Here is a 72,089-nt window from a genome sequence, read left to right as displayed (position 1 = left end):
ACTGATATTCTCCTGGTAAGTTGCTAATTAGCTCCCTACAGTCGTTGTTACTTATTCGAGCTTCAGTAACGACCATGAGTGATGGATGGTGCCTTGCAAACATCTCAAAGAAGGTGGCCCTGAATGAGGGTCTTGTCATGGATCGGGCGTTCCATAGAACGATCATCGTACCTCGTGGTATCATGGTGGCTACTCCCGTCCCCACCACCATCTTTCCCTCTAAGAACACCTCAGTTTACGCCCGTGGTTTGGTCACAAAATACCTTGGAACAACTGTAACCTCTAACCCACTAAACACATGTTCCACACTCATAACATGAAAAGCGTGAGTGTTGGGTGCAATGAAAACGTGGCCTCTGAAATCAGGGAAAGTGTATACAGGGAGGTCGTCCAAAACTACATCTGGCCTAGGGTCGATAACTGCAAGGAGGTTGTCCGGGTACAACAACCACGACCCTTGTGCAGCAAGCTGGTTGGAACACCAATCTAAGTAGGCCCAAAACCCTAGATGCATATTAGGGTGGTCTGTAATTAAAGGGTGGTGTGCAGGTTGGACTTCACCTGCAGAGGTGACCATCACTGAACAAGGGAAAATAACAGGGTGGTAAGGAAAATTACTAACGGCAGAATACAGCTGGATATTCAAGTCTGTTTTTATTGCTTCCGGCACACGGAGACCCATTTCTGCGTCGTCGACGTCGATGGAGTAGGAAGTGGTGTTGTAGTTCAATTCAGGTCCGTTTGTTGGTTTTAGTTGTTCGAAATACATGATGCCTTTAGGATGGCAGACATGTGATCGACTGCTATCATAAACAAGGACGGATTTGCCTTTTTCCATTTTTGGGAGATATGGCCGGTGAGCCGGTGAGAGTTTGGAAATTAGGGTTTGAACAGCTTGAAGAGAAACGAAATAGGATAATGTGGGTCAGTATGAGGAGTACCCACTAGAAGTAGTTGTCAACTATAAAGGGAAGTGAATACTCCCCCAACGTTGTCGGGGAAAAAGGAAGTGCAATAAATTCCATAACAACCTAGGTGGGTTAAATAGTTCTTATGTGTTTTGGTATCACTATTTATTGTTACGTTCTGGTACCGCATAGAGTACTTTTCCACTAATGCAAACTTCTGCAAATTAACGTTTGGTGCATAAATGTTATTTGGCTGGCAATTTAGGGTTGAGGAAAATCAATAATTTAATTTCGAACAAATTATATCCGAATTTGGTAGGTGACCCCTTAATCCAATTTGTTTTACTACCTTAATAATACATGACAAACATACGTTTTCGTTTGTTTGAGTTGTTTGGCACACTAATATTGTCGGTATGGAACAGTAGACTACTAATTAAGAATCAGAATTTAGGGTTATGTTTGATTTAGGGTAATGTTTGAAGGTATATGCTCGAAACGGTTCAATATATAGTTTGATGGTTAGGTGAGGTTACATGGTTGTTTATTGTGTGGTTAATTTAGAAGACGGATAATAAGTCTATATTTTGACGTGACTAAATCGATACTAGGTCGGGTATCCGAACACATTTTACTAAGTTTTAAAAGTAATAAAAATTTTAAATAACTAATATAAGTTAATGAATATATTTTTGAAATTTGTTTAATACTACCTCACTATTAAGTTGTTTACGTCTTAGAATATCAGATGTTTACGTCGTAAAATATGTGTCCGAATTTGGAAAACTATAACCGTAAATTCTGACTATTATAATTTACGTACATCACAATGTTATCATGTAAGATCTTGTTATATTGGTCTTGTTATCTATTTTCATAAAATAAAGTTTTAATAACTTTTACATACACGAAAATTGATATTTTATGGATTAATGATGATCACCATCTGTATGCCTATAACTATACATTACACTTTGTAAGACTATTACTACATACATATGTACATATGTGGTTATCAAACGATAATTACAAAGTACGTTAAAGAATTAGCTAAATCTATTGTTAGCGGATTGAACAGATATTCCTCGGGTGGGTTAGAACGGATTTTGGAAATCATCTATCCGGTTCTGAACAGTACAGTTTATGAACGTGGACAACCCTACATTTAACCAATCCAAGTTAATGGTTTATTTATATCTTGATTGGTTAGATTTTCAATCAAGGACCCAGATGATACCGGGGCGAATTCACGGTCGTTTAAACATTAAGTCCCTTAACCACCTCCTAACCCATAGGATTAATTAAATACGCACTATGAATTAGAGCTGTCAATAGCTGACCCGACCCGAAGAACCGACATGAACTGACCTGTACTTTTAAGGACCCGGACCCGTCCCGAGACCCGATTCAACACCCGACCCGATTTTAACCCGAAATTGATTATAACCCGATGAAGCATGTTATTGACCCAACTCGTGACAACGAGTTACCAGATTTTACGCGACCTGTGGACAACCCGATTTGTCATTAACCTAACTAAATAATAACCCTTTTTTTTTAATATTATCTTTTATAATACCTAATCTAGAACAAGTAAAAGCGTTAAACCAAATTTAACCAAATTTATTAAAGTTAATTATAACGTTAAAACTTGACTAGACCTGATAGTTATCAGACTTGGTCTTAACTCGTGTCCGATAGTGAACCCCACCTGAATTTTAACCGACCCAGTAATTATCCGATCTAAACTTGACTGCTCTAAGTCTGACTCAAACCCGACTCGTTCAGACCCTTACCCGAATTTGTACCTGGCAAGAAAAATACCCGACCAAACCAGACCCAAACCCCACCTATACCGGAATGAAAAAACAACCCGACATAACCCAACAAATAATCAACCTGACCGAACCTGACCTGAAACCGACCTGCACCTGGGTGATAAATAACCCGGCACGACCCGACCAGATCATGACCCGACACCCAAGATGACCAGACCCGGACCCGACTTGTGTAACCGTTTTGACAGGTCTACTATGAATATTAGGTTTTGTGACCTACCAAAGCACCAAACCTACCAAATGGCCTGTGCCAAACGACGTATGAGTACGAGAAGTTCTAAATCAAAATTGTAATTGTAACAAAAAACGTGAATTTTCCTGCCTCAGTCAATATTCAAACCTGGTGAAGGCTTGTCAAGGAATCTTTGACCCTTGACAACAACCACATCTATATAATCCACAACAAATTAATGGTCCCTTCCTACTTAAATTTATAAATTTATAAATTTATAAATTTATAAACAAATTTACCCCGGGTTCCTAATGTCTCATAGTTCTAATTCCCTAAAGTCACCGCCGGCAAACGTGGGATGCGTAGACGGTCGGAAGATGCTCTGGTGCGAGACGATAAGTTGTCCAACATGCGTCACTTGCATAACTGAACTTAGGATTTCACAGACAACCACAAATCCACATAAATTATATTACAAATGTCGATTCTGTGGGTAGTTCCGTTGGGTTGAAGATCAGAATTTAATAACAGAGGAAAACATGCTGCCTTCGTGTCTTGTGGATGTAGGGCTGGAACGTGTTCTCCGCCGGCTCGACAAGACAGAATCATGCATTTGGATGTTGTTTAAATTATTCGTAGTTTGTCTTTTAGTATCTGTTTATTTTCTCCTCGCAAAGTAAATCGACGTTTCCTTTGTAAAAGATCGAAAGAATCAATAAATAATGTATTTTGTCAATTGCACAATTTCAATCTCTTCTAATTGCGTATATAAGTTACATCTGTGTGTCGTATTCCCTTATGGTGTTTGACGCATTAATTGGGGGGGGGACTCTATTTGATATAGATAAGGGAAAGTAATCATTACCTTGCATTGGGTCTTTCCGTCTGCTAATCTTAGCACATCAATAGGCGTCATTTTGCTCGGCAATTGGTTCCCGGGATCACAGCCTATGTAGGAACACGAACAAATTGTTAGTTGATTTATCGAACTTTCACCTCTAATGAACCCTAACACAAACAAACATTCGTTCCTTGTAACGACAATTTCTACAATCTCAATCATTTGGTGTATTGTATTATTTCATTTGGTACAGTTATCGCCGAAAATACGTTGTTTTCCTATACAAAAATTATTATTAATTCAGTTTCGTATTGTTTGTAACACTTTATCTTGTTCATACACAGCCTCAATGTTTTGGTACAGTATGTAGTTATTGTTGGTGTACCAAACTGACGTTTGGGACCATACCTGTTATGAAATATGTATTGGGGATCTACTTCATCTAATTAAATGATTTTTGTGTAAAACGGATGACACTTACATGAAATTGTAACGACGCTAGGTGTATCGGTTTTGCTTCCCCCTGTTGGAAAACGGGATCATGCCGGTAAGTGATCGAAGGCTGGACTTGGGTGACACACCAAAACATAACCACACCTCCGGCTCGTCCTTCGGGACCGAATAATTCATGTTGGTACGTCCCAGGCAGTGGTTGTGCGATAAGCAGTAGTTGAGATTCATTTATTCTTGACTCGAGCACGATTGTAATGGACGGGGTAAGTTGGGAAAATATGCGATAGAAGTGTTCCTTGAACGAAGGCCTGGTTACACCTCTAGCATTCTAAATGACGACTACCAATCCCTTTGACAACAATGTCGGTGTTGTATGACCTACGTATTATTCTGTTGATCCCAATTGAATATGGTGGTAACCCTTTTTATACAGGTTTCCTTCACGGTAGAAGACATCAACGTCAATTGAGTGAATGTAGTTAGAATTTTTCATAACATGAAGGCCATCGGTGTATGAACCAAAGAATATAGGGGTCTTTTTGATTGGTACAGTGTACACCGGTGTTTGGTCAATATGTAGTACTGGGATGGGATCAATGAAAGGTAGGTAATTATAAGGGATTACGTCAAAGGTCTCGAACTCGGCCCAACTCCTAGCTTCCCACTCTATGTAAGCTAACAAACCACCTGGAATACGTCCAGCCGAGCCTTCGGGAGTAGGGAGGTGGAATGGTAATACACGATTGTTCACCGTGAGCATGAACGTACCTGGAAATCCTTCTCTGTCCGATGATTTTGAAAATATTGCCCGTACGATAGTGTCTCTATCAACGGGGTTCCACTCCTCTTCCCCTATAATCTCGTCATAGGTCTGAAAGTAAAAGGTCCGATTTTTATCCAACTCAAATCGCTTACCCGTAGCCGGGGAGAAGTACATCGCTTCCTGGGGATGATATAGGAGGTTCCTGGTTGGAGACGTTTCATTGCTAACACACTGTTTTAAAACGTTTTGGGTTGGTGATTTTGGCATTAGGCTTGCTTGGACAAACAGTAGTGGGGTGCTTTGGGTTTGATTGTGGGGGTGGAGCTCAAGTTAGTAGGGCAACTGGTAACTTTAATTTCGGACGTTGGTGTTAAAGGACATTGGTGTTAAAGATACAGAGTTATTGCGTTGCTCCAAATAATAATTAACTAGTATTTGGGCCCGGGCAATGCCCCGGGTTGATACACATATAAAAAATTTAAATAAATTCAATACTCTGTATTATTAAATAGTCATTTATTATATTTTGTTATGATATAATGACATATAATATGATTTGGAGTAGTGGTTAATTGTTTGGTTTACAAATTAGAGGTCTAACGGGTTCAAGACTTGTACCACACATGTATATCATTTTTAAATAATTGTGTATGACATGGAACTTTGAAAGGTGATTAGTGCGAATGACGTGGCACATGGGCTTGTTTATCAACGTCTTTTAATATATTAGTATAGATTACAGAAATAATACAAGTTCACTTTTATACTTTCTGTCTTCATATTTTATGTGAATAGTACATTACAGAATAGAAGTTAAAAATTTATGTCTAGTTATTATTATACTTAAGTTACGCCAACTACCCTTTATTAATGTTGTACTTTGACATAAACCCCAACCACCAGCAAAGGTTATCATTCATTGATGCAGTCCTTATCCTGTACTTCTATAAATGTAATGAGGTATTCCTAGGTTTAATTTCATTTTGCATCCTTCTTCCCGTAGAGAATTTACTACAAACTGTTTCCAGTCATGACCGGTGGTCCTACTCGGAAAGCAAATAAAAGGTAACTTCTGCTCATGTATGAACTTGTTCTTTTTAGCACTAGGGTTTCTTCATGACGTTATGGAATGAAAAATAAGGCTTCCTGTTTTGTAAATGTTTGTATTACACCATTGGGGTAAAATGAAATGTATTAAGTACAGTTTACTCTTATCAATCGTACTGTACTAATGTTGAGGGAGTACTAACTTGCTTTGTATGGTACATTGTGAAAATATCTTGCAGTACTAAACAAAATGACACAAAGGAAAAAGGGAAGGCACTTGAACAGGAATAAACACCAAGGACAAGGAGGTACACAGCTAGGGAGAAGGGAAAGGCCAAGGTAATAGATAGTGACGAAGTATTAGAGGTAATGGTTGATTCCGGCCAACGCGGCGTAAAGGACGTCGTCGGCATCCACACGGTACGTAAAAGAGCTGAAAGGCTTGTCTTCCCCCACCTTCTGGCTGCTGTGTCCAGGAACGGGGACGAAGCCATATGTGGAATAGAGTTCAACCCTAAATGGCCGTACCTCACACCTCTTAAGATAGTTAGTGCACGACGCTTTAGGAAAGAGGCGTACTGTTTTTTATATTACTTATTAGATTCGTATAAGATGGCTTTTAGTTTTAATTTGAACAAACTGAAAAAAATCATCCTTAAGTGCATGGAAAATGATCTTTTCTACCGCTACCTTGTCAATTCTTTGAGATGTTCAAGCCCTTGAAAGGGTGGTTGGAAGAGGTAACTTACAGGTTACAAGTACATGAGACAGAGTCGGATCCATTCGGCCTACTAGTGCTTGGTCGGAAATACATGGGTTTCAAAGAAAGGGAAACCACATTCGATTGGATAAATTTCGGAAACGAGGATCTCTTCTACTACCTGTCTTACGATGAAGCCAACTACTTGAAGTTCAAAAACGAAATGATAGATCTGAATGGGTTGGAGACGATGAGTGAATTGGATTTACTGCTTGAAAACCCTTTTTACTCTATGTATAACTACCATGCTTATTACGATAAGCAGATGGAACTGGCTTTCACTTGGAGAGGTTCTAAGAAATATTATTACGACGAGGACATGGTCTATTATCACCCTGATTCAGCTGATGAGTATGATAGTTCTAAAAGCGATGCAAGTGAAGAAATATGATGTTATTTGGTACCTTGTTATGAAATACCAACAGTGCCAAATGATGCTTTTTGGGTTTCTAAAACAAAACGTAGTGGGTGCGTCCTCACCAAGTTCTTGTTGTTTTAGCCTTGTATTTCAAAAATCTCCGCAGGCTTGTATTTGTTTGTCGTTTTTATTATGGACGTTGCACTGTATATTTACTTTACCGTCGGTATTTGGTACTACAAATTCACTAAAATTAGTACCAAATGAGGATATTTGGAATTTACTAGGGGTAAGTAGACGGTGCCTTTACTCTAACATTGTATATCATTTGGGTAACATATATTCGTCCTTTATAAAGTACTCATGTGAACCTACGTTAAGGATATAAAGTGTATAACGTCAATGACTAGTCACATTTACTAAATTCATATGCATACATTAATTTTAATACCAAACATAAGTACGTCCAATACAAATATCAAAAATTAAAGGACGTCCAACACAATTACAACACCTAAGGAAGATAATTCTTCATTTTACATAATACTGATTACAAGACCTTGACATAACAGATCACAAAACATATAGCCGACTACCAATACAAACATATCCCGCTTTGCTGGTAATTTTGTGGTACGATTGTATGTGGTATAAGAACCCTAAATTTTTTGAAATATATTTGTCAACTCAACCACAATCCTTGCCATCCTCATAGATCCAACTCGAACTTACGGGCTAATTTTTGCTTTCTCGGAACATAAACCACTGGCTGTGCATAAAAAACCATAAGACAACATTATAATTAATAATTACGTAGTAGACATGGAATTATAATACGTATTGAAGAAAGTTGGGTGTAATTTAAATAGAACATATGTACTTTTATAGTTAGTTTGCTACCTATCACCCAAGACATTATTTTGGTGAGACCATCAAACAATCTATAAGTAGCAATGAATATTTAGTTCCCTGACAGAAAAAAAAAAGAAAAGTAGTCCAACAAGTTAAAATGTTTGTGGTGTATGGATGTAGTTTGTAGTTGGTACCACATTCGTAATACCTAATCAGAAAAGTTGTGGAAAGGTACAACTACTTGTACGCGGATGGTACCCTTTTCAACATCATTATGGTACTAAACGCACACAATCCCCATACCATATACAAACTAATTTTAACAAGTTAAATACCATGTTCACTAAACTTTTATATTTCTAGTGCAATTAAGTTAAATAAAGGGGTGTTGTAGACATGTTACCTCAAATGTGAGGCTAAACAAGCCGTCATCTATCGTTAAATCATCTTCTTTATACGATACGAATAGATCATTAAAGCGCCACATAAGAACCACCCCTCCACACTGATCTATATTATCGAAGACTGTACTCTCGTACTTTCCGGGTAGGCTATTAATCAGTTTCTTACAGTCGTTGTTGCTTATCCTAGCTTCAGTTACAATTAAGAGAGATGGGTGGTGGGTTGCAAACAGTTCCAAGAATGTCGCCTTGAATGATGGCCTTGTCATGGACTTAGCGTTCCATATAGCCACAATCAAACCACGTGGGATCGTAGTTGGTACTCCATCGAAAATCTTTTGGCCTTCCACAGAAATATCTGTGTAGACTCGGGACATGTCCCAAAAATATCTCCGGCTCACTCCGACTTGTAGACTATAGAAAAAGTCCTCCGCCCTCAGTATGTGAATTGTGTCTGAGTAGGAAGCAATGAAAATGTGTGCTTCGAAGGCGGGGATGTTATAAATTGGGAGAACCTGAACATCTATATCTAGGACAGGGTCGACGACTGCAAGAAGCTCCGTTGGGTACAACTTCCAGTCAAGTTGTTCCCGCATTTGGTTGGAGCACCAGTCGAGGAATGTCCAGAACCCCAAATGCATATGCGGTTGGTCTCTAATTAGAGGACGGTGAGATGGAGCAGCATTTCCTTCAGGAGTTGCCATGATGGCACAAGGGAAATTTTCATGGGTGTATGGCAATTTGTCCATGAGAGCAGTGATTTGATAATTCAAGTCGGTCTTAATTGCATCATCTAATGGAAAAAACATTTCTAAGTCTTCCATGTCGACGTAGTACAACGTGTTGTTGTAGTCCAACTCCGGGACGTTTGTTGATTTTGGTGGATTGAAATAAAAAACACATTTTGAATGTGAAAGGTAATTTTGGCAAGTCCTAGAGACCTGGTTTTGCGCAACCCTAGTCGAAATTGACTTCATTTTCTTCATGCTAAAAGGTAGTGATGGAAGAATTTGGGTATTGATTGTGGGGGAAAACACTAACAAGGACACAAATTATTAGCGTATGAACTTGAACTTGGCTTTAAGTTTGTATACAGGGGGGAGATTAAATTAAGTTAAAGTAGAACAGGTAGTTGATAGCCATTATTTACAGTGGTTGAAAGTAATAAGTGTGACGCACATTTCCCCAAGTTGTTACGTAAGTAGTAAATAAACTTCAAAATTTTAAGTTTGGAACCCCTAATTAACTAACAATTATCATGTTTTGGTATACGATGAATTATTTACGTATACTACGTTTACCACTATTTAGTCAAACATTACACACTTATTCATATCACAAGGTCGTATGGTAGTATATTCTCTAAAACACTTAGAAAATAGATATAAAATATATATTTGTGTATATACAAAAGCTTTAGATAATAAACAACCGTAAAAAAATTGGGTTGTTTGGGAGTCTGAGTTTAGTAGGTTGGGACATTATACCCTTTAGAATGGTAATTTAGGGAAAAAAAGTGAGACCTAATATTTATAACTTGACGTGGTAGTTAGTAAGGTAGGCGGCGAATAAACCCCCAATTGGTAGTTAAGTGCACAAACTAACGACATATATAACCCCTGAAGGGCAGTTATATAACGCAATTTATAATAATATATAAGGGCAGTTTCATTATGCAATATTAAATAATGGTAGTTATTTATATTTCCACTTATTTGGATAAGGACGAGCCCAGGGATCGTCGTCTATAAATAGGTCGGTAAAGACCATCTTCTAAGAGTGCATAGTAAAACACATTTTTAGAATTACGATAATCCAATGGCATCCCCAAACTCGAGAAGGTCTGGTGTCCCTTATAGACCCACGGCGGAAGAACGTGCCAGGGCGGAAATTAATTCAAAGATTCGACAAATCAAGGACGCGAAAAGAACTCAACGTGAACGCATAAAATCAACAATGATAAGAATGAGGTGGGAAGGGAATAGTCGGGCAGAGACCCTATTCAAAGATTTGCTACAGCGCTATGACGATGTGGAAGAAGGCGTTGATGAAGTGAACAAGGAAATGGAGAATGGGATACGAATTTGCAAAGAACATATACAACGATTGAAAGCCATGCAACGTAAGTTCTTCACATCGCTTCATGAGGCGCTGCGTATTGGTGGTCATGGAGATGATTGTGAGTATATAAAAGAACTCATTGAGCAATATGATTACGCAGAACAAAGAATAATTGATCTTAACATAGGAATTGAGCGTATCAAGTCCCCTACACTTGCTCCGTGAGACTGCATATTCAGTTTGGGAGTGCAATTTCGTATGTGTGCTAAAGTATTATGTGACGCAGTGTAAGTTGTAGATATTAATGGTATGTTAGTGTGTCTCTTTGTTTATGAAATTAGGGTTTCAGATGTTTGTTAGTGTGTCTTATGTTAAGTGTTTGTAACTATTTAATGAACTACATTATGTAATTATCGTTTGTGGATACTTTTATCGTTAATTACGTCAATTACTTTTTACTCGTTACAACATTTAATGTTCGATAACGTAAAATGTTCATTATAGTAAACGTTTTGTAATTGGATTCAAAAGGATATTATCATAAACGGGTTTTGGATCTTTTCAGATCCGAGTAATTGCATTTATAACGTCACCGATCGTTCTGTAGGTGTACAAATTCCCGGTAGGTGTACAAATACACTAATTCCTGGTAGGTAAGAGTTTCCATAGCGGACCAAGGTGGCACTGGGACCAATTCCCGGTAGGTGTACAAATACACTAATTGACAGTCATAGTAATTGGTTTACTAACTAGGATTACTAAAATAAACTAATATTATTAAATATGTATTATGATACATAGGTATTCAATAATGACTAGTGTACTATTATCTACCAATGTAGATATCCTGCAAAATGGCTGACAAACGACAAATAACTACTAACAGTTTTAAAATTTCGACATGGTATAATTTCGTCGAGGACATAGTCTACGGTCACCCTGATTAATCGGATGAGTTTGGTAGTTCAAACACTGTTGCATATTTTGTACTTCATATGAACAAGCAATAGTACGTACAAAGGGAGGCTGTTTGGTATTCTCTTTGGGATTCATTAATAAAGCGTAAATTTTAATGCGTATTATGTTGCAAATCTCGCCGACTGCTTGTATTTAGGGTTTCTGTCTTTGTTTGTTGTTTTCAGTATGGTCGGTGCACTATACGTATACCATTCCGTTGGAATTTGGTACCTCATATGCACTAAATTAAGTACCAAACAAATGAGGGGTGATTTGTTTGGTACTCATTTTAGTGCATATGAGGTACCAAATTTTCAAATTTTCAAATATAAGGTTAGTGTAAATAAATACACTAGTAGAAAAAACACTTGTTGCAGCGGGCTTTTAGACCCCTGTTGCAGCGTACATCGTATGCTGCAACTGGGGGGGCCTGCAACAAGTCTGGACTTGTTGCAGCGTACAATGTTCGCTGCGAAAAGTACTTTTTTGCAGCGTACATATTCATGTACGCTGCAACAAGTGTCAAAAATTTGGACAAAATCTTAACTTGTTGCAGCGTACAAACTCATGTACGCTGCAAAAGACCCCACCTGTTGCAGGGTACATCTATTTGTACGCTGCAACAAGTCTGAAATTATTCCAAATTTTATATGACTGTATTTTGACGGTTAGATTATTCTAACAAATGGATAAGGTGGCAGTTATGTGACGGTTACAACGAGCGCTCTATAAATAGTAGGAACTCTGAGGCTTATTTTCAAATGGTTTATTCTCTTAACAAAGCATATAATTAGAAAATGGAAATTCCACCAAATGTATACCCCAAAGTCTGTCCTAACCACCATTACCGATATGATTATATAGAACAACACAAAACTGGACGCAAACCCGATCTCATACAACAATTCGAGATCGACCTCTCGGAAAAGTATGGCGGTGCGGTGGTTGAACCAGACCAACAAGGATATGCACACTCCAGCAGCGTCGATATTGTTGCCGGAGACCCTAATATAATGGGTATCATATGGTCTAAGATGGACAAGCCAACTAGGGAAAATCCAGTGTTCGCATGCAAGAAGTGGGCCATGGAACTAATCAATGAATACTACCGCCCAGACTTTGATTGGAAATTCTCCGAAAGAGTTTGCGTTGTTAATTTTCGATACTATGAGATCCTTGAGTACAAAGAAACAAATGGCAATTACACACGGATTAAGTATAAGTGCGTTTGTGACCTGTGGAGGGAAGCATCAAATGCGTTGAACCCTAGGGAAATGCTGCTTAATGTACCGAGTGACATTGATTTCAATAATTTCGATGCTCATGTGGACAATTCAAACTACAATTGGAGGATTCAGTGTAGTGGCATGTAATGTCCGGGAAGACTGATTCGAACTTCCGATCCTTTTACTACGAATCACCCTCTGACATATTGCTTTCTATAATTTAAATTCCCTAGTGTTAACTATGTGATTTTTCTCAGTATTCCCTCGGTATTTTTTACTTCCTTAGTTTTTAAGTGTGTGATTGTTTTCTTGCTATGTATTGCATATTTTTATTTAAATACCCCTAGTGTGAAGTGTGGTGGCATATAGTGGCATTTGGTGTGCTTGTAATCCTCCTTACTAATATGTTTGTGTAATGTAAATGCCCTTTCTTATTCTCTTATTGATGTTCTTTTAAAACTTTGCGAATTGTATGTCCTTAAACGTTACGTCCATGTCATTATGATCGACCGTTGGGGCTGATAAGTGTTCCAAAATAATCTAAAATCACGACAATTTGCAAATAAACAAAATACCGATCTAAAATAATCAAAAAACACGACAACTTGCAAATAAGCAAATTTCACTGAACACGCTATACGATACGGTTTACGGTTTGGTATCAAACCACAACATATACGTCGTTGTATTTGATACCAAACGATACTGTCTTTCTCCTCACTAAAGTCAGAAACACACAAAACTACAAGCAGGATAATATCATTTAAACCCAATCTTGTAATAGATTTTGCTTATTGTATTTTTAGTAACTTAATCAAAAAATTAATGAGATTAATTTGTTCAGAACAACCGTTCATGATTCATATTACCCATGCAATGGAAACCACCAATCATGAAGGATATTGCAATAAATGCGTGTGTTCGTTTAAAATCGTTCCCTTTAGTTTAGTTTTTCCTTTTTGAGATACCTTTTTGATTATTTGGTATAGGCTACAAAACAATTTGGTACTCTCGTTGTGGTTTACGCCCCTTAAACAAAACATTATTAAAAGTAGTTATTGTACGTTGACGGTTATTATGGTTCGAATAAGGACAACATTTAGGTAACTGCACGCTGTCGGTTATGCAAGGATCTGTCTATAAATAACCCCACTTACCACCATCATTAGCCTAATTACCAACATCAAACTGTAAACAATGTTATATTATTTCAAAAAACTAAACGTTACCAGAGTAAGTACATGATCATGGAGTGGGCATATTGGGGAGAAGATCGTACGTACCCTAAGGTGTGCCCCAATCACCATTTGCGCTATGATATTGTTGAACAACATAAGGTTGCGCGTAAACCTAGTCTAATTGAAATGTTTGATATCAAGGTTACTCGGAAGTTTGGCAATCCGGTCGTTGAACGGGAACAAGCGGGACCAAACCGCGCAAGTGCAAGTAGCGTTGCAGGGGACGTTGACTTGATGGGTATAATATGGTCTAAGATGGATAAGCCAACTAGGGCAAATTCTGTTTTCGCGTGCAAGAAGTGGGGAATGGAACTTATCAAGGAATACTACCACCCTAACTATGACTGGGAATTTTCCCGTAAAATTCGCATTGCCAACTTCCGCTACTACGAAATCTTGGAATACAAGGAGGCTGATGGTACGTAGACCCCCATTAAGTACAAGTGTGTTTGTGATCTGTATGAGAAGGCATTCGGGTGGTACGGTAGGAGAGAGCGTGAATATTTGCTTGATGTTCCGGCGGACATTGACTTCAGCAATTTTGCCATGATGGACTCCGATGACTCGAACCTGAATTGGAGGATGACATGTGCACAGATGTAATGCAACGAAATACGATATTGGGACTAGTCGTTTGTTTATTTCAGTTTGTGTGAAAATAATAGGGTGTTTTAAGATCTCCGGGGCTTGCCCATAACGAGATTTTATTATTGTGTTAAAATAATAGGGTGTTTCAGTTGGTGTGAAAATAAAAGGGTGTTTTAAGATCCCTTTTCCGGTGCGTAATCGCATCGCAGTGTGGTTTTATCATATGTACATACAATGTTATTAATTGAATGTGTGATTTTAAGCAACTGGTTTTATCTCTTCGTGTTTGCGTACTATTTTTGTCTTAATGCAAAATTGATTTTTTATGTCATCGTGTTTGCGTACTATTCTTGTCTTAATCCCACTGTTTTAGTACCAATTACTATTGTTTGTTTGCGTACATGTCTGATCTTGTTTGGTACTCATTATATGTTTGGTACAATTCTAAACCGCAAAAAAATTCAGGTTGTACCAAACTTCATATTTTGTACCACAACTTGTACCAAACTCATATTGTCTAAAAACTGTACCAAACTTCCTATTTTGTACCACAACTTGTACCAAACTCGTATTGTCGATCTAAAATGAGCGAACCAAAGCATAACAAAACACATACCAAACTACAAATTTGCTAATACAACTCATTAACATGCCTGCAAGCATGGTATCCCATCTCCTAGGAATGTGAGTATCAAATCGGGACCAAAAAGACCAAAATGACATACACAACCACTACTAATTATAGTTAGTTAGCGTGCGCATAAAACGCGTTTCAAAAAATGACCAGCTAAGTGTTCAAATATTTTTCAGAAAAAGTGACAACGTTAACAGATGAAGCACGACCAACATCAACGAACTGGGCAATGGGTTGCAACGATCTGAGGAAGCAGCGGGCGGCAGGAGTTGAAATCTGAATTCAAGTGAGACAAAAAGAGTGCCTTCCGAGCTACATTGATGTCCCCCCTGTACCAAAACACATTTGAAAAGACAACTATAAATTTATAGTCTGGGGGTATACCACTTAATTTTACAATAGTAGAAGACTTACCACTTGCATCGTCGTTGTAAATGCCCTTGCACTTTCCCGGATAGCCATAAGCATTACTATTCCACACGCATGATTACAAAGCCAAACAGGACATATTAGTAAGACATAAGGTGGTTAGGAGGAATCAATTGGTTAATCGAAGAATAAAAGGAAAATAAAATCGTACTTGTCGTTGTAGTCAGGGAAGCTAATGGAGTCCAAGGGCCAAGTATGCATTTGCTTCATCTTCCAAACAACAGATGTATTGTACTGTGTGTCCCTGCCATGTAGAACGTACTCCACTGCTGGTATCTGGAATGAGTAGACCGTATTATGTTAGTACAATAAATTGGTCGAAAACAATTCTCTTAAACGCCCACCAAACCAGGTTAAGTAAAAACTACATATCACATGATCAGATACCAATTTTTTAACATCCCCAGAATGCTCGGAAGCAGGATTAGTATAAATGTTGTCAATGAACCATATCTTCTGGTCTTTCAGTGCAAAAGCAACACACCACCAATGTCCGTTGTCCACAACCGGAACATAGACCTCGACATGTGAATTACAAATTCTTATAAATCTCATACCTGTGTGTCGCGGACAATTAATACACCAAAAACTGTAAAAACCAAATGTACAAGGATGTCGCACATAAAAGACACATCCCAAACTGACAAAATAGGGCGCAGTTATTCAACGTATAAGGCATGTAGGAAGTAATTTCCAAAGCGTTAAAATACAGCCTCATCACTGAGTCATGATGGGGGAGTCCACGAATAGTCACACACATGTTGTTGGATTATATTGTCATTACATTTATATGCGAAGTGATTAAAACAAAGTAATCGGACATCTTAAAATGGAGTAAACAGACTACTTAAACTTACCACAGAAATATCAGCTGACACAATCTTCTGGAGAGGGGTGGATCACTTCTTCAGCAGACCGGCATATGTTTCCCTCGTCTTTAGTTTCTGATACTGATTAAATTAGTAAACTGATTAATAAACATACTAGTAAACTAATTTTATTGATTTCATTTATGCTGCATATGAGGAAAACATACTACAAATGAGGAGTCCAGCATGATTCTACGAGAATTCTTTGGGTATTCCAGAGCCCATTCCTTGTTGTATATGTTTGCAACGGCCCGAACGTACTGAGAATGCACGTACTCCCTAGGACGCACAACTGAGCACATCTTCTAATTTGCATCATTACCATCACACTCGATTAGCATGGCCCCCCTGCAAATCAAAAATACAGATACAAATGATTATCATAAAAATAATATACAAGGTACGTTAGTATTACATAAGTAACAGGTGAAGAACGTACTCCTCTGTCCCTTTAGGATTGTATGACTCCACATAAGTTACTACGGCACTCTCAAGTGTTGTCATTCGCACTCGCTTCTGCCCACTGCGTGCTTTTGGATTTGTTCTCGGTATCCTGAGGATCAATTTCTTCCGTGGTCGTTCTTGATCATCAGGTTGGAGATTCTCTTGAGAATTTTCTGCAGTAGACTTCTCATCAGTGGTCTTCCCTTCAGTGGGGTTCCCTTGAGTGTCTCTTGACTATTCTTATCTTCAGAGGAGTTCCCTTGAGAGGAGTTCTCTTGAGCGGTGTTCTCTGTGGGCGGTGCTGCAACCGTTCCTTGCACAGGACTGGTAGCGGGTCCATCATCATCATCATCCCTCTTATTCGCCCCTCCATCGTTCTTAGTCACGCCACCATCCTCCTCTACCGGGTCCTCACCATTGTCTTCATCATCCTCATCGTCTTCGGTGTGACCTCCACCCATATGTCCCACCTTCTCCGATGACATTCCATGTGTAGGTGGCCCGTCACCATCTTGAACCTGTCCCTGCTGTTGTGTCTGGTCGACCGGATGTTGTAAAGGTTGTTCAGCATGTGGTTGTGGCTGGCCAGTGCTTGTTTCAGGCTCAAGTGCTACAACACCAACATCATCAGTGTGGACCAAAGGAACATCACCATGGTTGACCTGGTCTAGGGGGTTCATGACTGGCACACATCCATGAGGGGCCAGAGTAGAAGTGGGATCGGTATTATGATGTACAAATACTCGTCCCCCATGAGACGACTCCAACTCCACATCGGAATCTTCATCGACATGCAACTCTGTAAGCACCTTATTGACATACTTGTCCACCGGCGTAGCCACACCATCAACATCTATCGTCAAATGATTTCTAGCAAGGTACGACCTCATTCCTCTTTCAATGACCCCTCCTCCACGGAAACGCCTCGGAGATCTTTCAATAATGGTGCAAGCTGCCCCATAACCTAAATACAAACACAAACCCAATTCATAAACAAACACAAGTCACCTCCAATAGTCATTCCTAAAATTTAATTATTAGTACTAATGACCTTGGTGAGTACTATTTTTGACTATTTAAACACGTATGCATATTATTTATCACTAACATCAAAATAAACTAGTGGAAAGGTACCAAACTATAAATATTTGATAATTATTCCACTACTGCGAGTACCAAACAACATCACTCCCATTCATATGGTACTACTAATGACCTTGGTGAGTACTATTTGTAACTATTTAAACATTTATGACTATTTATCACTAACATCAACATAAACTTGTGGATAAGGTTTAACTTCCCATACCATGTCTGTCACCTCCTCAGCTAGGGTGCGTCTCCATTCTGAAGAAGTCAGTTGTGTTACCATCTCAGCAACCTCTACTGCGGGAGACCGTCTCCCCTCCCTATCGTAAAGGGGATGAGGATCCCCGTACACAACATCAACAATCTGGAAAGATTAGAAAGGTATACATTTCATTCAGATTAGATAATACACAATTGAATATGTCAAATACGACCCACTAACATACAGTTACCCACCGTAATCCTTCCATAATCTTCACTCACTTTCCTATCATGATTTTTGGCCTCATCCACTTCCTCCTGGGTCCAGACTTTAATCCTGGGGAACTCATCCCATCTCACAGGAAGCCTACATAAATGGTCTAGGTGGAAAATTTGTACAACAAACCCACATTCACGTAAGGCACGATACTTAAACCACAAAAATAACAATATTAACCTTTTATATAATTTAAGACATAAAATATTTCGGCAAGATAGACGCACCAGCTAAAACAACACACAACCACCTGTCCCAGCAGCATACCCCAGATGGTCTATCTTCTGCTGACAGGCGTTTGCGTAGTCTAACAGCCATGTGTGACAAAACTCACACCAATTGTACAGTGATGCATTCTTTGCCACGCAAACTGCACCTAGCAATTTTGTCGACATATTGCCCCCATCGGTAGAAGGACATAAAATCTGCCCCAGCAACACAATCATGAAATTCTCCATGAACGCGGCCCTATCACGCTGATTAGCCAGGGGCTTTATCTTTCCTTCACTGTCAACCGTCCCTCGCAAACCCTTTATAGATTTTGCTATGATTATTGTGCTCTTTGCAGTTGATGTATTCTTTTCACCATACTTGAGGCCCATCGCTGTAACGGTGCCTGTAGGAAGATCATACTCCTTCACTGGCACCGGAAGACCGCTGTTCTGGAATCCAAATATATATTCCCAATGGGAAGCAGTTATCGGCAACACATGGCTGTCCCCTCCAACAAGGTAACTGTTACCCCCATCCAACCGGGACATCAACCAGTAGCACAACTGCCTAGGTAGCTTGGATATTTTCAAATCCATTATCCCCCCGAACCCTATTTTCCTTACGCAACTTCTCCTTGACTCATCAAAACCAGCTATTATCTTTGAAAAAGCATCCGTGCGACAGATAACGCTTGGTTGCTACACATAATCATTTAAGTAAAAAATTTAAGATGACAAGTGAAAAAACATTATCAAAATAAAAAATTATTCTTTCACAGGATCAATACTACCTTCCGGCCACAATTAGCCCGCTGAGTAGCCACTACCACGCCGTGATACTTTCGCATACTCACCCCTAGACATAGGACGTTGGGGAATTGGTACCTAAATATGATAAAAAAAAACATTATCAACAACTACATACAAAAAACATTATTAAACAATAATAAGCATGAATACATTTCAACAGAAAATATCCTACCCGCACAAACAGCCTCCTGTTATTTCCTCTGATTGCCTTCTGTCTAGCAGGGGACTTTCCTTTTGCTACCCCTTTTTTATCAAACTTCCTACCCTTCTGCTTCATCGCAGGAAGTACCGTCTTCTTCACAGGTCTCCTTCCCTCTTCCACATCATCGTACTCCTCTCTACGCCTCTTCCGCATCATCTGTAAATGTGCCTTCTTCTTCAAAGCATTGAGCCCCACCTCCTTCAAATTCTTCCCCCTTTTCTGAACGCGAACAACAACATCCTCTTCTTCATCTTCATCCCCATCCATATATTCACCGTCTTCTTCTTCTAGATCTTCTTCCTCCTCTACTTCATCATATGAAATAACCCTGCTGCTTTTAGCATAATTCTTTTTCTTTGGTGCACGTTTCACTTTTCCCTGGCTGAATTCATCCTCGAATTCATCGTCCTCATCTAACTCATCCTCAAATTCTTCCTCTTCTACATCTTCATATCCATCCCCTTCAAATACAGATTCATCACTGTCATCCCCAGACACCGATCGCTCTTCATCATCTTCTTCCATTTCTTCGTCGACTACAGGTTCTTTGCCCTTCTGCGGCTTACTATTCCGAGCTATTTTGACACGTTTTTCCTTAACATAAACATAGAATTCATATTGAGAAGACACTTATAACGATAAACATAAAATGATTTTTTAGCACACCATAAATACGATAAACTCATAGATTGAGCAGACACTCACCCTAGGTTTGCTGCTACCAGTTTGTCCCTTTTTGATAACCATCCTACAAATACAATTGTTCCACTCAATATACCATACCTTTGAGATAACAGTACCGAATAAGTTTGTTTTTTGGTTTGGTACCAAATTAAATACCAAATCAAATATCTTTGAGCTAAATGTACCAAATAGATTATATTTTCCATTTGGTACCAGATCAAGTACCAAATGACACTCAAACCTACACGAACTTTTAAAACCATGTACCATCAGACATATTAAAATTTAACCAGGCACCTTCATATAAGGTCAGTTTGAAGTTTATAGTTGCCATTTTAAACAACAAGTGATTCTGAATTACCTATCCAATACAAGAAATAATTTTACTTAACCTATCGAAAACGAAAGATTATCAAAATACTTATATCAACTTGGAAAAAAATTCAACAACAAAAATCAAGAGCATGATACAAAAACATCACAGTATGCAATTCGTAAGACACCCAAAAATAAACCCCAACATTTACTGCTCAATAAATTAAATATATAATTAAATTTCCATATCAAGAGCTACTTCAATTAATTACAACATATATAAAAAAAAATTACTTTCAAATTGTCATCAACATCAACATTACTTTCAAATTTAACATAATTGTGAAACCCTAAAATTCAAAACAGCCCCAAATAATTGTGAAAACATAAAATTTTACCTAAACAGAAACTAAACAACAATTAATTACAAAATAAATGAACTTTACCTGGAAATTGATTTAGCAGTTCTTTAGTTAACAAGAACCACCAATTACAATTGCCCTGCCAAACACCCTTTATGACCGGTAGGAATTGGAAAACGGTAACGAAGCGGCTAACCGTCAAATGCGAGACTGAGAATTTGGGCGGTTCTTGCCAGAGTTTTTGGAGGGAGAGCAATTGAGCGGGAGAGCACGAAGGGAAGAAGACGAAAGATCTGTATTTTGGAGAGAGACTGTCAAAATGAATACCACCTAATTTTTTACAATACATTAAATTAATAATCAGTAAATTCAAAACAAAAAAAAAAAATTCAAAATTCAATTTGAATTTCAAAATTTGGACCAGATTTTTAGAGAGAGAAGTTGGAAATATCTGAAGTTGTAAATGATGGTGGGCCACTCACCTTTACTCCACTTAAATTTACCTAAATGTCCCCAACGCACGGATGGTGCAGGGGCCTGCACGTAGATCTACGTGCACCTGCACCAAAACGCAAAAAACAAAAAAATACAAAAAGAACATAAGAAACTAAACAGAAAGAACATAATAGAGTAAATGAAAAGAACATTAACCAAAAGATGAAAAGAACACTAATGTTAAAAAACTAAAGAAAATGTACAAAATTGAAAATAACATATTCTCTCTCCCGATACACTATAAAAAGAACAACAATTTTACAAAAAGAATATCGTGTGAAAAATGCAACAGAAAAACAAAAAAAAATATTATCGATAATATTAAAAAAATTAAAAAAAGTTAAAAAGAACACAAAATAATTTAAAAAAGAACAAACAACTTTTTTTAGAAAACACAAAGAACAAAATCTAAAGAAAAATAAAATAACAAAAACTCAAAAAAATTTAAGAAAAAGACAACAAAAAAAGAACAAGAGAACAAAACACATGAAAAAGAACAACATTTTCTTTTTCCTGATCAAACAAAAGAACATAATGAAATGGACGAAAAGAACAACAAATCTATGTTCTTTTATTAGTTGTATTTGTTCTTTTCAAACCACTTAGTGTTCTAATTAAAAAGACAAAAACGACGATATTTTGATGCACTTAAAACTAGATCTATATTTGTATTTAAATGCATTTTTGTTCTTATCCAACGCATCAGATCTATGTTCTTTTATTAAGTGTTATTTGTTATATTCAAACGATTTTATGTTCTAATTAAAAAAACACGAAACGACGATTTTTTGATGCACTTAAAACTAAATCTATATTTTTTTTTAAAAAGTATTTTTGTTCTTTTACCACGAATCAGACTATGTTCTTTTTTAAGTGTTATGTGTTCTTTTCAAACCATTATATGTTTTTTTTTAACAATCTATGTACGTTGATATAAAAGAACAAACTATGTTGATTTAAAAGAACAAACTATGTTGATGCCACAATAAAAGTAAAGTTGTGAAAAGAACATTACAATTTGAAAAGAACATTAGAGGAAAGAACAAGGAAACGTACCTTAAACACTTGATCAACATTTATCAGGAGCGTCAATATCTTTTAATAAATCTTCAAAAACTGATCTCAATCCTCGGAAAATATCACGCTCTCCAGATATTCTCTTGCTTCGAAAACTAGTCAAATTGAACTAGTGTTTTTCTTAATTCACTCATTTTTCAACAAAGGAGAAACATTCAGAAGGAATTTAGAGAGAGAATAAGAAGAAAATATATTTTTTACTCTTTCACTCACCATCTCACTCTTTCTCTCTCAAAAAAATCTCTCTTATGTTGAGAGAATATAAATTCTCTCCTCTTTCTCTCTCTAAAATGTATTTATAAAATGACTAATGGTTATGATTCATAAGTAAAATTATTATATATATAGTTGCTGGAAAAATAGAAAATGAAAAAATAGGAAGTAGAATCAAAGAATAACAGAGAAGGAGAAAGGAAAAATTCTTAAAGAGTGCATGATGAGAACTATGCATGTGTTTTTATTTTGTTCTTTTAACAGAATATTATAAAAAGAACAAATGAAAAGACTAAAAGAACAAATAGATAGACTAAAAGAACAAGTCAAGTACCTTGTCCAACAATAATATATGATTCGGAATCATCATTTTCATCATTCTGTTATGAATTATCAAGCACATTATTCATAATATCTGAAAAAATAATAGGTTAACATGTATAAAACCAAGAAAAAGAACGCAGCCAAAAGAACAAAGGATAAATAAAAAGTAAGAAGCAAAATAACACAATAAAATAAAACGAACAAGTTATGAAACGCAAATGAAATTGAAAATAATAAAAAAGAAGAACACAATAGAATGAAAGAATAAATTATGAAACGCTAATGGTCTATATTTCTACTATAATGAAATTGTTCTTTTAATACGAGCATAAAGAAACTGTTCTTTTAATACGAGTATATGTTCTTTTAATACGTAAAACTGTTCTTTTCTAGAAAAAAATCGTAATTACATAATCCAAATCTTCAAAATCAGCGATTTCAACAAAATCAGCGTGTTGTTGCATAATTTGATTCATTAAAATCATCAAAACTCGATTATTACAAAAACAAAATCATCAAAATAATCAAAATCATCAAACACACGATTATTACAAAATCAAAATCATGAAAACCTAGAATTTATTATTTCAAAATTGAAAAATTACCTCCCAAAATCTGATTATCAGCTGCAGAATTCAGATTTGAAGAAGAAGAATCGATTTAATTTGATGTTGAAGCAGAAAAATCAACAAATTTTTGGGAATTTTCACTACTTTCTCTCTCCAAGAACCATTTTAGAAAACCTAGTTCATACTTTCTCTCTCCTCTTCACAATTTGAGTTCAAAACAAAAAATCTAGAAGAATATATATCGCAAGAAGAAAGCAAATCGAATAAAAAAGCGAAAAACAGAGCCGAAAAGAACAGAGCCTTTAATTTTCTTTTGTTCTAGGGTATTGTTCTTTTGTTCAAGGAAAATGTTCTTTTGTTCCCGGGATTTAATGAAACACGCGCGTTTTATGTGTTTTTTATGTCGTTTTGTTTCCGGTGCACCTAGAGCACGGTGCACACGCCTGCACCATCAAATTTGCGAAATGTCCCTAGTATATACCCATTAGTGTTTTAGAAGCTCTCCTCCTCAACTGCGTCTCTCTCATTCCCTCCGTCCCTCCCTCCCTCCCTCCTCTCACGACACTCACAATTAAGGTCACTGGCAGCCGGTGAGAAAAACTGTCACGCAAGAAACGGCGCGGCCTTAATCTCTCTCCTCTCATGACGAATTTCGCTCCTTGCAGGTTTAGGGTTTTTGAATTGGGGATTTTTGGAAATAAGGTTAATAAATTTGGGATTTTGAGCTGAGAACTGGACACGGGCCACGAAGCACCAGCGACACCACCACTGTACCTGGTCCACCGAGATTGTGGCGGCGTGGCAGCGGAAGTTGACCGGGGGCAACACGAGCAGCGGTTGGTTTTTATATTTTATAGTTTTTTCAATTTAAATTTATATTGAAATTAAAATGGATCAAATTGTATTCGAATTAAAATCGCCCAAATATGAGTTAATATTTCTTTTGTTTGACGCATTGATTGATTATTGATCATTCTAATGTTAATTGGGTTTCATTATTTTTAAAGTTGTATCATTGTTTTCTTGGCATCTTTTGCAAATTAGGTGTTAATTTTGATTCGATTTTGTATATTTTGATGTGCCCATTTGGTTTATTTGTGATTTCATTGAGTAGCCGAAGGAAAGTATGGAGATTATTTTATTGCTTCTGTTGTGGAAACCATAAATGTGATTATGGGACATGATGATGGCCTGATGGGAGCATGGGTTGTAGCTCAGAACAACAACAACAACAACTCGTGCCGGGGTGGAAAGCTGGTGACTGGGTTTGCGTGAGGTAACGATATGTCGGGTGCGATGGGTGCGTGAGGAAACGATATGTCGAGTGTGATGGGTAGTGTTTATCAACAACCTCAACATACACACATGAACTAGCCAAATAACCACTGATCTGAAGATTGCCCTTTTCTTGTAAGCTAGACAAAATCTTTTAATGTTGGGAGTTATCTGAATGATATGGGACTGCTAACTGTAGACACCTACTTTTGTCCCCATTCCCGAAAGGGAAGGTTCGATGATGAAAACGTAAATCTCCACTTGACAACGCATCTCCTATAAAATAACGAATCTCAGTTCCCCTTTTCATTTCACCCGAAACCTGCTATTTATAGAAACCTGCTATTTATGGAAACCTGCTAAAAATAGTAACTGCCGTAATGGGTAGTTGTTAAAAGTGGCAAGTCATAAAAGATAAAAACCTGTCAGAATCAGGTGTTGCACTCCAACATAAATCCTAAATGAGATAGAAATTGCGAGAGAATCCTATTCCTAATATGATTCGAAAGTAAGAGTTACGTATTAATTAAAATCCTAACGAGCCTAGAGTTCGTAACGGGCCCAGATGCATTCCATCATAAAATTAATACGCACTAAAAGACTCGATTAAGTCTCATACACTCCGGATTCTAAGAGTCCGAATCTGACAAAGAAACGGCCCAAACAGCAATTTCAACGCCCAGCCCTGGGCCCTGAAATTGCCTGGATCCTATTTTCAACGCCCAGAGCTGGGCGCCGAAATCTTTGACGCCCGGGCCTGGGCGCTGAAAATACCTGGGACGTGTTTTTTTCTAATTCTTCGTGGATTAGAGTTCTGCAATTCTATCTTTCCACGAACTCTTTTCTATAAATAGGGCCTTAAGTTCGACGTGAAAAGGACACACAATACACACACCCAAAATTTGGACCTTTTATATAATCAAAAACCCTGTTTTTATATCATAAAACAATCGTCCAAACCTTGGGAGTGTCACTGCTACATTTATTCTCCATAGAAAATAAATGCAAAGCAACAAAACAATTTAGAATCATTAAAGTCAAAATTAACTAAGTGGTCTAAAAGGTGCCCCATAAAAACTACAACCAATTCCCATAAAATGAATAACAAAAACCAACTTAAACTTAAACTGAAATAGAAATTGTCTCTTGACTAGGTGGTTATTCTAAGCGTCTCCTCACTCGTAGCCAAGTACCTTTACCAACCTGCAAAAATAAATAGAAAAGAGACAAGAGAGACGAACTCCCAAAAATCAGATAAACTGAGTAATTCCAACTCCATCCCGTAAAATAAATAATTTTAGTTTGAAAACATTTTGAGTACATAAAATAGACAATTAAACAACAAGTACCAATTTAATAACTCCATTATTAAACTTATCACATAAAGATCAATATTAATTAAGTGAGGGAAAAAGAACGCTAAGGGTCGCGCGTAACCCTTGAGAATGGCCAAAGTAAGATGAGTACAGAATGTCCCTAGTGTGCACACCCCTCACTAATTAACTATGGGTCTCCGCGACCGCGCACCAATAGAATTAGGAGGAAGACTAAGCAGAAAGTTTAATACAGAATAATAGAAACCTACTAGAAGCCTACCGGGTCTCCACTAAGGTTCACCGATAGAACAACATCTAGAAGGGCAACCTGTTCCTTACCCTTACGGGCTTTTCCCTCTGAGATTACACTTTACATAGTTAATATTTTAATAAGGTTCAACCACACAGACAACCAACTCAAGGATCTAAACAACAATACAATCAAATAGTCGTAGCCGCATGTAATCAGTCCAATCTTATCTAAACAACAATACAATCAAGTAGTCGTAGCCGCATGTAATCAGTCCAATCTTATTACATGGCCATTAGGTTAGTCCCCACATACGTAAGTTATATCAAGTGGTTTAATTAATACCACTATACTCCAACAATTCAACCACATTATCCAAATTCACATTTATATCAAAGTTGCTCAATACCAGTACTTCAGTTTGAGAGACGAAATTAAATCAGATAATCCTTTTTACAAAATAACTATCGTTGTTCAAAAACATTCTCATTATAATACTAATGTTAGACACGTCTATGAATTTATAGTATAGTTCATATACACAACACTTAAGCTCCCTATCACACAATAACACATACATATATCCAAAATATCTTTCCTAGTGGGATCTAAAGATGATGGACATCGAAAATTACCTTGAACGCGCACGTACTCAAACTAGTAGTCTCTTTGCGTGGTTCCTAAGTAGTCTCCGTCTACGATTACACAAAAATACGTAATACGAAATCAGTATACGGCTAGAACCTAATCAATTATTAGTATTCTAATCCTAATTGCATGTTTTGACGCTAAAGTACCCAACCTACCTTAATCATCAAACCCATTGAATAAGACAACAAAGAAAATTAGTGGCACTAAGTGTATGCAATACAAGTTAAGAAGTACGTAAATAAGTAAATTAAAGTCAATTGTAGCAATTAAAACATTGATTTATTCATCATAAAAAAAAAAAAAAATAAAAAAAAAAAAAAAAAGGAGGAAAGAAGAGCTAGCCCCTGCTATGGTTTTAGAATGAAGAATCGGTCATGACAGAGAATATAAGCTCTAAAATTGTAAAAGTTCTTATATATTTACCTCTAAATATTATCTAGATAAAATAAATCGTTTTTATTTTCTAAAACCTATGGAGTATAATGAAAGTGAAGAAGGATGTTAAGGGATCTATCAAAATTATCTTAATTTATCAATTTATCAAATTAAAATTTTATCTTAATTTATCAAATTAAATCACGTTATGGGTATTTTAAGTTGCTCAATACCAGTACTTAAAATTATCAGATTATGGGTATGGGTATTAAATCAGAAAGTACCAATTTATCAAATTAAAATTTTGGGAGTTTAAAATTTTGGATATATGTATGTGTTATTGTGTGATAGGGAGCTTAAGTGTTGTGTATATGAACTATACTATAAATTCATAGACGTGTCTAACATTAGTATTATAATGAGAATGTTTTTGAACAACGATAGTTATTTTGTAAAAAGGATTATCTGATTTAATTTCGTCTCTCAAACTGAAGTACTGGTATTGAGCAACTTTGATATAAATGTGAATTTGGATAATGTGGTTGAATTGTTGGAGTACAGTGGTATTAATTAAACCACTTGATATAACTTACGTATGTGGGGACTAACCTAATGGCCATGTAATAAGATTGGACTGATTACATGCGGCTACGACTACTTGATTGTATTGTTGTTTAGATAAGATTGGACTGATTACATGCGGCTACGACTATTTGATTGTATTGTTGTTTAGATCCTTGAGTTGGTTGTCTGTGTGGTTGAACCTTATTAAAATATTAACTATGTAAAGTGTAATCTCAGAGGGAAAAGCCCGTAAGGGTAAGGAACAGGTTGCCCTTCTAGATGTTGTTCTATCGGTGCACCTTAGTGGAGACCTGGTAGGCTTCTAGTAGGTTTCTATTATTCTGTATTAAACTTTCTGCTTAGTCTTCCTCCTAATTCTATTGGTGCGCGGTCGCGGAGACCCATAGTTAATTAGTGAGGGGTGTGCACACTAGGGACATTCTGTACTCATCTTACTTTGGCCATTCTCAAGGGTTACGCGCGACCCTTAGCGTTCTTTTTCCCTCACTTAATTAATATTGATCTTTATGTGATAAGTTTAATAATGGAGTTATTAAATTGGTACTTGTTGTTTAATTGTCTATTTTATGTACTCAAAATGTTTTCAAACTAAAATTATTTATTTTACGGGATGGAGTTGGAATTACTCAGTTTATCTGATTTTTGGGAGTTCGTCTCTCTTGTCTCTTTTCTATTTATTTTTGCAGGTTGGTAAAGGTACTTGGCTACGAGTGAGGAGACGCTTAGAATAACCACCTAGTCAAGAGACAATTTCTATTTCAGTTTAAGTTTAAGTTGGTTTTTGTTATTCATTTTATGGGAATTGGTTGTAGTTTTTATGGGGCACCTTTTAGACCACTTAGTTAATTTTGACTTTAATGATTCTAAATTGTTTTGTTGCTTTGCATTTATTTTCTATGGAGAATAAATGTAGCAGTGACACTCCCAAGGTTTGGACGATTGTTTTATGATATAAAAACAGGGTTTTTGATTATATAAAAGGTCCAAATTTTGGGTGTGTTACATTGCCTGGATCCTATTTTCAACGCCCAGAGCTGGGCGCCGAAATCTTTGACGCCCGGGCCTGGGCGCTGAAAATACCTGGGACGTGTTTTTTTCTAATTCTTCGTGGATTAGAGTTCTGCAATTCTATCTTTCCACGAACTCTTTTCTATAAATAGGGCCTTAAGTTCGACGTGAAAAGGACACACAACACACAATTATATTCTGAGTATTGACTCTAAACCCCTAAGCCTAAGCCTCACGCTGCAAAACTGATCACGCGTTCTGTCGCAATCGATCCATAAATCGAACATAACGTATCATGTCCGATAACTTGAGATTCGTTAAATAAAAGGAGAAATAGCAAAGTCAAAGTGGTTAGTTTTCTGAGAACCGTGACGCACCTCTCAAGGGTGCGTCGTAATGTGTCCCTTTTCCATGGTTTAATTGCTTTCCTCGCCCTTTTATGAACTGTTAAACTAACTAAAATCTGATTGTTCGATCACGCTTAATAAATATGATATTTTTGGGAAATTGGATTATCATGCTAGGTCCCTTAAAACAATCTAAATCAGATAATCGCGTTCGATCTAGTACTATATGTTGCATATTATTAAAATAAACTCAGATTAGTTTAATAGTTAACGCATGTCCCTTCAATTATTTAAGCTGAGCTAGTAAGGATATCCTGCCTCTGGAGTTATCGAAGAGCGAGTACTCCTCTCGGTAGTTACAGTCCCCCGAACCCTCAATCTCTACCCTGCGGGTGTACGTTGAGCGATCCCCACCACCAGGGATCACAAGGGAACCTACGGCCGTCGTGGTCAAACATAATTGCACTTCCTTTATGTCACGATAACCGGGTTTTGTCAGTTTTTCTCATTGTCGTTAAAAACTGAATGGCGACTCCTATATTACTAGTCAATTGGGTGTAAACTCACAGGAAATCCAATTACACTTGATTTGACAAAAAGAAGCGTCACACCCAGGAGGGACGAGGTCACGCATTAGCCTCATGCTTTTTCGACCCCCTCACAGTGGCGACTCCACTGGGGATAGTGAAGGAAATACTCGTGCTTGTAGGTAATCAAAATAGCCGAAGGGTGAAACGATCCTACCCCGCGTTTATTTCCCAATCAAGTTGGGACGACCTGAAAATCAGCATATTAATGTGAACGGGCAGAACCGCATAACGAATCTTGGCTCCCTTGGTGTTTCATCTCGGGAGTTGGGACTAAGGATACCCATCGCCAACCGGGGGGTGCATACGCTTCGAATGTTGTCCACTCGGCACTTCCGCTAGTAGTACACCCGTCCCAAACCCAATCGCTCGCTCATTAGGTCCCTCTCGCCTGCATGCCCCCTTGGCTTGCACTTGCGGGTTGGCCTCTTGAGCGAAATTCGTCTGCTGAAGGCACTACCTCGACCGGGGCATGTGTTGGATCTGCGATAGAAGCGGTACCAAGCCAGGCTAATAACTACCCATAGAAGCCTATCATAAACTACGTGACATATTTAATTTTCAAATCCATGTTTGTAATGTAGTTATGTGTAGCGAACTGTGTGACTATGTTATGATTGTGCGTACGAATAATGCTAGACAAATAATGCTAGAAAACCAACGACCTTAAAAAAAATTGCCCAAACATTCATGAACCAATTGGCCAAAGAGTTATACCGAAATACGTGTTCCGCAAGCCCGAACGATCGCCACAAAAATAAGCGACGCTCGGGATGGCCGTAACGAATCCCACAAACGTTGCACAACGCGTAAAGGACGTTATTAGGCAAGCACGCAAAATTAAAGTCGCAGAAACAAAAGTAGACGAAAACTGAAAACGAGAACCAGCCAGGGACGCATTTTCAACGCCCCTGGCTGGGCGCCAAAATTTCTCACGCCCACTGCTGGGCGCTGAAGTTGCTGCCTGGCCTTTTGGTCAGGCACTGCAGCCTCGGTGCCCGCGCAAAAAAAACACGTAGCAAAAAAAAACTTTTCGTAAAAATTGCTGCAAGGGCGTATGAAAAGGCACTCGATTCTAAAAGCGACTAAAAAAATAAAAATAAATAACTCTTTGTGTCGTTGTTAGGCCTCCTACGACGACAATGCTCGGCACCAAAACCGAGCATGCTAATTAAACCTTGAATGTCACATGGGCAAAGTATTCCAAAAAATGATGTTCGAATAAAGTTTTCAAAGTAAAAATAATGTTCAAATAAAAAAATCCGAGTCTAGACTAGGTTATGCCAAAGTACAATCTAAATCCTACGTCTTAGTTGTCTTATCCATAGAATCGATCCTAATGCTTGGTGTCGTTCTGCAAGTTAAAAGGTTAAACCATGTTGAGTCTCCCTTTCTAACATTTAAATCAATAAGCACCCATATGTAATCGTCATCCCTTGCTAAGAATCCACGGCCTCAATACTCTCTCTCACCAATAAAAAGAATACATTATAGTATTTGCAAAATGGAAACAGTCATATTCTGAAAATCATGCCCCCATAGTCGCACAACCCCCAAAATGAACCTAAGGTGTCAATACCATTGGCAAGAAAAATGTGGAGCGCTAAAAGCCGCCCTACATTACTCAAAACCGCCCCAATATTTCTCACTTTTTTCCCTTAATACCCTTACTTAATTCAACTTCCCAAATCTGATTTTCAACTTTCACCTCATCCATCTTGGAGAGAGAAAATCCCACAACCACCACAAACGTAAAACCACTCAACGCCGGCAGTTAGAGGGCGGGGCCGCAACACCTTTGGCTGGTGAAGGTGGTCGGAAAACCAGTGGCGCTTCTTGCCGGCCGACCACCACCGTCTCCGTCGTCCGTCGTTCCCCTTCCCTGTTGCTCGATCTTCTTTCCTGTTGCTCGATCTTCTTCGCTGCAACCCGTCGTCCATCGTTCCCCTTTCCTGTTGCTCGATCTTCTTCTCGCAGCAGCACGTCCCAGCCACCAAGGTCGTTGTTTCCGGCCAAGTTTCCGACGAACAACCCCCACCTTGTTGAACAACCCAGCGACGACGGTAGCTCACGTCCGACTCTCCTTTGGATCTAGCAGCAGCAGCACCGGCGGAATCTTATGACGGGTCGCCGAAACCATCCTGCGAAGCCAAGAAAAGAACCGCCGGCGACGAGAGCCAAGCAACCGGCGGCGAAGGGAGTTAAAAAACCGGCGAGGAAGAGCAAAGCACAACCTGTAAGTCTGATTTTAAGTCTAATTTTTTCTGGATTTTAGAACCTATTGTAAGTCTGATTTTTTCTGGATCCGTGAACCTATTGTTCAATTAGATGATGCGTTTTTTGTTCAATTAGATGCTGCGAATTTGTTGGGTTTTTCTGTATTGCAATTTTCTAGAATTGATGTACTGTTGTTTTTTGATTTTCAATTTTCTGTTTTGGGATGATATTTGTGGTTTATTGTTTGTTCAATTAGTTCGATTTTAACGACAAAGTGCAAATCACATTGGGTTGAATTGTGTGGTTTATTTTTTAAATTTGTTTGTTGAATTTGAAGTTTTGTTGTTGAATGTTAATGTTGTTGTGGATGTGCGTACAGAAATCGAATTTGGGTTTAGGAAACATAGACTTATGCGAATTGAGCCTATTCCACGGTATAGACTTATGTAAATTAAGCCTCATCCATGGATGGAGCCTAAAATGCATAAGTCTCTATTTTTTTTTAACAAATTAAATAGTCATGGACTTATGCGATTTTAGCTTCGTCCATGGTTTAGACTTATGCAGATTAAGCTCAAGCCATGGAACGAGCTTAAATTTCATAACTCCATTCCATGGACGGAGCCTAAAATGCATAAGTCTACAACTTTTTCTAAAAAATAAAATCGACACCTTTTTCCCATGGTCTTGACTATAAAATTAATTGTAATTATTATGTTTATTAATTATAATTATTACGTTTTAAACTTGTATTGTTAATTAATTATAAACATAATCTTAAAAGATGACTAAATATATTAAATAATTTACTTAAATGAAATAAAAATGAAAAAACTAGCATAAATAGTAGAAAAAATGTATTTTTTTTTTTTTTACTATAAGCACTCTTGTACCTTGAAAAAACTAGCGTAAATAGTAGAAAAAATGTTAAAAAATAATCATATTAATAAAAAATACCTAAGTTTGAGTTTACTAAATATTAGGCATTTGTTATGAATAGTGAAATAATATTCAAAATTGATAGTGTTATTAGGCTCCATTGATGCTAATAAAAAAAATACTTGTTATGAGAATAAGAAAAACTATACTCATGATTATAAATTATTTTGATGGTAATTAATTATTGATTTTCAAATATATAGCAAAAAGTTGGGAAATCTTCCTCCGTGTATCTCACTAGCGATGTTGACTCTGGTGCTCGACATACTCGAGATCGATGTATTGATGCTTCAGTTAGGAGAGAGAAGCAGGTTGCACGAGTTATGCAACCGGTGCATGAGAGTGAGTCTTCTCGTCCGTTTGATGATGAGGATGTGGATCATGGCTTTGAGCAGGAGCTGGAGGCCGAGTTGGCTTTGGAGGATGAGGATGTTAATGTGGCTAGGGATGATGTTAATGTGGCTAGGGATGATGTGGCTAGTGACGATGATTCTGTACCAGATGTTGTTTCGATTATGAAGGGTGAAGGAGGGAAGTTTGTTAGATCTGAGTCGAGCACTGCGAGGATGAGTAAACGACAGAAGCAATTGGCAAATGAGTCTTGGATAGTTAGGTCTCATATCTCGGGTGGCCCGGTTGATGGAAGCGTCATTCCTAGCTTTGGGGGGCATGTCGCCCGACAGATTTGGGATGGGGAAGAGCGAAAGGTGTTGTTGTGCCAGAATAGAAGTCAGGCTTTTTCGACACTTAACTACTGGAGAGAGTCAGAGGAGTCAGAGGAGTCACAGGAGTTGAAGCGACGCGTAGATGCGACTGGATTAGCCCACCTACCATATTGCATGTTTGCACACATCGATATGCCTTTGATTTCTGCGTTCGTTGAACGTTGGCAGCCTGACACAAACACTTTTCACATGCCGTTTGGGGAGATGACTATTATGTTGCATGATGTATGGCATATCCTTCGCATTCCAGTTGATGGGCGATTGATTTCTGCGCAAAGTGACTCCGTGCAGTTAAAGGTTGATATGATTGAGCTACTTGGAGTTAGTGTGGAAGATATGAAGTCTCAGTCTCACTGGCGTGGTGGAGGTGTTGCCATTGATTCCATAGTCGATTGTTGTCGTGATAGTCAGCGCTCCGTTGAGACGAGTGTGGTTGGTTGGATGTTGTTGATGCTTGGTACATCATTGTTTGTTGACAAGAGTGGTAGTAGACTGAGACCAGCGAGCATACTTGAGCTTAAGGATGGTGGTGTAGAGAGTATTGTTGAGTATTCGTGGGGTTCCGCGACCCTATGCTATCTTTATCGCCAGCTTGGGGTGGCTAGTCGCGGTGGAGCTCAGGGCATCGCCGGATGTTTGACGCTTCTGCAAGCATGGATATATGAGTATTTCCCTACTTTTCGGCCACACACTTCTCGACTTACATGTGAGCCTGGTAGAGCTCGTGCCGTCATGTGGAGCATCTGAAATGAGGGCAAGAGTTTAGTTCGATTACAGTCCTTTCGTAGGTCCATAGATCGGTTGACATCTGCAGAGGTAAATAATTTATTTTCATATGTATTACGTTTGCAACTAATTGCAATATAACTTCTTATTTTGATTTTCAATTAATATTGTAACTATAGGTGACTTGGTTGCCTTACGGTCCTGATCCTGCATCGACTGTTCCGAGGACTACATTTTGTGGTTGGCTTCGATATCGTGATATTATTGAGCCATATACGCCGGACCGTGTTTTACGTCAGTTAGGGTATGTCCAGGTCATTCCATCCCCTATTTTGACACCAGAGTTTGCATATAGGCCGATAGAGAGCCATTTGTATGAGGTTCGCTTTTCCATTGCCTCCACTGAGTCGGCTTGGCAGATGTTCCCGAGAGGATTCAGGCTATTTTTAGCCGAGTTTCAGATAGCGGAGTTTGATCCATCCACATGTTCCTCTGACTACCTTCCTTGGTTAGTTCGGTATTCGCATCCTCGTGTAGCTAACGTGGATCATGCAGGTGCATTTCCGGATCGGACAAATGCACCATATGTGAGTGTCTTTATATTTATTTAAGTATTTGAACACATATATAGGAAAGTTTTTATGCTATTTGATATTGCACTAACATATTATTTGATATTGCAGTGGGTGGAGAGGCTATTTAGGGCTATACAGTCTTTGTTGGATGCTAGAGACGTCATGCCGTCTGAGGAGTCTAGAGCAGCTGTGGATGATGTTGAGCAGATCATCTATGATTGGAACATGTTTGCTAAATGATGTATTTCATGTTTATTTACTTTTTCTTATTTGGACTTTTAGATGTTCGATTATGTTATTTTCATTTGGATTATGTGTAGTTACTTTTTCTTATGTGGACTTTGATTTCATGTTTAGACACTTAGATATTATTCGTTTATGTTTTTTTTTTCATTTGGACTTTTATATATTGTGTGTGGGCTTTGATTCATGTTTAGACACTTTGATTTCATTTGGATATTATTCGTAGCAATATACGCAATTAAAAAAAGAAAAAGAGTTGATGATATAACACTCAATAAAAGTACAATGTCTTCAATTACACCAAAGTCTCCAAACGCTGCCATTCTGCTATCCGATGTTGAAATATTTGCTCCCAACCAATGACACTTGGCTCTCGAACCATAAACCACAAGTCGGCTAAAGGAGGAATAGGACAACCAGGTGAAAGATCCAATCGAATGAAATGGTTATACTCTATTAGATGGAGAATAAAAATTTCTCTGCTAGGTTGTGTCACGTTGCACTCAGCATCCCAAGGCAAAACTATCATACATGGATACAAGGAACCGCCTTGCACTCCTAACAAAATCACCGCACAGTTCCATAATTGAGCAATATGGAACAAGTCTTCCATCACTTCCATATAATGATCTGATGTGCAATGCCCTCCGGGCCATTTGATACGTCTCATAGCTTCGTCGACACCACCATGGTGAATATGTTGATACTTCCATCTATTGGCCCCTACCTCATTCGCAATTATCTTCCTTGCCTCCACATATTTATCTTGATCACCTAGGAAAAAATCAGCAAGACAACGAAAACCACAATTTCCATCACCCATTACATCGATCCAATCTTCTACAAAATCCACAATAATTCCCGGGATTCTGTGTAGGTAGCGAAACTCTGATATGTCCCTTTGAGGACCATCTGCAGACACATAAATAAAATAAAATAAAATAAACAAAGCAAAAGTTCTAAATAAACATAATAAATAAGAATTAATAAATGTAGTAAATAAAGAATTAATAAACATAATAAATAAACGTAGTAAATAAAGAATTAATAAACATAATAAATAAACGTAATAAATAAGAATTAATAAACATAGTAAATAAAATAATTATTAAACGTAGTAAATAAATTATAATAAACGTAGTAAATAAAATAATAAATAAGCGTAGTAAATAAAATAAACGTAGTAAATAAATTATTAAATAAAGTACTAAATGACAATCATACCACGAGCGCGTCCACGACCACGACCACGACCACGGCCACGACCTCGGCCACGACCCATGTGTTCCCATGCACTGAAATTGCGTCGAGTATTTGGCCTACCTCTTGTTGACATATTAGGTTCGGGTTGAATGTAACCGGCCTGATCTGGGTGTAGATAGTTATGCATCATTCGGGACATGTGGCGTATCACTGCAGGATCGCTAGAAGACACTTCATCGATAAGAGACTGGAAAAACTGAGTATCCTGTGCGCAGGGATCTATGTCGGCCAACTCAATTATGTGATCTCCATCATTGATCTTAAGTGTCCTCCAAAATGAATGAATCTGTTGCCGAGCAAAATATGTGCCTGAGTGAATTGCATCGAAAATCTTGCACGCACAAGGAAGACCATGTGTAGTCCTATACGCACATCCACAACGTACATGAACCTCATGACTTAACGCCTTCATCCGTGTTTCCTCCTTCACCAAAAGGTTTAAACAGTAGTGAGACGAATGGCCACTCAAATGCTGGAACGGAAGTCGGGTCCACATCTGACCATGAGTATGCATCGACGCATCAAGGGTGTTTCTAATCTCTGTGAGTTGTGAGTTGATCGCTGCATTGACCTTCCCCCACACGGTGTCAAAAGACCCATTAGCACATGACAACCAATTCTTCATCATCGAATGTGCACTCTCTACTCTACAATTGTTGATGTTGCCAAAGTGAAGCACATTATTTGTCCATGCTAAGACAAATTTTTCCGCATGGGGTAACCATGTACCATTCAAATACTCAATTACCTTAGGAAAAGCCCGCCAGGAATCCTGCATGTTCAACACAGCTAGATCATACTCAACACTAGTTGGAGCCTCCATTATTCTCTTCCATTTTCCATTCTTGAATCTCTCACCCATGATTTTATTTCCACATATATTCCCCACAGCCGCCTCTACATCCTTGTTGATATGCCACGAAGAAAGTAAGTGTTTGGACAGGAAAGATTTCGCGAATAGGTCTCATAAGACCTAACTCACGATCTGTCACAATTGCTGTTGGATGTACCTCATTACCAAGCAACAACCTTAGTTTATCTAACACCCACCCGTAGCTTTCAGCAGTCTCGTCCTTCATGAATGCATATGCAATGAGAAAATTCTTGTTACACGGTGTAACCCCACAAATTTCAAGGAATGGCATCTTGTATATATTCGTCTTGTACGTAGAATCCATGCCAATGACCCATGGATATGTGCGTAACAATTTCACCGATGTAGGGTGTGCCATGAATGCGTGTGTCACGACATGAGCCTCCTCCCTAATGTAGTGCAAGTAATCACTCTCTTTAGCAAGATGAAGAAATTGACTTATACTATCTCTTCCTTCTGCATCATTCCTCCTCATCCGATCTCTAAAATTGTAGATGTGTCTTCTATTGGGGTTCTCCTCAGGGAATTGTTCTTGGACAGCCGCCAATATGACATTTGGCCTTGCTTGAGCGGAAGACATATCACGAACAAGTTGCTTTGCGCCTACACTAAGGCCGCTCATCTGCCGATTGCCCTCTCGATATGTAATTAATTCATGGTTGTGAATACCATGTTGTTCAGGACCCAAAACAATATTCCAACCTTCACCATCTTTGCATGGTGCCACCTTAATCAAAAACTTGCAACCACATGCTTGAGTTTTCGTGTTTGGTCGTTCCGCAGTTTCCAAATTTCTTCCTTTGCCTCTATTTCTTTCACCGCGGTTACATCTCAAGTACAATTCTCCTCGTTTCCATGAGGACTTTACAAGCTTAAAACCATTGCTAATAGCAATGTTTCTAGCCCACTCAACAGCAACATCATCACTCGAAAATATTTCAGAAGTTACGAATTATGGATTGTAATTAATACCATCGCTTCCAAAATCTAGTAACGGAACCTGCCCATTTAAAAAAAAAAACTTTAAACAAACTAATTTTTATAATCAATATATAAGAAAAATACTAATTTTATTTTGATGACACAAACTTATGCAGTTTAAGTTTATGCCATGGTAGGGACTTATGCATTTTAAGCTCAAACCATGGTGTAGACTTATGCAGTTTAAGCTCCTACCATGGTATGAGCTTAAAACACATAAGTTTGTCCCATGGTACAAACTTAAAATGCATAAGTCTGTACCATGGTCGGAGCTAGAATTGCATAAGTTTATGAATTGTTTTAAGTACACAAAAATTTTAAAAAAAATCATGTGAATTAACAGACTTATGTATCGTAAGCCCACACCATGGTGTAGACTTATGCATTGTAAGCCCCAGCCATGGTACGAGCTTAAAATTCATAAGTCTGTACCATGGTACAAACTTAAAATGCATAAGTCACTAATGTTTTTTTCGGAAAAATTTAACCAAATTAAGCAACAAATAAAAAACTTAAAATTTAACGGACTTATGAATTTCTAGTTCCATCCATGGTATGGACTTATGAAGTTTTAGCTCCGTCCATGGTTGGAGCTAGAATTGCATAAGTCTGTACCATAGTTGGAGCTAGAATTGCATAAGTCTGTACCATGGTACAGACTTAAAACTCATAAGTCTGTACCATGGTCGGAGCTAGAATTGCATAAGTCCATTAAATTTTTTTCTAGAAAAAAAAAAATACCTCTTGTGAATTTGAATTTACTCCGTTAGTCTCGGCCATGTAAAAGTTGTTTCACCGGCGGTGGTGCTCCGGCAGGAGGTGGTGCTCCGGCGGCGGCGGTGGTGCTCCGGTGGCGGCGCTCCGGCAGAGGTGGTCCGGCGGTGGTGCTCCGGCAGTGATGGTAATGGTAAATGTTAATGTTAAAAATGGTAATGGTAAATGTTAAAAATAAAGGGGTAAATATAGAGGGTTCTATAGGTAAAATATTAGGGCGGTTTTGAGTAATGTGGGGCGGTAAATAGTAAGCCCCAGAAAAATTGATGGCCTCAAGGCGTATGATCACATTGGGTCACGACCATCATAGTCCTCTCGAGCCACTCGCTCCTTGAAATACTCCTAAGTACGGACTAAAAGATTTTCCATGAATGCAACATGACAAACCATGAAAATACCCAAATCGGCATGCCATAAGGCTACCATTGGGGTAAAGCAATACACACTAAGAGAGAAGCCGCACTAATGATTCTAGTCTTGCAAAAATAAAATTTCGATCTCCCCAACTAACTACCTTGCCAACATTAAGCAAAATGGCGCATGACAAATGAACACCCAAGGGTTAAAATCTAAAGTATCAACCAACGAAAGTTATGGTCCAATTAGCCTAAGTCTGAGAGTCGCTTGGTCAAGTATTATAGGCTTACGCCACGTCATTATTTTGAGTCTAGGCCACCTCCTTATATTCCTACACGGGTTATAATCAGAAAAATTAATGAAAGTTCAAGTCTAAATCACGACTTCCAATTAAATCCCAGAAATTGGAATCTAAAAGAAGCAAAAAATTATTTTCGATGTAATTCTTTCGTTAAATTTCAATAAGATAAAAAGAACATTTTGAATCTACGCTATTTGCACATTTTAAGAAACGACTAAATACGCTTGCAAAGTAAGACAATTTAAAGGTCCACCCTAGGCCTACTAAAATTAAAAGGTCCATTGTAGGCCTACCAAACGAGGCTCACTCAGTCTCGCCTCGTGACTCAAAGACCACAACCATCTACCTTTTAGCCCAAATTGATTGAAGGATTTATGTTGGGGAGAAATCCCGAGCAAAAAGAAAAAAATAGAAAGAGAAAAGGGAGAGCGACAAGAGCGAGCCATGAAATACTTAGCCCGTACCTCCCAAAGTGCAGAATTTACCCAAGTAGACGAAGGAAAAGAATTGAGTCAACCAATCCAAATCATGCCACAAAGACTACATAAAGTTCTACGATGTCTACCCTTTCCAATCCTTATGTTCTTAGACGCCTTCGCTCTGGGGCCCCTGTTCAGCTCATCTAACCCATCCGTGTTCTCATTGCCATAACCCAAGAAACCATTACCTCGACTCTTGTTCTTGAACTTGTTGTCAACCGCAAACCCTGCACGGCCATTGATACGTGCGTCATACCCATTATTTCCAAAACCTGCTCTTACACCACCATTAGCATAATGACCATATAACTTGTTTGGATACATCCTGTTGATATACCCTTGAGCCGTCCCCATGCTACTCATTGGCCTTGGTTGATGTAAACTCATGACACTAGTTTGAGACTGCAAATTGTGAGTCCTGACAGATGTAATCCTCATGCGGCTTCACTAAATACCTATACAAATTATCCTATCTCATTCAACCCATCTTTCAAGCCTTCTTGAGTCACAAATAAAAAAAGAAACAAGTGAAAAGTTCAAAAAAATAATAAATAATAAAAAAGCAAACTTTGCAAAAGCGCCTCTAAAGTTGGTCTAAAAAGAAAAAGAAGCATTTAGCGCACCAAAAAAGATCCGCCCAGAAGTCATTTTCAGCGCCCATAGCTGGGCGCCGAAATCTTTAGCGCCCCAGCCTGGGCGCTGAATCTCTCTGCTTGCTAAAAATTTGTCCAGAAGTGCTCGTCATTGTATCCGCACATACACGGAACAATAACGAACACTTGGGGGGGTACAGCACGTATTCAGATATACGTATCACCAAAGAAATACATGTACTCAATCAAAAAAATATAAAACAAATTTTTGGCTTACGGCAAGGCCACAGATTAAAATAATAATAAACTTCACTTATTCTACCGTTTCAAATAATATGTTTCCATCTCATAACATACTTATCGAATTCGGCATTCTAAGAAACCATTTTCTAGGCTAAGAACTACGCAAGACCTGATTCCAAATTAAATCTATTTAAGGCGGATACGTAGGCAATCCATGATTCGGTCCAACCAATTTGCAAAAATATTAAAGCCTATAGAAAAACAAGAATTAAAAATAGAAGTCCCCTATTGAAATTTAATTACTTGCAACCCAAGTCGAAAAAAAAAATTTAATCAAAGGAAGAATCCAAGTCATCAAGATGCCAAAATTAATGAGCACACATCGAAAAATAATAAGGGCACGTACCCTTGCCAGAAAGAGCACTCACACTCCTAGGCACTTAGCCAAGACTCAAAAAAAAAAATCGCTTTGCCTCAATTGAATGGGGGCTAGCGCAAGCGTCCATGACCTCTAAAGTATTCGACTTGACCCTCCCTAAAGAGAACTAACCCACTTAAAGACTTACTTTCACCACTAGACATAGTCGTTCGCTTAAAAGACCTTCTTTCACCACTAGACACAGTCATAATCGCCAACAAGTAGTAAAGGCAGTAAGCTTGCAATAAAGAGGATTGTTCTACGGCATCGCCCCATCGTTCATTCGAACTCATGGCACCCGTTCATGGTAATTCAAATGTTTGCAAATCCCCTTTGAAAAAAAAAAACAGACATTGTCAATAGGACTTGGCACTTAACCAAGGCTCATCCTACTCAGACATATGACACGGGCATCTAAAATCGAAATCTAAAAGCATCATTAATGGGAAGACATAATAGCAACTGGGGGCTAAAGAATTGAAATGAAAGACCTAGGGAAAGAACTAAGTATACCTTGACCTTTTGTGCAGACATACACCAAGTAAATCTAAGTCGATTTGAAAACGATTTATATTCCCGCAATTCTGGAAAAGATGGCCCTAAAAGCCTAAAGCATATGCCAAACGGGCACAAGTGTACCTTGACGCCTGCACTCTGGCCTCCAACAAATCCTTAGACAACATTCCAAAAATCGTAACAGTATTTTGGTTCACTCAAGTAATCATGTGCGAACCCTTCTATAAGTCAACTTACTTAGGACACCTCGGATTGTACACAGTAGGATTCGGATTTTAAATAATTTTCAAATGATTTTCAAAGACTTCCTCGAACATAATAAAGTGTCGTTGGTTTAAGCTAAGTATGCGTTTATCTCAATGTTGCAAGTGAGTAAAAAGATTTCTAAATATGATTATGGGTAAAGAAAGACACCTAGCTTTTTGTCAAGGCACACTTCAACATGTGACTACCTTGACTATGGCAATGTCGCACAATACGACATTTACAGGAAAAGTAGCAAATCACTACTCGAACGTGCCTCGCATTAAACGAGTCTGGTTCAAACTATTCATGATCCGTGAATGCGTAAAAACATATGCAAAGCATTATAGCACCAAGCCAATCCCGTAGCTACAATTGGGGGCTTGAGAAAAACACTATAAAAATGCTCGAAATGACGATTTTATCGCAAATCCTCGACGCTAATGCTATACATACATCATAGGGGCACAATCCTAAGCTTTAATCGTGTAAAACGAACCTTAGAATGGCTACAACCCCTCCCAAATTCTAAGCACCACTTAGAATATATAAAAGTCACCCCACTAACAAGGGTAACTGAAAATCGCGAGTCACCAAAACTCCGATCAAACCACTGCACATAACGCTCGCCCTATAAAGCGCCCGTCACACAGTCTACATCGTTCCAAAGTAAAAGCGAAAGAAAAAAGAAAAATCAAGGATAAGAAATGTCAAAATCAACGCCCAGAGCTGGGCGCCAATATCTGTAACGCCCCTGCCTGGGCGCTGAATCTTTCTGCTAGCCAAGTCTTGCCCAGATAAAAAAAAAAAAAAACACCTATGAATCCTCGCATCGAACGAAGTAATAAGTCGTGCAAACCCATGCAGAAGGTGCTACACTTGTTCGAACACCTGAACGAGGCATGATGAAGTACTCCAATGCAAAAAATAATAATGATATCCCAACGCCTGGAGGAATTTTCTAAGACACGCCGTTAGGCCACACAAGCCTACGTTGCACCATAAAGTTCAACCGTCCCACGGTACAAGTATAAAAAAAGAGTAAGGCATATCGCACTAATGCGGGCACGACCAAGAGTAAGAGGCAAAGATTACTTATCGCCCAAATTCAAAATTCAAGCCACACGACTTCTACGTTAAGGATTAAAGGTAGCAAAACATTACCTATCACGGAGGGGATAGCTCGCACCTACACGAGCAGGAACCCCAAGGCATCCTTTTCGAAAGAACCTACAAAAATCGTACGCCAAAAGGAAGCATCCCAACATGCATACTTCGGGGCTCCAAGCTACGAAACGACCATAGCAAAATAAAAAAGTCTCGAAGCAAATGTTTGAACAATCGGAAGAGCACGATGTTTGAGCCCACTTCATGAATAGGCCTGACCCCTATCAAGCTTCTAAGCAAACTATTCAAAATCAGTCATTGCTCAAAAAAAAAATTGATTCAAGCAAACTGATTAATGGACCGCACACAACGGCCATTCTATGAACGCTCGTTCGCACCTACATATCATCATTCTAAGTATCAAACATTCACGAACGCGTTCAAAAGGAAAAATATACGACAACAAGAGCGGTCAAAGTCTTGCGCCTCAAGGTATGTTCCTCGGGCCATATAGACTCGCCCAACTATCGTAATAACTGTACGCCTTAAAGAGCAACAGTTCCTTAAAATAATCGCCCCAAAGCGACAAGCACCGTAGTCCACCAATCGGCTACGACTTTTCAAGAAAATCATCACGTTCTAAAAATAAAGAAAAAAACAAAAGAGAAGAGAATACATAGAACTTCCAAGTGAAATAAACGAATGAACAAAAAGCCAACTGTGTCATCAAAAGACCAGCCCAAACAACACTTTCAACGCCCCACCTGGGCGTGAATTATTTCAACGCCCAGGCCTGGGCGCCGAAAATGAATCCAGGCTCAAAAAAGGCCCTAACTTCTAATGGGCCCTGCCGCATCCATTCGACTTGGAAATTGCCGATTTCTTTACTGAAAGTCGCACCTCACGGCTTTGTTAAGAGTAGCACACCATTACAAGATCGCTCGCACTTACTAGCACAATCCCAAACACGATCAAGGACATTACAGAATGCGTATCCCCAAGGAACCGCTTTGACAAGAAATGACCGTCAAGCACGAATGCTTGGGCGCTCGAAAGAAAATATATATTATGCAAAGTAAAAACAATATTCCCAGACTACGCTGTACGGAGTCCCGTGTTTGGATGTCTCAAAAAATAAAACCGATTTACGACCTCAAGACAAAGGTCGCCGTTGATGCTTATACATAGTCCCCTAATCAAGGACCCAGGTAGTGGCAAGATTGAGCCGTGAAGACTAGCTCAAAACCATGAAAGATGATGACCACAAGACAATGGTCCGTCTAAGCACGTTGTCAACCCACATTCAGGTTACAACTAAACCCGAGCATCCCTCGAAAGAATTCGCTCCTGCGAGAATGAATAAGAAAAGAAATTCTCAAAGAAATCACAAAGAACAAAAGAAATAGGAACTTGCCCATCTTCAGTTGGCAAGATCGCGTCACAAACCACGCGAGTTCCCAAATCGTAAAAACGAATTCGGGGATGTCCACCCTTAGAGGACAGGGCTCGCCTACCTTCAGCGAGCGGGGTCTCCGTCACTACCCACGCAGGTCCTCAATTTTCCAAAAAGGAAATTTTCAAAGTTCAAAATAAAACAGGCTCGCCATCTTTAGCCGGCGGGGTCTACGTCACAAGCCGCGTAGGTCCTTATTTTCAAATTTCAAAAACAAGATTCGTCCACTTTTTCGGACGGGGCGTCCACCCTTAGCGGACAGGATCACCATCTTTAGCCGGCGGGGTCTACGTCACAAGCCGCGTAGGTCCTTAGTCGCTGCAACGATAACTTTTTCGGTTTTCCCTTTTTCCAAAAATTAAAGGATCGGTTTTCCCTTTTTTCCAAAAATTAAAGGATCGGTTTTCCCTTTTTCCAAAAATTAAAGGATCGGTTTTCCCTTTTTCCAAAAATTAAAGGATCGGTTTTCCCTTTTTCCAAAAATTAAAGGATCGGTTTTTCCTTTTTCCAAAAATTAAAGGATCGGTTTTCCCTTTTTCCAAAAATTAAAGGATCGGTTTTCCCTTTTTCCAAAAATTAAAGGATTGGTTTTCCGTTTTTCCAAAAAAGAACGATGTGATTGGTTTTCCGTTTTTTCCAAAAAAGAGCAATGTGCTGGATTTTCCTTCGTTTTACGTCCCATAAAAACAAAGGGGTTTTCTCGTTTTACTAGCCTTGAAAATGAGAATCTTTAAAAACATTTTTACCTCGTGATTGGGCTTGGCCAGGCCCAATTACACTTTATAGCTTTGATTTCGAAAACATCTGTAGCTACTCCCTATGACAAAGTGAGGGAGTTTTCTACACTTCTTTAGATCCTTCCAATGACAAAGTGAGGAAGTTTCTATACTATCCGTTGACAAATCCCAATGACACGTGAGGGATATGTCGACACTCCAAGTGATGACCCTTAAGTCAAATGTTATCACTCGGGGGCTAGTGAGACCCTCGCAAAAACAGGTCACCATGGCTTGTGTGGCGCACTCCGTCTATTACTTTGACCATCGTCTTATTCCAAGACTCAGTCAAAGTGGGGGCTAACTGTAGACACCTACTTTTGTCCCCATTCCCGAAAGGGAAGGTTCGATGATGAAAACATAAATCTCCACTTGACAACGCATCTCCTATAAAATAACGAATCTCAGTTCCCCTTTTCATTTCACCCGAAACCTGCTATTTATAGAAACCTGCTATTTATGGAAACCTGCTAAAAATAGTAACTGCCGTAATGGGTAGTTGTTAAAAGTGGCAAGTCATAAAAGATAGAAACCTGTCAGAATTAGGTGTTGCACTCCAACATAAATCCTAAATGAGATAGAAATTGCGAGAGAATCCTATTCCTAATATGATTCGAAAGTAAGAGTTACGTATTAATTAAAATCCTAACGAGCCTAGAGTTCGTAACGGGCCCAGATGCATTCCATCATAAAATTAATACGCACTAAAAGACTCGATTAAGTCTCATACACTCCGGATTCTAAGAGTCCGAATCTGACAAAGAAACGGCCCAAACAGCAATTTCAACGCCCAGCCCTGGGCGCTGAAATTGCCTGGATCCTATTTTCAACGCCCAGAGCTGGGCGCCGAAATCTTTGACGCCCAGGCCTGGGCGCTGAAAATACCTGGGACGTGTTTTTTTCTAATTCTTCGTGGATTAGAGTTCTGCAATTCTATCTTTCCACGAACTCTTTTCTATAAATAGGGCCTTAAGTTTGACGTGAAAAGGACACACAACACACAATTATATTCTGAGTATTGACTCTAAACCCCTAAGCCTAAGCCTCACGCTGCAAAACTGATCACGCGTTCTGTCGCAATCGATCCATAAATCGAACAGAACGTATCCTGTCCAATAACTTGAGATTCGTTAAATAAAAGGAGAAATAGCAAAGTCAAAGTGGTTAGTTTTCTGAGAACCGTGACGCACCTCTCAAGGGTGCGTCGTAATGTGTCCCTTTTCCATGGTTTAATTGCTTTCCTCGCCCTTTTATGAACTGTTAAACTAACTAAAATCTGATTGTTCGATCACGCTTAATAAATATGATATTTTTGGGAAATTGGATTATCATGCTAGGTCCCTTAAAACAATCTAAATCAGATAATCGCGTTCGATCTAGTACTATATGTTGCATATTATTAAAATCAACTCAGATTAGTTTAATAGTTAACGCATGTCCCTTCAATTATTTATGCTGAGCTAGTAAGGATATCCTCCTTCTGGAGTTATCGAAGAGCGAGTACTCCTCTCGGTAGTTACAGTCCCCCGAACCCTCAATCTCTACCCTGCGGGTGTACGTTGAGCGATCCCCACCACCAGGGATCACAAGGGAACCTACGGCCGTCGTGGTCAAACATAATTGTACTCCCTTTATGTCACGATAACCGCGTTTTGTCAGTTTTTCTCATTGTCGTTAAAAACTGAATGGCGACTCCTATATTACTAGTCAATTGGGTGTAAACTCACAGGAAATCCAATTACACTTGATTTGACAAAAAGAAGCGTCACACCCACGAGGGACGAGGTCACGCATTAGCCTCGTGCTTTTTCGACCCCCTCACAAGTAGGTTAGTGGAATTCCTGTTTTTTCTTCTTTCTGTTCTCTTATCTGTAAAGTGAATTTTGTTGGGAAGAAGAGGATGTACTGAATGATCTGAAACTGTTGTGTTTGGTATCAAGCAAAAGCATCTCGCAATTGTCTCAATTAACTCTTTGTCTGTCTACGTCTCGCTCTGAAAATTTATTGTTAAAGATTCACTTAAATAATATAGATTATCTGTGTTGCTGCTTTCTGAAAGAAGGTATGCATTTCTCACATTTTCTGTACTAACTGGACTATTTGTCGTCTTTAGTAGCCTTGACATTCGGTCTGCTCTTGTCAGCTACTCAATGGTAGAGTTTCTCTCATTGAGGTTGAGGGTTTGTTCATTTTACACTGGATATGTTTTGTAATTCCGTGTAACTTCCTAACCCGTTCTTTATATAGGGAGATTGATGTTGTGTAATTGCACTATACAGGTGGATCTCGCTTCTGTATTGGTACGGTATGAAGAGGACTAGTGTCCTTGCTGTTGTGATTTAGACGAGGTAATCAAAACTCTGTTGTTTTCTTAGTTAGGCTAAGGTATCTTTTTTTCCTTTTCAAAGCTCACCAAAATTCAATCCACTCTTCAATTTTTCAATAGTTTTACCTATATAAAGCTTTTTGTTTCCCTTTCCTTATGTTTAATTTTTTGGCAATGAGTTTTCCAGACATTAATACTATTTATTGAAAATAGTGGTTGGTTCCTTGCTAAGAATTAACCTGACAAACAGATTAATACACAGGAATTAAGGGAAAGGTTTGGGATAGCTTGTATTAACTGATCAGGGTAACCAATCAATTACAAGTGCCACACTTCGAGGGGTGGTTTCCTCCAAAACGATAGAACTATACAATACTTTTCATAATTCTCTATTACATGTATCTCCTTTATTTATAGCTGTGTTAATCGAAGGCTTGGAGCTTACTCTGCTTCCATAACAAACTCTTCTAACAACTTTCTGTTATTCTTCTGTTGTGCGACTATTCTGCCCCTCCTTCTGTAATCCCTTTTCTGCCCTTCTTTCTGGTGTATGTGATTGTAATAGGTGGATGCTTAGCATTACCCCCCACCCAAACTGCCACCTTGTCCTCAAGGTGCAAAAAGGAAACTGGTAAGAGAGAGTGGCCATGTCTTCCCAAGTTGCTTCAAAGTCCTGAAGACCCTTCCATTTAATCAAGACATCCTTCTTAGTTGGGTCAGCAAAGTGTCTGACTCCCAATAGAGCTTCTAGTTCCACAACCAAGGTAAGATCAGCAGATAACTGGGAAGGGACAGTGGTGGACACTAGCACCTCCCCCACAGCAGCTTTCAGTTGTGAAACATGAAACACAGGGTGAATTTTAGCTTCAACAGGAAGATCTAGCTTATAAGCCACTTTTCCAACCTTCTGAATCACCTCATAAGGGCCATAAAAGCGTGCAGCCAACTTCTCATAGGGTCTCCTAGCTAAAGATTGTTGTCGGTAGGGTCTGAGTTTCAAGAACACCTTATCTCCGAGGTTGAAATGAACCTCCCGGCGTGTAACATCCTCCACCTGTTTCATCTTGTGTTGGGCTCTGAGTAGATGCCCTTTGAGGTCATCTATTATAGCATCCCTTTCTAGCAGTTGGTCTTCCAATGATGCCACAGCTGTGCTACCCCTTTCCAACCTAAGTAAAGGAGGGGGATCTCTGCCATATAAGGCCTTGGGTGCAGTGAGTTGAAGTGTGAACAGACGTATTGTAGCAATATTCTGCCCAGGGTAACCATATTGCCCAACTCTTAGGACTGCCATTAATGAAGCACCTGAGGTAGGCTTCCATCCCCTTGTTCACCACCTCTGTCTGCCCGTCTGATTGAGGATGATAAGTTGTACTTCAATAAAGGGCAGTGCCCTGCAGCTTGAAAAGTTCCTTCCAGAATAAACTCAGAAATATCCTATCCCGATCAGACACAATTGTAGATGGAAAACCGTGCAGCTTGACCACTTCACTTATGAATGTGGAAGCTATTTGAGCAGCCGTGTAAGGGTGTCTCAGTCGCACAAAGTGGGCATACTTAGTGAGTCGATCTACCACTACCAGAACTGAATCATAGCCCATGGATTTAGGAAGACCTTCCAAAAAATCCATGGATATGTCCTCCCAAACTTTTTCTGGGATGGGAAGTGGCTGCAAAAGGCCAGCAGGGCTGAGGGTGGATGTTTTCTGTTGTTGGCAGACAACACAAGCCCGAACATAATTAGTTACTTGCTTCCTCATGCCAGGCGAGTACCATTCTTGTGCTAGCCGTTGATATGTCTTGAAATCCCCTGAGTGACCTCCTATGGGTGTATTATGGTATTCATGGAGTTAAGTGGTCACAATGGTTGAATTCATAGGAAGTACGATCCTCCCCTTGAACTTGAGTAACCCCCCTTCAACAAAATAGCCCTTAGACACTTGCTCCAAGCAAGCCTTTGTTAACTGTTGAATCAAGCCATCTTGCTGGATCACAGTGTGGATGGCTGGCCAATCTAACCCACAAGTGGTCACCATAGACCCCAACTCCTTTGTCACTGCATTTTTATGAGATAATGCATCAGCGGCCTTATTTGATGCACCTGGTTTGTAATGGATATCAAAGTCATATCCCATGATTTTGCTAACCCATTTTTGATAGTCATGCCCCACTTCTCGTTGCTCCATGAGATACTTAAGACTTTGTTGATCAGTCCGAATGATGAATTTTCTTCCCAAGAGGTAGTGCTTCCATTTCAAGACGGCAAGCACAATCGCCATCAATTCCTTCTCATAAATGGATTTAAGCCTTGCCCGTTGTCCTAAGACCTTACTGAAGAAAGCTATTGGGTGTTCTTCTTGTAACAACACTGCACCCACCCCAAATCCCGAGGCATCAGCTTCCAGGATGAATAGCTTATCAAAGTTTGGCATGGCCAAAACAGGAGCAGACATCATAGCCTGCTGTAAAGTTCTGAATGTCGTAGTAGCTGACTCATTCCAGTTGAAATTATCCTTCTTGAGTTGTTCTGTCAATGGTTGTGCTATCTTAGCGTACCCCGCAATGAATTTTCTGTAGTATCCAGTCAAGCCCAAGAAACCTCTTAATTCTCTGATGTTTACAGGTATGCTCCACTCTAACATGGACTGCACTTTACTCTTATCCACGGACACCCCGTCAGCGGAGATTATATGGCCCAAATAGGCACACCTTGCTGGCCAAAATCGCATTTCTTTGCATTGGCGTAAAGCTGATGTGAGGCTAACAATTCCAGCACAATAGTAAGATGTTGTTGGTGCTCCTCTGCATTTTTACTGTAGATTAATATGTCGTCAAAAAACACCAAGACAAACCGTCTCAAGTATGGCCTGAACACATCATTCATGAGAGCTTGAAACGTTGCGGGGGCATTCGTGAGTCCAAAAGGCATTACGAGGAACTCATAATGCCCTTCCTGTGTTCTAAATGTTGTTTTTGCCACATCCTCCTTCCTCACCTTGATTTGGTGGTATCCAGATTTTAAGTCAAGCTTAGAGAAAACTTTAGACCCATGTAATTCATCCAACAATTCATCAATTACAGGGATAGGGTATTTATCCGGAACGGTGACTTTATTCAAAGCCCTATAATCAACACAAAAACGCCATGACCCATCTTTTTTCTTCACAAGTAAAACTGGACTCGAAAAAGGGCTAGATGTTACCTGAATGATGCCCGCGTTTAGCATATCATGAACTAGCTTTTCAATCTCATCCTTTTGGCATTGCGGGTACCTGTATGGGCGTACACTCACTGGGTCAGTTCCTTCCTTGAGCACAATAGAATGCTCGTGCCCCCTACCCGGAGGCAATCCACCCGGCATATTAAACACTTTCTCAAAGTTCTGCAGCACCTGTTCTAAGAAGGGGGGAACAGTGGGTAGTGTCTCACTCCCTACAACCTGTTCTCCTTGTCCCTCCAGATGGTTAAACTCGATCAAGAACCCACTGCCTTCCTTGAGTATTGTACGAATCATCGCCTTTAATGACACGAGTGACCTTCCCAAAGAAGGATCACCTACCAGCGTTACTGCAGTGCCATTCAACATGAATGTGAGGGTTTGGGTCTTCCAATTAGTGGTCATGGTACCCAATTTCTCGAACCATTGAATGCCCAAGATGAGATCAGAATTTCCTAGAGGCAGTGGAAAGAAATCCTCAACCACATCAATTCCCTATAAGTGTATTCCCTGTAAGTGTAATGGAACAGCCTGACAAACCCCTTCCCCTTGAATAGATTCTCCAGTTCCCAATGAGCCCCAAAAGCTCTCGATGGCGTCACTGGAAGGAGTATTTTGTCCCCAGTGGTCGTCGAAATGAAGTTATGCGTCGCACCGGGATCGATCATGAATACCACCTCTTCTCCGCCGATACGCCCCACCATCTTGATTGTTTTAGGATTGGTCAATCCCATAACAGAGTTTAAAGAAATCTCAGGCTGTATTAACTCATCATCATGAACCTCCAGCACCTCGTCACTCCCGGTACCCGAATCCTCATCATCCTCCACCGTGAACAACAAGCTCAATTCTTTCTTGCTACACACATGGCCGATGTTCCACTTACCATCACAACGGAAACACAATCCCTTCTCCCTCTTGTACTGAAACTCTTTCTCACTCAAACTGTGATGGACTCAACTAATCCACCACCTATTCCCATTGTCTACCGCAGGAGGCCCAAGAAGACAAGCCCATCTGTTGAATCAACTCAAGGACAAGAAGGAAAGCAGGCAACAGAGCAGACTGCAACACCAAAGCAGACAACAGAACCAAATAAAGCCGTTGCCACCTGACAAAGAAAAGCAGCAGTAGCAATTAATAGTTGTACTTGCAAGTAGGAGAGAGATTGGTAGTATAAGTAAAGAAGGAGAGGAAAGAGAATGGTGTGCATTTTGTAGTGAGAATTGAGAGTTGTGACCTCAAGTCACTAACCATAGAGATTGGTAACCTAAAGTTACTACCCTTGTATTCAGACACCTTGAGTATTAATACCAGAAAAGCTTTCTTCTCCCATACTTGTTGTGTTGGTCTTGTTGTTGTTGTGAGTACTTGCTGTGTTTGGCCTTGTTGTTGTTGTTGTGAGTAGCAGGTGCATTGCAAGTGGTATCAGAGCGGATGATTCTAGGAAGGGAAAGTAATCATGGTCCTGTCCACGTCGCAAAGAATGGACGGTCTAGAGACAGGGTTGGCGGAGGTCAGGCAGCGTTTGGAAGGACTGGAGGGGAATATCCAGCAGCTCTTAACAGAGGGAATGGCTGCTTTTCAGAAGACTTTGGCAGAAAAATTTGCTAACAAAAGTGAAGAAGATAACCAGAAAATACAAACCACCATGGAAGAGGCGACCAGCCGTTTGGAGGGAAGGATTGAGCGTTTTAGGGCAGATCTAAACACTCAGATGGCGCTGATGAAAAGCAACCAGGATAAATTTCTGGAGGACTTGAAGGCATTGTTGGCCAAAGGAGCGACGGCGGCACAGTCCCCTGTACGGAATTTCGGTGAGCAATACTCTGAGAATTATGAGAACAGAAACAGAAATGGGCAGAATGACAGAGGCAGTCACTGGAAGTACAGAAAATTGGATATGCTGGTGTTTGAAGGGACGGATCCGGATGGGTGGATTATGAGAGGGGAGAAATACTTTGATTTCTATAAGTTATCGGAGGAGGAGAAGCTTGACGCTGCAGTGGTGTCAATGGACGGCGATGCCTTGCGGTGGTTCACCTTTGAATCACGACGAAATCCAATTAGAAACTGGGCGGCGCTTAAGGCAAGGGTGCTGCTGAAATACAGACCCATGAACGCCGGCAGCCTCCACGAGCAGTGGCTCGCCGCCACGCAAACCTCCACCGTGGATGATTATCAGCGTCGTTTCATTGAGTTGGTGTCACCATTAGAGGACGTTCCTGACAGCATATTAATAGGTCAGTTTTTGAACGGGTTAAAAGAGGAGATTAAGGCTGAAGTTCGGGTGTTGAACCCGTATTCGTTTGAGGATACCGTGGATGTGGCATTTTGGGTGGAAGAGAAGATCCGGGTTAATGGGTTGAAGAGGAATGGGTATGCAGCCAACAAGAATGGGTTTTCTTACTTTAGTAAAAGCCCAATACAGAGCACTACTAATCATATTAACACAGGGGCCCAATCTACAGCCTCCAATTCTAATTCTCACAATACAGTAAGTCGAGGAAATTATCTCAAACCCACAACCTTTTCTACAGGTGGGTGGCAAGCTTCTAACACCATTGCGCCACCGCGATCGACAGGTTCAACCTCCAAATTCACCGGAGAAACACGAAGGCTAACGGAAAAAGAGTATCAAGATCAGAGAGCTAGAGGATTATGTTTTAGGTGCGATGAAAGGTGGGGCATAGGTCACCAATGTAAGAGGAAGGAAATGAGTGTCCTTTTGGTGGAAGACGATGATTGTGAAGGGGTAAGGAGCGACGAAGAGTTGCAGATGGGGGAAGTAGAGGAGGATGAGATTCCGACCACGCTGTCAATCAACTCAATCGTAGGGCTCACTAATCCGAAAACAATGAAGATGGTGGGAAGAATTGGGACAGGAGAGGTCATTTTAATGGTCGACCCGGGGGCTACCCACATTTTTATATCGCTCCGGGCCGTAGAGAAATTATCTGTACCAGTAACAGAGTCAACCGGGTTTGGGGTGTCATTGGGTAATGGAGAGTCAGTTAAAGGAAAAGGGGTTTGCAAGGCCGTGAAACTGAAGTTGAATGAGGAGGTAGAGGTTGAAGAAGACTTTTTTCCACTGCAATTAGGGAACTCGGATGTTTATACTCGGCATTCAATGGCTAGAAAAGCTCGGACCGGTTATCACCAACTGGAAAACACAGGTAATGAAGTACCAAGACCGGAGGAACACAGTGATCTTGAAGGAAGATCCCTCTTTGGCTCGTTCTAAAATCTCACTGAAAGCTATGATAAGGGTGCTTCGAAAGGAAGGAGGGGGAGTTCTGGTGGAGCTCAACCACCTAGGGGGTAATGATCGTGAATTGGCAAAAAAAGGAGATCCACAGGGGCTGCTAAAGGAGGTATTAGAAGAGTACAGCAAGGTGTTCGAAGTACCACAAGGGCTACCGCCTCCTCGGGGCCACGAGCACAGTATCGTGTTGAAGGAAGGTAGTAACCCGATGAGTGTGCGACCTTACCGATACCCGCAATTTCAAAAGGATGAAATTGAGCGTCTGATTTGTGAGATGATGGAGGCAGGAATCATAAAACCCTCAACTAGCCCGTTTTCTAGCCCTGTGCTCTTGGTGAAAAAGAAGATGGGTCATGGAGATTTTGCGTTGATTACAGGGCCCTCAATAAAGAAACGGTACCCGACAAGTACCCAATTCCGGTGATAGATGAACTGTTGGATGAACTTCATGGTGCCCAAATATTCTCAAAACTCGACCTTAGGGCGGGTTTTCACCAAATTCTGGTGAAGGCAGGGGACACTCATAAAACAGCGTTTAGGACGCACGAAGGCCACTACGAGTTCCTGGTAATGCCGTTCGGCCTCACCAACGCTCCAGCAACCTTCCAATCTCTAATGAACGAGGTATTTCGAGTTTTTTTGAGAAAATTTGTATTGGTTTTTTTTTTATGATATACTGGTTTACAGTGCTTGTAAAGCCGACCACATTGAACATATGAAGTTGGTATTATCTCTTTTAGAGAAACATCAGTTGTACGCAAACTTTAAGAAATGTGAATTTAGGAAATCGGAGGTGGCATATCTGGGTCATGTGATCTCCGGGGATGGAGTGGCGGTAGACCAGGATAAGGTTAAGGCAATGCAGGATTGGGCAGCCCCAAAGAATTTGCGGGAGTTGCGCGGGTTCTTAGGTTTAACCGGTTATTACCGGAAATTCATCTCCAATTATGCACACATTGCCCAGCCGCTAAAGGATCAGCTTCGTAAAGACAATTTCCGGTGGACAGATGAAGCCACAGCATTCTTTTTGCAACTCAAGGAAGCCATGGTTTCAGCCCCAGTTTTGGCCATGCCAAATTTCAGATTAGTGTTCGTTATTGAGACAGATGCTTCGGGTACAGGGCTGGGGGCGGTGATGATGCAGGAGAATCGGCCAATTGCCTTTTATAGTCGAGTTCTAGGCCCTCAAGCTCAGGGCAAATCAATTTATGAGAAAGAATTGATGGCAGTGTGTTTGGCGGTGCAAAAGTGGAAGCACTATCTCCTTGGAAGGCACTTCATAATCAGAACCGACCAACAAAGTTTGAGGTACATCACTCAACAACGGGAAATTGGGGCCGATTACCAAAAATGGGTTCGAAAGTTAATAGGCTTTGATTTTGAAATTCAGTACAAAACGGGAACATCGAATTGTGTGGCTGACGCTTTGTCAAGAAAGGGAGCTGGTGAGGTGGAGTTTGGAGAGATTGAGTTGAGAACGTTAGTGTCCTCACATGGCATAAACTGGAAGGAGTTGGAGGAGGAGGCTAATGGGGATGAAGGCTTGCTGAAAATCAGACAAGAAATTGAGGAAGGGAAGGTGCTGACAGGGTTCACAGTGGCAGGGGGCAGATTACTCTTCAACGGCCGGGTAGTGTTGGCTAAACACTCAAGGTTCATTCCCATACTTCTTCGAGAATATCACGATTCACCTATAGGTGGCCACTCGGGAGAGGTAAAGACATACTTGAGGATTGCTTCGGAGTGGTTTTGGTAAGGTATGCGGAAGGGCATTGCAGCTTATGTTCGTAGTTGTGTAGTTTGTCAATGCAACAAACATCCCCAGCAGGCTTACTTCAGCCCCTGCCTGTACCTACGAGCGTGTGGGAGGACATTTCCATGGATTTTATCGAGGGCTTACCGACATTAAAAGGGGTTGACACGATACTAGTTGTGGTGGATAGGCTCTCTAAGTTCGCTCATTTTATTGGGCTGAAACACCCATTCACAACACTTACCGTGGCTAATTCCTTCATCAAAGAGGTAGTGAGGTTACATGGGTTTCCCTCTTCCATAGTGTCTGACAGAGATAGGATTTTTCTGAGTATTTTCTGGAAAGAGTTGTTCAAACTCCATGGAACCAAGATGAAACGAAGCACCGAATACCATCCTCAAACAGACGGCCAGCTGGAGAATGTGAACAAAGGGTTAGAAACTTATTTGCGTTGCTTCGCGAGTGAGAGACCTAAAGAATGGGCCAAGTGGTTGGCATGGGCCGAGTTTTCATACAACACATCTCCACATTCATCCACAGGAATGACTCCGTTTAAGGTTCTCTACGAAAGAGATCCACCGAGACTGATCCGCATAGGGGAAGGGCAGACCCCAGTTGACAGTCTTGAAGAGATGTTACAAGAAAGGGATGGGGGTGTTGGACGAATTAAAGTTGAATCTGATCCGTGCACAACACATAATGAAGAAGAATGCTGACAATAAGAGGAGAGATGAGAGCTTTAAAGTAGGAGAACAAGTGTTCCTTAAATTGCAGCCATACAGGCAGCGATCTCTAGCCAAGAGGCCATTTGAAAAGCTGGCAGCACGTTTCTACGGGCCTTACACTGTGACTCAGAAAGTAGGGGATGTTGCTTACAAATTGAAATTACCCCCTACATGTAAGATACATCCCGTATTTCACGTATCCCAACTTAAGAGAGTCGTGGGCACTCAAGAATCTTCCCCAACCATTCTGGAACAATTGACAGCAGAGTTGGAGTTGGTGGTGGAACCTGAAGCAGTGTTGGATGTGCGCCACACCAAGGACAGGAACACCACAACTGAGGTCTTGATCAAATGGATGGGGCTTCCATCCTTTGAGGCAACATGGGAAGAAGCCATCTTGATTCAGGAACGGTTTCTGAACTTCCACCTTGAGGACAAGGTGAGTCTTGTGGGGCGGAGTGATGTGATGGACTCAACTAATCTACCACCTATTCCCATTGTCTACCGCAGGAGGCCCAAGAAGACAAGCCCATCTGTTGAATCAACTCAAGGACAAGAAGGAAAGCAGGCAGCAGAGCAGACTGCAGCACCAAAGTAGACAACAGCACCAAATGAAGCCGTTTCCACCTGACAATGAAAAGCAGCAGCAGTAATTAATAGTTGTACTTGCAAGTAGGAGAGATATTGGTAGTATAAGTAAAGAAGGGGAGGAAAGAGAATGGTGTGCATTTTGTAGTGAGAATTGAGAGTTGTGACCTCAAGTCACTAACCCTAGAGATTGGTAACCTAAAGTTACTACCCTTGTATTCAGACACCTTGAGTATTAATACCAGAAAAGCTTTCTTCTCCCATACTTGCTGTGTTGGTCTTGTTGTTGTTGTGAGTACTTGCTGTGTTTGGCCTTGTTGTTGTTGTTGTGAGTAGCAGGTGCATTGCACAAACGCCGCACCTCACCGGAAGGTTTGGTGGTGCTGTAACTGTAGCCGCTGCGCGGGGTCGTGGACGGGGTTGAGGAAGATGACAACAAAGCAGAGGTGTTGTTATAATTTGTGTGACCGGATTTAAAAGAGTTAGAATACTGCCCCATTTTGTTGTTGGATGAGTAAGGCCCATTTCGTTTATGTGGCCCAAAGTTCATCTTATCCTCCACCTTGACAGCCAAGTCCATTGCATGGTCCAGTGAAGTGGGTCCATGTAACCTGACTTCAGCCTTGACTTCATCTTTAAGGCCATTAATAAACTGACCCTTCGCCACCTCCCTTGGAATACCGTCTAATGGTGCGATCAACTCGATAAATTTGCGCCGGTACTCCACCACCGTTCCTGTCTGGCGGTGTTCCAACCACTGTTCATGCAGTGTCCCACCGGAAACCTGCCGGAATCTTCTCAGCAACATCCTCTTAAGTTCGTCCCATCGTTCTAAGGGGTGTTGGTTGTTCTCCCACTGAAACCAAGCCAATGCGTCTCCTTCAAGACCCACCACCGCCGCATCTAGTTTCTCCTCTTCACTGAGTCGGTAAAAGCCAAAAAACTTCTCGGCTCGTAAGATCCACCCATCTGGGTTTGTCCCCTCAAACTGCGGTAGGTCAATCCGTTTGAACCGCCAGTTGGTGTTTCCGCCACCACCACCACTAGGCGAGCTTCTGAAATTGAACGCTCCCCTGAACCCATCCATCTGTGTGTGGTCTCCCTCCCCCTGATACGTATCATCTTGGTGCAACATGTGAGGCTCCATCTGGGCAGCTGGATGTAGGGCGGTGAGAGATAACCGGATCTCCGCCTGGAACTTAGCTAACGTTCCTTCAACGTTCTCCCTGGTCCGGTCAATCCTTCCTTCTATCCGGTAATTTGCAATTTCCAATTCCTCCTTGCTTATCTGGATAGCTTGCTCAATGTCGGCCGCGATCTGGTCATCCATGGTTTGCTTGACCGTCTCCATAGCGGAGATTACCGACGATGAAATCTGTTTAGCAATGGTGGATTGTAAACTCGCCAACCGAGTCTGGATTTCCGCCGTTTGTTCTTCCAGGAATTCAATCCTCTGAGTTGTTACTGGTGGTGCCACGATAAGCAGGATAGTATTGCTCTGATACCACTTTGCTAAGAATTAACCTGACAAACAGATTAATACACAGGAATTAAGGGAAAGGTTTGGGATAGCTTGTATTAACTGATCAGGGTAACCAATCAATTACAAGTGCCACACTTCGAGGGGTGGTTTTCTCCAAAAAGATAGAACTAAACCATACTTTTCATAATTCTCTATTACATGTATCTCTTTTTTTTATAGCTGTGCTAATACGAAGGCTTGGAGCTTACTCTTCTTCCATAACAAACTCTCCTAACAACTTTCTGTTATTCTTCTGTTGTGTGACTATTCTGCCCCTCCTTCTGTAATCCCTTCTCTGCCCTTCTTTCTGGTGTATGTGATTGTAATAGGTGGATGCTTAGCATTCCTATGCGCTTTTGAACCTAATCAAGTGACATATGTGAGATTAAGTTTCATTTGTCTCACTGTGACTGTTCTAGTTTATCAGTTGGTTTTGGTAAACTCTTTTGCTTCCCCTTCCACTAGGTGTTAATATTTGTTGGTTGTCTTAATTAAAATATTGAACCAATTTGACTGCTTATTCTCCCCTACTACGTTACTGAAGTTTTTATTAAAAACATACTACAATGATGATCATATCCTTGTAAAGGATTCATTGCTTGACGCATCTTGTGCACACCTGTTTTAGTTGGTAATAGTACCATTGGAGCCATTGTTGGAGTAGTAGTTAGCTAGCTGCTGGTTTTGCAGCTCCCGCAAATGCTCTTGCTTATGCAAAATAATTTTTCCTGTTTTTTTGTGTGTGTGCAGATTTTCTCTTTTGCAAATACGTTTTAGGGACGTGTAAGATGATTCCTATCCAGATGTTGAAAAATTATGTCATTCATCAGGATATTTGGTTAGTACTTTAGTGTTCAGAAGATGTTCATTTCTCTATTTTATGGAAAATAAATGTTTATAATTATAGACAGTTCTTAAGAGTCTAATACCAATTTAGTCATTTTCTGTTATATGTGTTAATATCATACATTTATAAATTTTCTTCAAGTTTTTAACACTGAAATTCTCTTAATCAGCCTGATCGATGAACTCTTGTGGGTAGTTGCTTGGTTGTACCAAGCTACGAATATCAAGGAAATACAAACATATGAAGGAGATTAATAGCATGCTATATTATTTATTTACTTGTAAGTTTAAATGATTCATTCTTTGCAAGTTCACTTCCAATGGAAAATACTTTGTACTAGTTTATGCTCATTTGTACTGTCCTATATTTTTTAATTGAAACAAGGTTAAAAATTTGTCGTTGGCATTGTGCAGAAAGGTTGATAATTGGAAGCGGATGAAGAGAAAGACATTGTATTTTCATATTTAAATTTATAAAGGACATTTTTTTTCCATCTAAATTAGTCTTTTATTTATTTTGATGCTAAGTCATGTCGTTCAACAATAACATTTTTTAGGGGTACTAATTATGTAATGACTTTAATTATTTATAGATACATTTTTTTTGAGTTAATAATTCCATCATTTTCATGAATTACTTTAGCTTACTTTTGCTATTTGATCATGATTACTTCTTATAGGTGATTGTACATGGACTTGTATGAAGAAAATTGTGTAACTTGGAAGCAAGATATAAAATAGTGTTAAATAAATAAAATAATAAAAAATATTATAAAAATTGCATATATTATTTTTGGTGCCTCTAAAAACCTTTCATGTGGAAGTTTTAGATTGCATTTAAATATCATTAGGGGCATATGTAATTGACTCTAATTGTATTTTGAGGCAAAATTATATGATTGCTCCTAAATATATAATGTCTTTGGAATTAACTTTTAATATTGCCTCTAAATATATTTTGAGGCAATAATATATATATATGTTAGCCTCTAATTATATTTTGAGGCAATAACATACATATGCCTCTAATTATATTTTGGGTCAAGAATATGCGGTTGTCTCTAATTATATTTTGAGGCAAATATATATATTGCCTCTAATTATATTTCGAGGCATGGTTTTATTGTTGCCTCTAAAAGTATTTGCTTTTAGAAGCAACACATCATATTGTCTCAAAAGGGAGCCTTTAGTGGCAACCATTAATTAGCGACGGACTTATTAGAGACATCCACATTTTTGCTTCAAAAACTCATTAGAGGCTACATTCCCATTTTCTTGTAGTGAATTGCAGGATGACCCGGATGCAATTGACAGGATTTTCTGGAATGGGGAGAAGGCATGAGGTTTTTCTATCAAGGCAGCATTACAAGTTATTCGAAGTGATGAGCCACCTCTTAACCCGACGTGCTGGGAGAAAATTTGGCGATTACCAGTACCTCAAAGAATTCGGTTTTTCTTGTGGTTAATCTTCCCAAGATCGCTTGATGACCAATTCAAATAGGTTCTTGAGAAACCTCACTGATGATCCCCGTTGCTATGTGTGTAGTGCAGTTGAGGAAAATGCAGAACATCTATTTCGTAGTTGTCCTGTAGCTACTTTAGTGTGGAGGAGATTTCCTTGGATTAATGACTATAAACTCTTTAATAAGCCATTCTTAGACTGGATTGTTTCGAATTTTGAGAATAAGGTCGTACATGGGGAGATGACTGGCCCATTGTATTTGGTGTGACGTTATGGTGGATTTGGCGTTGGAGGAACAATAGATGCTTTGGTCATACAGCTGATATTCCTTTCGACCAGTTGAGCTTTATTATGGCTAGAGTGGGTGATATTAAATATGCTATGAGGTGGGATGACCTTGTGTTGGGAAAATGGAAGAGAGACCTAGAGGAGATATATGTGCGCTGGTTATGTCCTAGGCCGGGGTGGGTTAAACTCAATACCGATGGAGCTTCTAAGGGTAACCCAGGGCTTGCAGGATGTGGCGAGATCATTAGAGGTCATCGAGGAGAAGTATTAGAGATGTTTGCAGCTAAGTGTGAGATTTGTTCTAGTACTCAGGCTGAGCTATGGGGTGTAGTGAGGGGTCTTGCAGTAGCCTGGAATGCAGGATATAGGCAAGTACAGCTGAATGTGGATTCGTTGATTGTGGTACAACTGGTCCTTGACACTGCAATTCCGAATTAACCTTACTTTCATACAATTCAAAAAGGTAGAAGTCTGCTCAAGAGGAATGGGTGGGAGTGAGGCGAATCATGCGGCGGATTGAACCTAGACCAGAAGATGGTTATGCTTGAAGCGGTCCCAAGGAATCTTCGAACCATTTTATTGGAGGACCTTGGAGGAGCGACTATTGAAAGAAGAGTTCCTGCCTTGGCAGTAGACCTGTTCAACGAGCTGGGGGCCCGATAAAAGCCGGAGTCCAGCCCCTTTTAAAAAGGGCCCAGCCCTTTATTTTTATAAATAGGCTGGGCTCTTAACGGGTTTGTGTTTTAACGGGCTTTTAAAGGGCTGAGTTTTGTGCCCTTGCCGATAATATTTTAACAGCTTGATGGGTTAGATTCCTCCATTTTTTTCCTTCCCCATCTCCATCCCGTCTTTCTCTCTCCTCTTTCTTTCTCTACCCCGTCCAACTCCCCCTAAGGTAATGGGAAATTGTTCTGTCATTTTCAGCAAAAGTACTTATTTTGGTGATGTGAGGAAGAACGATGTTGCACCTCAGTGGCGGCGCGACGCAGTAACACCTCGGTGACGGTGCAACGACACTTTAGCATTCACAACCTCCGACAACTTCAGTATAGAACCTCTTCATAACATTGCCGACGAAACTCTGGAGTTGTTGGGATAGAATGACCACAATTTGCAGGAGAGAGAAAATGATGAGTGTAGGTATTTTTGATTTGCAGGAGAGAGAAAATGATATTAGGATAGGTTTTTTGATTTGCTGGAGATAGAAAATGTAGGTATTATTGATTTGCAGGAGAGATAAATTATGGAGTTATTGGGTGGGCATACTCAAGAGATATGGAGTATAAGATAAGGCCCATAAAATAATATAGATAAGGCCCATAGAGTAATATGAGTGTGGGTATTTAACATAAGCTGCTAATACAGTAATACACAATTACACATTGTTTGTTTTTTCCTAAATGTAGCCCGGATCCAGCCCAGCCCGGCCCAGCCCGTTAAAAATACACAGTAGGTTTGGCCCAACCTGGCCCGTTTAAGTTAGACCCGGCACGACCCTAACCCGGCTCGTTGAACAGGTCTACTTGGCAGCATGATCTTCGCCATAGTCTTTTATTTTTGAGCTTTAGTTTGTTAATTTCTGTCTTTTCTTTATTTTGATCTTTCTGTTTTGCTTTAGTGGTGCTCCCCCTCTCTTTCACCAAAAAAAAAAAAATAGTGTAAATTGTGTAAAAAATAAGATGATTCAATGTTAATGGAACGCAGAAAGTGTTTAAATAATATTAAGTTATTTTGCATTTAGGTAAAGTACTTACCTATGTTTAATACTGAAGAAGTTCTTAATCAGAACTTCGAATTTAGAAAGGGAGAGAGAGAATTTTATTGAGAGAATTAACTCTTATTACAAGCTACAAAAGCTATCAATCAGCTTTGCTTTTATACTAGATGTATAGCATACATGAGGCTTTGATCAGAATGATCAAAGTTAGTTATAACTAACTACTGCTTGTAACAAACTACTTAGTACATGTCAGCAATCCATGTACAATGATTACATGTCAGCAATCTGTGTGCTTCGATCTTCAAGATAGAACAGTTGAGTCACCAAAGCAGCAAGCAATGCACTGCTATGTTTGTTGTTGTTTTGTTGTGTTTGTTGATACTCGATGCAGCTGCATCATGTGTTAAAGTATCCATGCTTGCATCTGCATCATGTTCTCCAATAGCCCCCCTCAAGCTAGGGAGTGGTTCAATAGGAAGCATTCCTAGCTTGGACAGTAGTTCAGAATGTTGAGGAGAGGATAGAACTTTGGTTAGAACATCAGCAAGTTGAGCACTAGTAGGAACATAAGTTAGTTCAATAAGGCCTTCAAGAACCTTATCTCTTGTGAAATGATAGTCCAACTCTATGTGTTTTGTTCTCTCATGGTGAACAGGATTCTTAGCAATGTGTATGGCAGACTGATTGTCACACTTAAGTTGTATAAGAGCAAGGTTAGATAACCCCATTTCTTGTAACAACCTGACCATCCATATAATTTCTGAAGCTGCTGCAGCCATGACTCTGTATTCAGCTTCAGAAGATGATCTTGATATGGTGCTTTGCTTCTTTGACTTCCATGATATTGGACTATTTCCTAGAAGCATGATATAGCCTGTGACTGATCTTCTGGTGTCAGGGCAAGCAGCCCAGTCAGAGTCACAATAACCCTGCAGAGTTAACTGTGAAGTAGAAGTAATAGTGATGCCTTGTCCCACTGTATGTGCAACATACCTAAGCAGATGATGTAGTGCTTGCTGATGAGACATCTCAGGAGACTGCATAAATTGACTTAGTGTTTGTACTGCAAAAGATAAATAAGGTCTGGTGTGTGTTAAGAAGTTGAGCTTACCAACCAAACATCTGTACTGAGTAGGATCTGTATAAGGTTCATCCTCTAATGCAGTCAACTTTAGCTTTACTGGAAGTGGTGTTTTGGCTATTTTTAAGACATCCAAGCCACAATCTGAGAGAAGTTCTCTTGTAAATTTTGACTGAGTGAGAATAACACCATTCTGAACCCTTGAAATTTCAATGCCTAGAAAATATTTCAGTTCTCCCAAATCCTTGATACTGAATTTCTGGTGTAAGTAAGTTTTCAAAGTTGTAATCTCTGCATCATTTGGACCAGTGATTAAAATGTCATCAACATATACAGCCACCAAGGTCTGAGTGTTATGTGTTCTTTTGATAAACAAAGAATAGTCATTCTTTGATTGAAGAAAACCAAGAGTGAGCAATTCAGAAGTGAGTTTGGCAAACCATTGCCTGCTGGCTTGTTTTAACCCATACAGTGACTTCTTAAGTCTACACACTTTGTTATCTGGGTTAGGAATACCTTCTGGAACCTTCATATACACTTCTTCAGTTAAATCACCATGTAGAAAAGCATTGTTGATGTCAAGTTGATGTACTGTCCAGGCATTAGTTATAGCTAAAGCAATGAGATACCTTACTGTAGCCATCTTAACCACAGGAGAAAAAGTCTCCTCATAATCCACTCCATACTTTTGTGTAAAACCCTTAGCCACAAGTCGAGCTTTGTACCTTTCAACACACCCATCTTTCTTCATTTTTACTCTGTAGACCCATTTGCAACCAATTGGTTTCTTGCCTTTGGGAAGAACACAGATCTCCCAGGTATGATTAGAAGTAAGAGCTTCAAGCTCCTTATCCATTGCTAACATCCAATCATCAGATTGAGAAGCTTCAAAATAGCTAACTGGTTCAATATCTTTAACAATCTGATTTACTAAAGCTTTGTGCAAAGCTGGTAAATCATTGTAAGCCACAACATTGCACCAACTGTTGTGTGAAGCTACACAGATATAGTCATCTAGCCAAGCTGGAGATTTGTGATTTCTAGTGGATTGTCTTGTTGGTATGGGATTTGTAACAGTTTGAGGTATAGAAGAATGAGAAGCAGATTGATAAGGAGTGTTTGTTTCTGTTGTTTGGTTGGATAAAGTGTCAGAAGTATGAGAGATAGGAGAAGAAGGTTCTGATGTAGGAGGTTCTGTTGTGTCAGATTCTGTGATGTGAAAAATATCAGGAATATCAAAATTGGTGTCAAGATCAAAAGGTGTGTTGATTGGAAGAAAAATAGGACTGTGGTTTGTGTTTTGAGTAGCAGAAGCATGAAATGGAAGATGTTTTTCATGAAAAACAACATCTCTGGAAATAGTAATCTGTTTTGTTTCTAAGTTCAGCATTTTGTATCCCTTTTGATCTGGTGGATAACCAATCAGAACACAAGGTGTTGATCTAGGGTCAAACTTTGATCTATGTGCTTTAATTGTAGACACATAACCAAGACAGCCATAGACTCTCAAATGATCTAGACTAACTGATGTATTGTTTAATCTTTCAAAAGGAATCTCAAACTGAATACTACTCAGAGGCATCCTATTAATAAGATGTGTTGCTGTAAGCAAACACTCCCCCCAAAACCTCACTGGTAGTCTAGATTGAAAGTAAAGAGCTCTGGCAGTCTCTAAAAGATGTCTGTGTTTCCTTTCAACCACTCCATTCTGTTGTGGAGTGTCTGTGCAACTTTTCTGGTGTTTAATGCCTTGACTGTGATATAAAGAAAGAATTCTTCCTTCACATAATTCTTTGGCATTATCAGTCCTAAAACACTTAACCTTGGTACCATATTGGGTATGAATATAGTTCAAGAAATTGCTCAAAATATCAACAGAATCTGACTTGTGTTTCATAAGAAAAGTCCATGTATTTCTTGAGAAATCATCTACAATTGTAAGAAAGAAAGTACAAAACACTTAATTACACTGTTTTGCCTTGTAAGGTCCCCAAACATCTATGTGAAGCAGATCAAAACACTTGACTGACTTAGTTTGGCTAATTGTAAAAGATTGTCTACACTGTTTTGCCTTGGGACAGATCTGACAAAGAGTGTCACAATGTCTGCTAACAGATGGCAAATTCTTATTAACTAGGTGCAATTTGTCAAAAGGTAAGTGACCCATTCTTAGATGCCACAGCTTAGCATCTTCACTAACTGCTGCTAGAACTTCAGAGGTGGCTTTATTCTGTATTTTTCCATGTTCCAAGCCTTCTTCAACAACTGCATACAACCCTGATTCAATCTCACCAAGAACCATTGTACTGTTCTGAGAAGGACCCTGGATTAAACACTTGTCATGAGTGAAAACAATATCACAGGATAAGTCTTTGCATAGCTTATGGGTTGATATCAGATTGAACTGACAACTAGGAACATGAAGAACATTTTGAAGGATGATACCACTACCAATTTTAACATCTCCAATGTGTGTGACACAAACTTTCTTACCATCAGCTACTGTAATGGTTTTTGTGCCTTTGCTAACAGCAGTGTGAGAAAGAAATAAATCTAGGTTTGAACATATGTGGTCAGTAGCTCCACTATCAATAATCCACTTTGAATTAAAAGAAGTAATCAAACAAGTACCTGCTGCCATGTTTACTCTGGAATCAGATGGCTTGTCTGGATTATTAATCAAACTCAAAAATTGCTGGTATTGTTCTTCTGAAATGTGAGTGACATTTTCATCTTGTTCCATCTCATCACTACGTACTCTGCATTACTCCAGCAAACTTTTTGTTCTTGATATGAGGTGGATAGCCATGAAGCTTCCATCACTTATCAACTGTGTGTCCAGTCATGTTGCAATGACTACAGCTGTAAGAGTTTCTCTTGTTTGACACTGCAAATTTGTGATTACCAGGACCTTGCAGGACTCTTGGTTGAAAACCCTTGTAACTACCTTGAGGATTCCTTCTGTCATCATTGTTCATAGCAGAAAAGACCATAGGCTTAGTTTCTTGATCTTCTGACATTTTCTGTTGCCTTTCATCTTGCACAAGTAGCCTATATGCTGTTGTAATGTTTGGTAGAGGATTCATCATTAGAATATTGGTTCTCACTTGTGAGTGCTTCTTATGCAGTTTCATCAGAAGCTGAACTAATCTCTCTTCTTCTTTATCTTGCAAGAACTTCTGACTGACATTGCATGAACAACCAGAACAAGTACATGCTGGAATTGCCTTTGCACTGCTCAATTCATCCCAAATCATCTTAATCTTGGTAAAAAATTCAGTAATACTGCTATCACCTTGGGAAACATCACTCAAGTTTTGCTGTAACCCATAGAATTGTGGCCCTGAAGTTATTGAAAATCGTTCTTCCAGATCCTTCCAAATTTCATTTGCAGTAGACAAAAACACTACACTCTTAGCTAGTGTTGGGCTTAAAGACCTTAACAGATATGATACAACCATGCTATTGCATCTTTTCCAGGCTTGGTAATCAGCATGACCAACTGAAGGCCTAGGCAAGCTACCATCAATGAAACCAACCTTATTCTTGATTGCAAATGCCAGCAGAATACCTCTTTTCCATTCTACATACCCTTCTCCATCAAATTTGTCTGAAACAATGGCTGCATATGGATTCTCTGAAGAATGTATATAGTAAACACTATTAGGATCTTGTACTGCTGTCATCTTTGATCAGCAATTCAAAAAAAAAACAAGAACTAATCACAGAAAATCTCAAGTTCACTTGAACTTGGTTAACAATCTACTGATTTCAGTAGTTTTAAGAATTTGCGGATTTTAAAGAAAAATGGCAGAATCAATGGCCTGCTCTGATACCATGAAGAAGTTCTTAATCAGAACTTCGAATTTAGAAAGGGAAAGAGAGAATTTTATTGAGAGAATTAACTCTTATTACAAGCTACAAAAGCTATCAATCAGCTTTGCTTTTATACTAGATGTATAGCATACGTGAGGCTTTGATCAGAATGATCAAAGTTAGTTATAACTAACTACTGCTTGTAACAAACTACTTAGTACATGTCAGCAATCCATGTACAATGATTACATGTCAGCAATCTGTGTGCTTCGATCTTCAAGATAGAACAGTTGAGTCACCAAAGCAGCAAGCAATGCACTGCTGTGTTTATTGCTGTGTTTGTTGCTGTGTTTGTTGTGTTTATTGATGCTCGATGCAGCTGCATCATGTGTTAAAGTATCCATGCTTGCATCTGCATCATGTTCTCCAATAAATACCCCTATTTAAAATGTGTATAACACACTCATACTCCGTATCTTTTTGTAATACAATTCTTTGACTTAAAATATTGCATGGGGTAATCCTGATGTAGTCCTTGTTTTGCAGGTTCTGACTCACTTGAATGGACTTCCTCTGACATACGTTGTACGAACATACTCTGACTTGAAAGGATTTTCTGTTTGACACACGCAAATCTCACTCGAACAGGGAATACTTGTTCTGGTAAATTCACTACAGAAAAGAGGACCAGCTATCTTAATTACATGTTTTTGTTCTGATCATTCAGAAAATGCTCAATTAACCTGACTTAGTTGTATATGATTATGGAGTGAAGATGGTTTATGTTGGTAATGTAATGGTAAAGGCTTACACCCTTCCAAATTGCATTGATAACTAATTAACAGAAGAGAAATTTACAGCATTGAGGGGATCATGATCAAAAGCTTATAAAAAAAACATAAAGCTTTTGATCGATAAGGTGGCATAGAAGCATAATTAATGTGATTACTATACTAGAACCAGATAGCTTTTGCTTCAATAAGCATATCTCTAAGGGAGCCATCAAGATGAGCTCCTAGCACATCCTTAGCAGAGCCCACAAACTTGCCGCCTATAAAAACAGCAGGAACAGTAGGGCTGCAGCCTAGGCGCTGTAATGCCCACTCCATTTCTCTGCCTCTAGGCTCCCTGTCTAGTTCAAAGACTGCAGGGCTTGCTCCTAGATCATAGAACAGTGTACTGATACTGTGACTCATACAACATGAGCTCTTGGTGAAGATTACTGCTGCCTTTGTCTTTGCCAACTCGCTTATTTTATCCATTTTTTACAAGAAACTTATAAGTATTTGATTATGTAGGAAATGAACTGGTTACTTGTGTGGTGTTTCTTGTAATTGTTTTGTGGTTGACTACTATCGGCACCAGTATATATAAGGGGGCACAACAACGAACCCAGTTGTTGAGGAGAACATACTAGTGGTACTGTGATAAGGATAAGGTAGAAATTTGCTTTAGTTTTTTCTTTATGACTTGGGCTTGATAATGACCCCCTTCTGATATGTGAAATGCATACTTGCATTCAGTATCAAATAAAGTCAAAATTGTAAATTCTCTAGAATCCAATCACAATTGATATATCAGGGAAGATATTACATTAACCAATCTTTCTGGAGGATATACAATTTATATCTTGATGTCAGCTAAAGTTTGTTGATTAAGCTTCGGCCACAGAATGCAGGCTTATGAAATTAACAACATTGAAGAGAGTACTTAATTACCAAGGATATATTCCATCTTCTTTTATAGATTAGTCTTTTCAAGGCCATTATTAGATGATAATGGGAAGATCTTCCTGTTCCTTAGCTTGTTAACTATTTGATCAAATTGCATTCAGTTCTATTATATATGCTGGTGCCTGCTGGGAATTGAAAGTATGGTTTTTTGGAGGGTATGCCAGTTGTTGTAACAACTTGTAAGATGCCTAAATTCCTCGCATCATAAAAAAAGCTTTGAGCTGAACGATATAGTAATAGTATAGTACAGTGGCTAGAACGCTTGACAAAGAACTTAATTGATTGGTAAACTGTGAATATGAAACAAGGTTCATGCACGTTTAATCGTTAATTAGACATAGTAATTATTGCAGAAGTCCCAGGCTGAGTATATATTAATAATCTGATTGCGAGGTAACATGCAGAAAATATTACAGCAAGTTTTATGCAGAAATAACTGCAGTACGTTATTCCTTCCAAAACAGACCTATCCAAAGCTAACAAACGATCACTCTGCCCTTTGAATCAGGAGCGATCAGCATGTCATTGCATGTTTGTAAATTTGGATAAGGTAATAATAGTCTTTATAAATCAACCGTGATAATATGGCTGTTATTCCTCTTCCCAATCACACAAATCAAAAGACTCTTGCTGTTTCTATGCATGCAGATCCTCATCAACTTTAATTTCTTTCAATCTTACCAAACATTGGGAATGTATATATGTATTTGAATTAATTTAGTCTATGATTGATTGGATATGATAGAGAAAATAGGTGAATAAGATGGGAATGTTAGCATATAAAAAGTAGAATAAGTTGTATCTGATCGAGTGGAGATCCACAGTTGAGGTTGAGATAGCAAGCTTGTAGCATTCATGATTATAAGGGAATGTCAACTTACTGTCAGATATTGGTGGCATTCAGATGCTAAAGACAGGTTCCAATATGTGACGTGTGACGTGTGACTTCCGAAAATTCTACTTGTGATGAAGAAGCTTCATTAACCTTTTTTTTTTTGCCATGAAAGGTCACTAGGCCAGGGTCCCAATCGCGCAGTTAAAGGATCTATGTACATTGATGTATTCTTATGCGCTCAATTTATAGGGTAAACACAGATGAAAGATTGAGAAGAAAAAGCCTCAAGTACGTGTTGGACCTTAAACAGATGGGATGATCAAAGCTCCAAGGCAACCATAATATTGTATATAGACTAGCTATAACGAATACTAATTCTACTTTTTAGCGAATTAACTTATAAATCATACATAAATCCATCACTATCGAGCTCATCGAATCAACCAATTATAAGAGTTACATAACAAGGTCTGTGTTTGGTAATTGGTTGCTTACTAGAAAAGTTGGATAGACGGAGGACGAGGAGAGAAGGAGAAAATTAAGGCTTGTTTTTAAATGTTGCATTCCTTTTCCATGTAGGAAAACTCATTTCCACAATTTCACCATTTCAAAACCATATTTAATTAATCAAGAAAATTTTATTTCGTCCGTTCCTTTTCAATCTTTACTTTTGATATCATGTAACAACTAATTAATGTGGGTTAAGATTCCTTTTAATACAAATTACGTTTTTTTATTAATTATTTCACTTTAATCCAAAATCTGACATTGGAAAAGTAAAAGATATCTAATGCTTCAACGGAAAATTGTTTGATGGATTAAAATAATCACTTACAATTTTTGAAAGAATATTTGAGGCATTTATGTTGCCATAAAAAATGAAATACTTCAATCCTAAAGAGTAAAATGAAACACCTAAAACATACTGAGTAATATATAAAAAAATAAAAAATAAAAAATAAAAAATAAAATGCTTTCTGAAGGTATAGAATCTGACGTGTTTTTGCTGTCCATTTCACCACCCATCATCAAAGAGACAAGTAAAA

The 72,089-nt window shown here is 39.3% G+C and overlaps 3 protein-coding genes across 3 annotated transcripts; all 3 read right to left on the bottom strand.

The window, feature by feature from the left end:
• Positions 1 to 35,783: 35,783 nt before the first annotated feature.
• On the bottom strand, positions 35,784 to 37,613 carry LOC110798956 (uncharacterized). The gene is made up of 2 exons (XM_056833764.1): positions 36,713 to 37,613; positions 35,784 to 36,400 (listed from the first exon to the last, which is right to left on the bottom strand). Exons 1-2 carry the CDS (start codon positions 37,611 to 37,613, stop codon positions 35,784 to 35,786), a joined length of 1,518 nt encoding a protein of 505 aa, XP_056689742.1.
• A 4-nt stretch (positions 37,614 to 37,617) lies between these two features.
• Positions 37,618 to 38,633, bottom strand: LOC130464283 (protein FAR1-RELATED SEQUENCE 5-like). The gene is made up of 2 exons (XM_056833762.1): positions 38,626 to 38,633; positions 37,618 to 38,509 (listed from the first exon to the last, which is right to left on the bottom strand). Exons 1-2 carry the CDS (start codon positions 38,631 to 38,633, stop codon positions 37,618 to 37,620), a joined length of 900 nt encoding a protein of 299 aa, XP_056689740.1.
• A 30,743-nt stretch (positions 38,634 to 69,376) lies between these two features.
• Positions 69,377 to 69,856, bottom strand: LOC110778461 (glutaredoxin-C11). Its single transcript, XM_021983014.2, has one exon. It carries the CDS (start codon positions 69,735 to 69,737, stop codon positions 69,429 to 69,431), a length of 309 nt encoding a protein of 102 aa, XP_021838706.1. The 5' UTR covers positions 69,738 to 69,856; the 3' UTR covers positions 69,377 to 69,428.
• Positions 69,857 to 72,089: the final 2,233 nt, after the last annotated feature.

The sequence above is a fragment of the Spinacia oleracea genome, chromosome 1 (assembly GCF_020520425.1).
Source record: "Spinacia oleracea cultivar Varoflay chromosome 1, BTI_SOV_V1, whole genome shotgun sequence".
Taxonomy (NCBI): Eukaryota; Viridiplantae; Streptophyta; class Magnoliopsida; order Caryophyllales; family Amaranthaceae; genus Spinacia; species Spinacia oleracea.
This window is presented reverse-complemented; position numbering and strand designations above follow the sequence as displayed.

Excerpts from the sequence above, each read along its gene's own strand:
- LOC110798956 (XM_056833764.1), bottom strand. The coding sequence starts at position 37,613 with ATGGGTGAGAGATTCAAGAATGGAAAATGGAAGAGAATAATGGAGGCT. Across the intron at positions 36,401-36,712 it reads TGGTCGTGGACGCGCTCGTG|ATGGTCCTCAAAGGGACATA; the intron begins GTATGATTGTCA and ends ATGTGTCTGCAG.
- LOC110778461 (XM_021983014.2), bottom strand. The coding sequence starts at position 69,737 with ATGGATAAAATAAGCGAGTTGGCAAAGACAAAGGCAGCAGTAATCTTC.